The 72,089-nt window shown below is 32.3% G+C and overlaps 2 protein-coding genes across 2 annotated transcripts; both read left to right on the top strand.

Moving 5' to 3' along the window:
- Nucleotides 1-24,809: 24,809 nt before the first annotated feature.
- Nucleotides 24,810-29,678, top strand: LOTGIDRAFT_142073 (hypothetical protein; the record flags this gene model as incomplete). Its single annotated transcript, XM_009051913.1, has 3 exons — nt 24,810-24,938; nt 25,700-25,827; nt 29,534-29,678. 3 exons carry the CDS (start codon nt 24,810-24,812, stop codon nt 29,676-29,678), a joined length of 402 nt encoding a protein of 133 aa, XP_009050161.1.
- A 7,515-nt stretch (nt 29,679-37,193) lies between these two features.
- LOTGIDRAFT_173836 (hypothetical protein) lies at nt 37,194-47,704 on the top strand (the record flags this gene model as incomplete). Its single annotated transcript, XM_009051912.1, has 5 exons — nt 37,194-37,287; nt 38,624-38,754; nt 42,339-42,404; nt 44,161-44,292; nt 47,603-47,704. The coding sequence occupies 5 exons, from the start codon at nt 37,194-37,196 to the stop codon at nt 47,702-47,704; spliced, it is 525 nt and encodes a 174-aa protein (XP_009050160.1).
- Between the last annotated feature and the right edge of the window lie 24,385 nt (nt 47,705-72,089).

Here is a 72,089-nt window from a genome sequence, read left to right as displayed (position 1 = left end):
ATTTACTAACAAAGTCGTGCCATAGTATGATGTAACCAAGTTCTATATTCTCTTATAAACGTTTTGATTATATATAATAACATCGTACCACTATGACATTCAATCCGACCATCTTTTGTTTATTTTTCCTAATTTCTCCAAAATGTCAGGATCGACTTGTTTATATTGATGGCAGAAATGGCGAACCCTGTTTATAACCAGTACATGTGTTCTGCATGTTTTCCAAAAGGACGCGCCTCAATCACGTTCAAAACACAAACGAAATTTCTAGCCTACAAATTATGATACGATAGCAATGAACAACCATTGATTTCGAATGAAATAATAAGCCACTGGATTCGTAATTTCTACCAGTACACCTAGTAATTTTTTTAACTGTTTACTTGATAAAGACGAGAGAACCATCGTCGAAACGTTGCATAAATAAAGCTGTAATGTTATCCATTGTATTTTATTTCATAGTTCATAAATCAATTTTTCAGCTTGCTGTCTTTGGTTTGTCAGAAATTGCATACACTTCAATAAACAACTCTACAAGGTGAATTGCTTTAAACCTTCCCTAAAATTTCAATTTCAGACAAATAGTATGTTCTAGATCTGAGCCCCACGTGTTATTACCCAAAAATGGATATTCAAAGTTACAGAGAAATGTTCTTGGCACAAAGGCAGTTCCCTGTTATCAGAATGGTTTAGAACAGCCATATAGTTTATCCTGAATATAGTACAAAAAGCAAAATCTTCTCTCATGGGAAGTGCCTCGTGCATTATGTTTTGATTTACAGTCTAAAGATAATGATATTCAATAAATCCAAGATGGCGTAATATCAATTCAAGATGGCGTGCTTACTCTTTCACCTTGCCACGTATTAAAAGCAGCCATGATAAATGTTATCTTTATTTTGTATAAGATAGTTTTTGTGAAGATAATGTTTCTGATTCAACAAAACAAGATCTGGAACTGATTTGATCGTTTTAAGGACATGTGGTTTTGGTTTCTGTATGCCAAAAATGTCTGTTCCATTATTCTCAGTTGCTACGACAACTGATGCAAGCTGAATATGAGTTGCACTAAAGATTTGAATGTCTATATGAAATCTTGAAGTCGGAAAGTAGCATCACTTAAAATACACTGCCTAATGGTAGGTATGAAAACGATGACACCTCTTGAGGGCAATACAATAACACAAAGTATGGATCGAGGTTTTCTAAATTTTGTATGTTGTATATGACACTAATAGCATCAATTTTCATCATTATAATTTCAGTCAGACGTCTATGATTCCTGCAATTCCACAAAAGACAAATGTCACCAATAGCAAAATATGTTGGACCTTCTATCACATAAGCCCTTCGCGATTAGTGACGTCACCTTTGGATAGGCTACAGTTTTCTGAATTTCATGTCTTTCACTTATTAAATGAAATTTACCTGCTTAGCTCGGGTAAATAATTATGAAGTTATGTGCTAAACCAAGTCCATAGCGTAAAATAGGCTACTGTACACCTACGTTTGCATTCTGTAATCTACTAAATCCTATAAATATCTCAGACTGATTGACCTTATCACAATGCCATCTATAATATAAGAATGTCAGTTATGTCATGATTGCCATTATCCATTTAATTATTTATTATATTTAACAACATGAACGACATTGAGTCGCGCTAGGTGGTATCTGCTAGCATGACAGTCCTTCAACAGGTGAGTTGCCCGCGACATGGCGTAGTAATTTATGACGTCTGCTTCCTGTATGTCGTCAACCGACTTTAGGCAAAGACGGACGACTTCCGGAATTGAAGATTTGTCCATTGGAGACCCGAAAAAAACACATCCTTAATATTTTCCTACGCTGACTTACATTTACAAGAACTATTTTCTACAATGGAAGAATAAAACCGAACAATTCATTACTACAAAATTATTAACAATTGATGTCGAAAGCCAGTAACAAAGCTAAACTGGGTTGAAACTTGTTTATGTGTTGCATGCAATTATAGCAGTCAACAATAATTAAGATATATTAGTTTAATATGATAATTAGAGGTTCGAGTCAATTGTTGAGTCAATTAAAGTGTCATACATGTAATTATTACTCCTATTACATATCAATATCCATGTTTTTCATGTAATTTATAACAATTGACTTGGTATTTTATGTGTCTTGCTGTATAGGATTACATTATGTTTTGTGTCTATAGGCCTGGTATGTGTGTATATTTGTTTTTTCATATCATATGTTAAAAATCCATTGCCAAAGTTTTCGTCCAGGTAACAAGGTACTATCTTGCTATACGTATTGTAATTCGGGAGCCGGGTGGCTCAAACAGTAAGATGCTTGTCCATTGAATTCCAGTGACAATCGTTAAAAAATCGTACAGACGCTCTACACAGAACAATAAATAAGTAATGGCTTATGTATACGCACAAGGCCTATAGTGTGCTAAGATGAAAATTGTGCAAAGACAGAAATATTACCATCCAATTTCATCACATCAAAAAATCCTATACAGACTTTTGCACACAATTTGACCAAATGACTGAGAGTTTTGGATTACCCTAGGTTAACCTTTGATATAATCATTATTGAAATCCACTCAAAGTCCAAGCCATGGACCGGGATTGACTGACAGTTGTTTCTTTCAACCAACTTTTGTCAAAATTCGTCTTGTGCACAGAATCACTGCATTCTTAGACATTTAGCTTCATATTGGGATATTGGCGGAATATTTTTGCCTCATTTTTTGTGGTAGTTTTTCATATACCAATGCGATTCTATGAGCGAAAAATCCGCATTTAAATCGACAATTTTTTCTCCAAAATCGTTGATTTTTGTGCAATTAGATACAAGTAATTCTGTATAAAATGTAGAAGTAAAGATCTGATTGTGCCGACTAATTAGACCAATCATTGTTAATCTACTTGAAATTCAACTCAGGTTGGGAAATCCTCCCATATCATTGGTTGTGTTAGGTTTCAACCAATCAAATTGTAGTTAATGGAAACTGGAATGAGTTGTAAGGTAATATCCGCTTATTTAGGCTAGTCCATGTAGCATTCTTCTGAACGGCGTTGCTTAAATCTTGACTTTAATCGCGATAAAAGCACAGATCTGGATGTTTCACGTTTTTCTCTGCCGGGCTTCACTTTGCATTCATAGTCTGACAAAATCCAGATGCAAGTCATCTATTCATCAAATCAAATAACCATCTACTCGATAGAAGATTATCGACTACATTTCTGAAATTGATGGATATTCATTGCCAAACTTTGACTTGTACTGACAGAGCAAGCTAATCATTCAGGGACAGTTGATGCAGAACAGTTAATACATTTAGTGTATAACTCGAAAGTACTCATTTAAAACCTATTATGTATCAAAATTCTTCATAAAACCTGACTAATAATAAATGTACCAGGTTAGCGTACAGCTCAGAGTACAAATGCTTGGAAATAATATTTTAAACTGCATCTGCAATGTCTCTCTCGCTGGAAGCAAATTGAAAAGATCTCATCAAAATCAGGCTCGATAGTTCCAGTTCAGAAAACAACAATGGTATTCATTAGAAAAGTTCTAATCTGAAATTTCAACAGGTTAAATGGGAGTTGATTACTGCAAGTATTTGATTTTCTACTTTCATTTGCAGCTAAAATATTGATATTTTCTTAAATCTCTTCGTCAAGTAGAGCATGATTCCACTTGAAATTACATCACAGAAAATGAATTGAAAACATTTCATTAAATTCCATGTTTGAGAAGGCTCCTCAACAAAATATTACGTTAAAATTATCCGTCGATGTTGCAGATTCTAGGCATAATGAGGTACACAAGTGTTGATTCAACAAAGTTGACGGTAATCCTTAATGATATTTTATAAATATCCTCCAAATTAATGAACATCTTAATCTGTTGAAAGCTTAGTTTAAGGGTTAATGTAGACACCTTAGGTAGCGCGGATTCAGTTGGTCTGCTCTTTAAAATTAATTGTCTTAGTGCTTAGAAATGAGCACACTGTTCAACGTGCTTGCTATTGAGCTAATTTTTACTAACGATTGGATTTATCATGCTCATGAACCTAGTTCTTGGCAGTTGAGCACATTTTCAAGTAAAATATTACATGTAAGCTCACCAATCTGTAACTAGGATATTTCATTATATGGACAACTGTAATAATCACACAGGAGTTCTGGTTCATCAAAACCTTTTTTTCTTGCTTGAAAAAGGCATACAGAGGCCTTGCATCTCTTTTGCAATGTCTATGATACCTGACACAAAAAGTAACAGATAAGATTATGCCGTCACCATGGCTGATACCATTCAGGACAAATAGCTCCGGGATAGTGACGTCCTTATCTCATCAATTCTTCCTGGAAACATAGAACGTGTAAATGGTGCACAAGATATAACTGTACATGAAGCATACATACACGGTTAGAATACCCTTTGAATCCGTTTAGGTAATTTTCTGTGTATGCCAACAGCAATCGATCCAGATACAAAATTTGCAGAGTAAAGACCATCATTTTATTCTCAATAATTTGCCATTATACTGAATACAAATCAGTTGAATAATAACGGACTATTATCGGCAATTGATACACAATACCGCTGTTATTAAACTTTATGCAAATGGAAATTCTGAATCAAATTTTATGCAATTAAACGAGAATAGATTTTGATTAACAACAAAGTGACTCAATAGAATCAACAAATCCGCTCTATTTTCTCGACATTATTCATTCCAAAGACTGCCAGAAACTGTCGTTTTTTCCACCAATGACTCACAATAATATGGTTCTTCTTCTCATTCTAAGATTCTATTAATCACTGGATTTCAATCTCGGATCGCTGGTTTAGAAAATCTGAAAATGAATTATGTTCCGTCAATTTCTTGCCTTTTAGCGAGCCTAAAGCCGGGAATAGACGAGGTTCGGTGCGATGTGCGAATTTATTAATACTGTTGAAAATATAAGAAGTGAACACACGAGGTACAAATCTGAGCACATTGCGGACACGATTGGCTTCTACTATTTTCTATACTGTATCGATAATCCCACACCGTACACCTCACCGAAATCATACGTTGTCTATTCCTACCTTAACAAATGTCTTACTGAACAGTTAATTCCGGATTTTAGAAACGTTAAAGCTGAACCCGTTTAAACATTTTAGCCACATTTCGAAAATAAAAGTTTATACTGAAACCTTTCAAAGTAATTCTTCAAAAAAGCTCAAAGAAGCAGTGAATGGTGATGGTGGGCATGTTTGTGAGTCGCATTTTGAACTTCTGTGAAACTGATATCCTACTTTAGATGCATATTCAGTTGGAAGTGAAAACATTTAGGAATGATATTTAAAATGTTTGCGATGGTGAAAAAGTCTGCGACAAATTCCTAAAAGAACTACTCTTAACGTGAAACTGTTTACCCTCTTGTCTAGCTTATGACCCTATTTAGAGGCATTTATTTCGATGGAATTTCAGTCTTACCGAAGTTATCATCCAAGGTCAATGATGGTGAATATTTCTTCCTGAAAATAAAAAAATTGTTCCAATTTCGATGCATTTATTTCGTTAGAATTGCAGACAGGGTTAATGATGGTGAAATTGACTGCGATAAATAAATGAATTCCTGAAATATAAACTGCCGAACTTTTGTCCTCCTGCAAAATTGATAAACATCATTTCGAGGCATAAATTGGAAATGTAGACATTTCTTAATCAGTGGATGATGACAAAGACTGCGATAGAACATTTCAGTTTTTCCGAGGTAAACATCCAGGGTCAACGATGGTGAAATTGTCTGCAATAGGAAAATTACTTCCTGAAAGAAAAATTGATGAACTGTTAACCCTCTTGTCTAACTGATGGCCCAATTAAGTGGCAACTTTTTTACCTTTTTTTTTGGTTGTAATTGCACACATTCTGGAGTAAACAACCTGAATCAGCGCTGGTGAAAATAGTTGCGATAAATAAATGAATTCCTGCAATAAAAATCGTTAACGCTGAACTGTTAACCCTCTTGCCTAACTGATGACCCAATTTAGAATTGTATTGCTAATTGATATCAAGTTGAGCAATCAGAAATCTCCACCGTCCTATAAATAATAACTAAATTGTAATCAAGCAAAGTAAACTTAACGACAGTTCGCACGTTATCTGGTGATTTATACTGAAAATAGTAGAATTTGACCATAAATAGACGTGGATTGAAGGAATTGTGTCAGACAGTCAAGTCATAAACACCAATAACTAGCTCGGTATACCCTCATAAACTGGGCAAAAATTAGGAATTAAGTTTTAAGACCATCGATCTTATTCCGAATCTGAACTCACTGTAATATCAATACCATGTCTAGAATCGGGATATTAACCTTTTTCACAATTTGGAGAATTTAGAGCTTAGAAATGCCAGAATTTGCTATTTTTCTTTCCAATTTCTGATGGTTTTAGGTTAACGGTTTCCGATCTACCGGTAGTCAGGCTTTATGGCTCTTTGGTTTGTCACAATCTAGTCTCGGATAGCCAGAATGCTGGTCAACTTATTTAAGTCGATAGGGGATTTTTATTGCAAGAATTTTGGCCCATCCGATTGTCAAACATTAGAGACAACACATTGGCAGAGTAAGAATTCGTGTGAGTTTCAAACTTTTAAGACCATGGATTGTCAAAATTCGAAGTCATCCGAGATCGTAAGGACTTCGGAATTTGTCTTTGACCTATTGGTGTTTATGTAATACAAACTGTATAACAAATAGACAAAGTTCTGCTTTAATCTATCTGTAGCGCTCTATAATTGTTTTGAGCACTATTTTATTATTATTGTAAAAAAATAAACAATATAAGCTATGTGGACTATGTGAACGAGATATTTTTTGCTTCAGTGTAAATCTATAGGCTAATGGAATGGTACTGAAATGACACTATTAGACCTCTAGTGATAAATGAGATAGAATTTTAACATTGATTTCAAGTAAATCTACGTATTATCTTCATTAAGCCACATGTTCGGTATCTAACTGTCTAACTACTATTGTTCCAATTGTGTCGGTAAATTGAAATGTGCGGTAAAAACTTTCCACTTAATTAAGTTTCAGTAGAATATCGCCATTACACTTCCCTAGTGATGTGAAGCGGAAGTTCACATTTTTAAAACTCTCGCCATTTTGACGCAATCAAAAAATCGCTAACTGATGCACGAAGCGTGAAATTCTGAATAGACACGATTATACATGATTGATTAAAATCGATAATTTTTAATAGAAAAAAATAACTCAATAGGTACTGGGTAATCGAATAATATTTAATCCACGAAGAATCTGGGCGAATTGAGGAAATGAAATTTGTAATGGAGAAAAATCGAAGTTGGTATTTGAGTGGATGAAAAGCGTGAAAAAAGTTAATCTTGTTTAGGACCAATAGAAGAAAATCGATAGTGAGTGGGGCTGTTAGTATTAATTTTCCTCGTGGACTAACAAATTATACACTGTAAAAAACTTCCGTCATATTACACTACGATTCGCCACTAATAACACATTGATCTCGCTCAATATTCAAGCGAAGTCATATTAACTGACGTTTATACATTTTTCTACTGTTCCGAACAATTTGGTTAAGCTATTACGAACACCATCTACAAGTTATAAATGCAGCGATTTGATTGGATTGTACTGTAGCAATTACAGTCAATCAGAGACCACAAAATCATGTGCAGTCATATACCGGTTACAGTCTTTACCCCGAGGACACTGATCGGCCTTAATTGCCCAATAATGCCAAGGTATAAAACTGAGAATAGCTTTGACACTGCGAAGAACGGAATGTTTACTCGATAAATATAAAATGAAATGTCTATTTTTTTAAGCTATTTTTAACTCGGCATCCCTTTATGGAAAGTCGATTAGATACTCAGTAACTGGTTTATGGTCAATGAACAAAATGAAAACGAATTTATACCAAAAATCCATATATGTATATATCATATATTGCTTCGTATTGAAAACTATTACAAAGGAAACATATTTAATGGCACTCAAAGAATTTTCAAATATTAATGAAAGAATATTCAATGAAAAAGTAGATATATATACTTAAGATTTTTTAAAAATATCAATTAGATAAATATATTAGAAAATAAACACTATATATTATGGATATACTACTCTTTCCTTCAATTTTAGAAACATTTCTATTCACATACAAAGCATACATAAAATTAAAGGAAAGAGTAGTATATCCATAATAGTGTCTATTTTCTAATATTACGTCTACTTGTGAATGTCATTTAAAGAATAGATAAATATAGTATAAAAATTGATATATCAGAACAAGTTAGAATACAAATATATTATACAAATCATAGTTACAATATGAAATTTTATACAAATCATAGATACAATACAAAATATCATACAAATCATAGTAACAATATGAAATTTTATACAAATCATAAATACAATACAAAATATTATACCAATCATAGTTACAATACAAAATATTATACAAATCATAGTTGTAATACAAAATTTTATACAAATCATAGTTACAATACAAAATATTATACAAATCATAGATACAATACAAAATTTTAAACAAATCATAGTTACAATACAAAATATTATACAAATCCTAGATACAATACAAAATATTATACAAATCATATTTACAATATAAAAAATTATATAAATTTAATCATAGTTACAATACAAAATATTATACAAATCCTAGATACAATACAAAATATTATACAAATCCTAGATACAATACAAAATATTATACAAATCCTATTTACAATATAAAATATTATATTATATAAATTTAATCATAGTTGCAATACAAAATATTATACAAATCATAGTTGCAATACAAAATATTATACAAATCATATTTACAATACAAAATATTATACAAATCATATTTACAAAATACAAAATATTATACAAAGCATATTCACAATACAAAATATTATACAAATCATATTTACTATACAAAATTTTATATAAATATATGATACAAAGATATGCCAAGTGATGTTATCACTAGTATCCTTCCGATCCATTCTCTATAGAAACTATCAAATTTTCATAAATTTAATATCAATTTTAAAATATCTACGAAGCGTATACCGTGGATAATTCCGAAATGGTTTTTGCTAACTGAATCCATTATAAAGATTATGGAAGTATTGAAGCGGAAGGAAAAACCAGAACCCTGAACAGACACGAGATTCTAAGTCGTGTCCCAACAGATTTCTAAAAAGCAAATATTATTCTCTCTTTATGCCAGCGCTTTCAATATTTACTCCACGTATTTGACGGCTCATTACATCATGGCTACTGTTGACTTAAATCATGAAACGAAACATTGATAGAAGATTAATACATTGAGATTGGTGGTATCTGTGATTGGAAAATTGTCATCCAATAGATTATCTTCTTTGTTTCAATAGTTTGTGACACTGAAACAGCTGGCGTCCATAATTTCTTTGCCTGCATTACGTATTATGTAATATAATCATTTATACGATTAGGGAATTGAAGGTATAAAACTTATAACATTTTGAAATAGACTAAGTACTTTCTATTTTAAATCACGGAGATTCTAAGACGGTGCATGGTTTTATCTCAAACAAATTAAATGCCTTTAATGATATTGCATTAACAAGAACAAAAAACCAAAAATTATATTCTTTTCAAAAAATGGCGAATCATTGAACCTGGGTGTATTCTTACAAAGACAGATAAACCTCTTAGTTCAGATTGATAACTCCAAACTGTTATAAAGAGCAAAATCTCATATTATTCATCTGTAAAAGAAAATGGCGAATCCTTAAAACAGAATCCGTTATAGAAATCTACCGTTTCATTGTACAACAAGATGGTGTATCAGAGAGACAGAATGCGTTTTCAAACAACTTAAAAACCTTCAGTGACAGACTGATATTTCTACATCAAGGAATAGAGATTAATTGGTGGATTTAAAGTGATGATGAAGCGGGCTAAAAGTTGAATCCCTCAAACCACAGATTGTCTTTGATGTACGGAAAGGAGGTGGACACCCTTCCTTTTCTATCAAAGAACGTTGAAAATGAGAGTAGGAACCAAGTATTCCACGAGGATGAGTTAGCTAATTGCTCTAATTAATAGGGTTTTACTGTGTTTATCTATTCTTTGAACCGATGTTTTAGATGATGTTTTTTGACTAATTGTTGGATTAGGACGTGTGGATTTTTGTTTTCTGGAAATAGATATGATAGCTGTTGGTCATAGGTGAAGCCTTAGAGCATTGTTTCATTTATACCGATATAGAGAATTGGAAATGAAATAAAACGAATATAAGAATCACCAAGAAAAATCTGTCGTGTATATTTATCCAGAATCGCAATCCTTTCAATTTTACAAGCCGACAAATGCATTAAAGTAGAATAAGGGGGAGGCAATGATCACATTGGCTCAACTACCATAAGAACTTCCCCCCGGGGAAGTAGATGTTTACTAGTTCTGATTATCAGCAATTTGTATCACTTTTCAGAAAGTCTTCCACTTACACAATCCTTCAGATTTAACTGACGTTTTTATGCTGCTTTCGAAAGTCTACCATATGTGCATTCATGAGCTTTTTCGAAATTCATTTCGAAGGACGACCGAGGTCACAAATTGGTCGAAAAGATATACTTAATAGCAGAAAGGGATTTTCTAATGTCAAATATATCATTAAGTTAATCCATACTGTTAAGGCGGCTAAATTTATACTGACCTTCTTGACCATTTACCTGCACGTAGCGGCCCTTGAGGTGTCTTTCTAATAGAAATATAAAGATGTCAGAAAGTGACCGCGGCCAGTTTTTATTAATCCCCAGTGTTTTAATGGTCTTATTTATTATTATTTATCATATATATTATAATCTGTAAAGTAACAGGGGGTATGGGGAATACAGCAACACATAACATCCATCACTATCACCCCTAGAGACCTAGCTTTATTACATACATTTCATTATTTATATACAATATTTATATGCGAATGCAGCAACAAATACTGCCATGAAGTCATTTGTTTCAACGATCCCATCAGCTCCAAGGGTGAAATCAACACAAAAATCCTGTCTGGAACCAAAAGAGATCCAGAGGAGACCCCTTTTCCTATCGACGCTTGATTCGACTAGGTGGAAACAGAGGGGCAAAATTTGAACAAACTCAGCGAAGATTGAGAAAATGTATGTAAAATTATATAAGTAATCGGTACATTAGTAACATGTCTCTTTTTTGCCATATGTCAGTTTGATTTCTTTTAGTAAGTATCTTCTATTTGGTCCTCCGCGACATTAAATCCAAACTTCTTTTGTGATAGTCGAGGTGCACCAAGGAACACATCTTCAAGTTTTGACTGTGGTAATGAGGATGGATAATGGATTTCCACACGTCTCAGGTGGAGAAAAGTAGGACGTAAAACATTCATTGCATTTGAACGCGTAGTGAACATGAACAGTAATTCTGCTTCTTACATCATTAAACTAGGATTAAGAATCACGTTCAAAGTGTGTCAGCCGATGACGGTTTGTCTTTCATGAGCATAATAGCTCCGATTGTTTGTTGATTACGCATATCTGTTTCTTAAATTATATACATTTCAATAATTGCATAATATTATCTAAATAGGGCATTACATGGGATTAGTCAAAATGTGACAAGCCTTTACAATTATATAGCTGATGTTTTGGCAAAGGTGGGAAAGGTCGTCAACAGTTAGCTAAACGTCTTGTTCGACTTGGCGAAGCGCGAAGGGGTCAATCACGGGGTCGACTACGCCTCGGTGAAATGACGCTTCAAATTACCTCAAATGTATCCTTTTGACGTAAGGAATATAAAGAAATTGTTATTGTAAACTAAAGGACTGGTTACATGGGATTAAGGATGTCTACAGTCAAATGATATCACGTCTCGTAAAGTGTGAATCTTACATTTATCATTGGTTTATTTTGTCAAAATAAAGTTATATTCCTAATTTTTACATCTTTGGAAATTGCAATTTCAATTCCATAAGGTTAAGCTTAAATTTTTTTTTAAGAGATGTTCCTCGTTTTCAATGGGTGTAAAAACGTAATGTTAAACTGGATGGCGACCTTTTCAAAATTGGAAGATATGTCATTTATAAGAAAACAAAAATCTGGAATAGAAAATCCACGAAACGAACATTTCAAAATGCGTTATCATTTAGGACACATCTATCTTGAACATTTGCGTTATATATGTATCTTGTGTCTATCAGGCATTTTATTGTACAAAAGTTTAATCGTAGATGTGTTTATTGTTGAACTTTCCGTACAGAATCAAATACAGCTTATAATTACGCTGATCAGGTCCTGGAATTTTTAAGACCAACTCAACTGATTTCCTCGGTTGTTTGTTGTATTTCCCGTTAGAAATAGATCCGGACAAACAGGAGATGAGACAACTGTGACTATAACACGAAGGTTAAATCATTTACCGTTTACCGTACTGATCGCGAGGACTGTTTTTTGTGTTGATCATCTACAGATCCAACAAAAGCGTCATTTAGATATAATGCTATCTATGTATACACGTTTCTCTCCACTGCATGCCTTTATACTGTATTGTGCACAAGGTTGGAGCACAACGAGCCTTGGATCATCGGAAGCCCTTTACCCTTATCTAGAAATGGGAAGAACTCATGGGAAAATTCAAAGGTAGCTTCTCGATCTATATTGGAATCCGGATCCAGTCAAAAAAAAGTGCCGCTATTGTACCATGCTAACGCGACGACCACTGTTTAGCTTTTATTTGTCTGAGTATACAGCATTTTATCCCTGAGACAATGCACTTCCTGTACCGTTTGAACTACCGAATAACATCGCAGACCAACCAGGCGCCATCGCTGGTGATTGTGTTATCCGCGTCAATGACTTCAACAGTATCTGTTTGATATCAAATACAAGAATCTGATCTTTATTTTGACAGAAGGGTATTGAACTGTACGTTGATAAGGTAACATTTCAAGACAACCCCTCATAGAAACATGGTCTAGAATATCATTTCTAAATACAAATAAACGACAAAACCGTCGTTCAACCTCGATGGTTTACGTATACTGTTTCCCATTTGACATACTAAATTTAATGTACCACCAGTTAAGTTGGGTTTTGATATCAAATCAAATGATTCAGAACCTTCAAACAAGAGATAAGTTTACCCAAACTATTTCAGTACGAAACAGACGGTAGTGAAAAGATTTTCTGCTCGACTTCTTTCTCAGAAGAAAATTTAAAATTCTAAACTTGAACCTGTAAACAAGGCAGTGTTCGTTGGTGGTTTTAGAAATTCCGTTCTGATCGCTATTTGTCCGCTTTCGTATGATCTCATGACAATGGATTCCACCTTTCCGTTCCCGATAGGACTAATGAAGATGACATTAAGTTGAATCAAAATATTAAAGAACTGTGTATTTTGCATAGTCTGAAGAGTCTCTATTTGAAGAAAAGAAAATTTTAAGTATCTTTGGTACTTTAAGAACTTTTCATTGGCTTCCGAGATAAAAGTATAAGCACTAGAAGACGATTTGAACCAAATCTAGCGCATTCTGATTTGAATACTCTGGAAGTCTCCATATACATTTTTTGAACTTGAGTATTGGCTTCTGAAAAACATATTATTTCCCGTTACGTATTCAGATAATTTGCACTTAATAGTTAATGTAAAAAAGTTTGTTATTTAAATGTTCAGTTGTATTCCAACATGAAAATCAACTTTGCAATTAAAATATTTGTACTCTTACAAGTGGCTATCGGCAATATTTCTTTAATTGGCTTAACCAGTTTATTCGACGTGTCGGTGGTAGAATATTTGCAAAAGAAATATTGACAGAATCAGAAATTACGTTATGCTATTGTTTCTGTAACATGACTGTACTCGGGTTATGTTAGTAGTAGAAGAGATAAGTGTTATGTTAAGTAGTAAGTGTAAACCCCTCAATAGTATAACCAAATACTTCAACTACATGTTACGTCCCACATAAACATTACTCTCACAAACATGATATAACATAAATAAATAAAATTCATACCATAATTCATATACATAAACTTATAAGATACGGTTTATAAAAATACTTTAAATGTCACCGAGCATGTTATAGACAAATATTAAATTAAACTTGAACACGCTGTTCAAATAAAAAATACCTCAAAACGAATTGCACTAAAAGCGGGTCAAAATCAAGTGGTACAGACTGTCCCATTTATTTTCCTTCGATTCTGATGCGAGAACTATAGGTGTCAGAAAGGCAGGGTTGACAACTACTTTCATAATAGCGTGGTAGCACGGACCCTTATGATGGACCCGATATTGAACGTTGATATCGGTACGATTATCGTATGCATCCAAAAACTAGCAAAAAAGGGCCATTATGTTCTGGCAAGTAGGATAATCTTGTTCCAAATGATGGGCTCAATTGATGGTGAATACCTTTGAACCGAACGAAAATTTCAACCTTCGCCTATCAAATAATACCCAAACCCTTCGACTGTCCACGGGGTTATAAATCACCAATCTATGAAATTCTGTTGGACTCCAGGGAAGAACTTGTCCCGATCTGTAGTAGGTGAACTAACTCACAAATTTCTAGAATAAAAAAACTCCAAAACAACATAATTAGCGATGTACAATCTTTGAAAAGGACGCCGATTCGACAAAACTCGGTAGCAGAATGGAATCGGGTGAACTGTGCATGAACTACCTACATGTTTTCCAGCATCCTCTTGCTACAAAAGCATTATAAAGTAAACAGAAAATAAGTTGTTAATCAACAGAAATAAGTGATAAATAAATAACACATTGTCAACAGATGTATATTCAGCTAGCTTTACAATATGACAAATTGTCAACTAGAATCAATATTGACTTTGATGTATTCTTAATATAAGTGTAAATACAAGATTTAATGTAAATATTACATGGTTTTTAACTAGATATTGTCACTTAGAATATAAAGGTATAAATGTCTCAATTTTACTTCTAATCACTGTTCACTGGATTTTTGGATTCCATCAATCTAATAAAAATAACACCAAACTTTCGTTCCGTTTTTTTTTTATTAGCCCTTATTTATAACAATGCCTCTTCATTTGGCGACTAACGACAGCCCTATTGAACGTTCGTCAAATTAACCTGATAAACATCAAGTCCCAAAATGCTAACGCTGGAAAAGGTAGAAATTCGATTGGTTATAGCAGACGTAATCGAGCTAGGTCAAAGGTTAATTTCACGAACAAGGGGGCTGTAGTAAGACCCTAACTGAAGTGGGTATATAAAAAATAAAAGCTTACAAAAACACGAAACGAAAGTTTGGTCTAAATCTAATTAGACCGGGATTCCTCGTAGCTATCTCCTGGTACCCTTTCGACTACTCCGAAGATATTCAATATGTATATACAGTGGAGCCGCGTTTATCCGGCTGCCGATAATCCGCACACTTTTTACTGGGAACGGAATATTTACTATGTAAAATTACCCGTTAATCCGGTGCTCCTATTAATATGATGTCTAGTAACTTAGCTTTGGAGTGGAAACTGCGGTTCAAACAATAACACATTTACAACAATATTCATTTTTTTCTTTTGTTTGGTTGAATAGATCTCGCAGCCAGAATCGGAATATGTACACTGAGCTTTCATTGGTTCAAAATTTCACTATCCAACCGACTATTAGTTTTTATCTACTGAGCTTAAATTCAATCTGATTTTCACTGATTGGTGATAATGGGTCTAATCATGCGGCACAATCTGGACCTTGGAGTCACGGCTTGTTCGGAATTACTCGTATCCAACTCGACAAAAATCATCAATTTTGTGTAAGAATCGGGATATTTCGTAATCGAGATTTTCATGGTGTTTTTGTAATGTGATTGTATGCCTACATGTAAACATTTGAAAGTCAAAGGCTTTTGGTTTGCAATTTATGAGCTAAAATGTTGTCCAATGCCCCCAAACTGCGTGAAAGTTTATATTTGTACCATTATTTCCGAAAAGTCACTATTGCCAAGCGTGGGTAAGCGTGGGTTCTAATTAGTTGAAGTCTTAATTATCCAGACCGAAAATCTTCGGAAAATTGACCATCTTCAAACTCATGGAACTTCGATTTCGCAATATCATAGGATATTGAGGCGAAATGCTACATGTCCTATGGGGTCCTGGCGGTCCGGATTTCTTCAGAACCATGGATTATTGTGCTGTCAATGGGTATAATAAATCTTGAAGTAAGAGGTTACTCAGTTAGTCTTTACTGAGAATTCGTGTCCAAACTTGTAATCAAATTTTGTGAAACAAAAAATAATCTCCTCTTGCGTGGTGCATTGAATTTATAAATTAATAATTAACTTTATATAATAAGATCCCTGTTAAACGTTGAAAAAACTTTTCTACCTAACAATAATTCGGTCATTGACATTGATAAAAAAAAGAAAATCCCCAGGCTGACAGCTGCTATATAGAATCAGGAACCGTAAAGTTTGGTGTTAATTGCTTTTTGATAGAAAAATACCAAAAGGTATAAAGAATATAATAAGTGTATTCATAGTGAATTGGTTTATAAACATCTTACTAGTGGATTTTAATATACCGTCTTATTCTTATACGTTCATCGTCACAGTGTCAAGGTTTTGTGGTTCGTTAGTACGTGTTTTTTTTTTTATTTCGTTATTGGCTTTTAGGTGGACAATGACAATGCATAAAGCTGTATTGGCACAGTTTCCCTTAGTGCACACTGCTTAATTAACGTGATTAAGGTGAGTCTTAAAGCTGCCTATCTTTTGATAAAGGTGAGGTTCGGAGTTCGATTCTGGTATAGGTCCAAATAAGAGCTTCAGATTTTTAACTTGGTTTCCAAGCGTCATTACTGAGGCTGAAGTGGAAAACGCATGAAAACAAACCGAGACCCCATTGTACTTCCGGTTGTACACTTAAAGATCTTCGAAAGAGTTAAATCGAATTGTTCTTCCGCCGAACACAGTTCATAGCGTGACCCGTCTTCGTTATCCCACTAAAGGACAAAAAAGGCATACAAATCAATCCCATTCCTTTTGAATATTTCCCATGGTTTTGTGAAAATGTTTTAGACCTAGTTATATAGAGAAGAGATTACTATTGGTCCATTGAATAAGACAGAAATAACATCGCCACAGTTTCACAATTGTTTCATATAGAATACCTGAGTCGTGAAATTACTATTTTCTCCATACTATAGATTTTCATATATTTAATATGATTGGGGCTTAAAGATTATATTTTCAATATTAGGCTCTGACACTATCTGGTGACACAGATGGTGTTGAACAATCTCTTTGTGGAGAATCATTGAGTGAAAGATTACTTTTTTGTGATTCAAAACCCGATGTCACCTTTCATTAACCTCAGGTGATTCGTAGAATGAAAGAGACTGAAAAGCGTTTTTTTCTGGTCTTTTTACTCGTATATTAGGGACACATGCAGTTTCCATTTGCATCAGCCCTATATCCAGGTTCCTGTTATTCGAGAAAAGCTTTGCAAGTTTAAGCCTTCACCGTTGCAAAACGGAATTTGCTGTAATGAAATTTTGTGATAGTGTAGTAGTAATCGGATAAGGTTTCTTGAACCACCAGGGCCGTCAAAAACATTACTCCTTTTCAGAACGATATGACTATCAAAGTCGCATTGAACGCTTGTCTTTCTATTCGAAAGGAACTTATACCGGAAGTAGTACGTAGTATGTCAGAAACGACCCTTGATTGGTGTCACAAAAGATTGACTGAAAAAAAAACTGTCAGGAGAAAAAAACTAAAATGAAATCGGAATACCAAAGGGGCCTTTCCTTTTGATCGACTTCGTTCAATTTCATTCAATATGATAAGCAATGGTCGTAAAAACGAGAAACATTTGAAAGAATACCATTGTCAATGAACCGGAAGTGATAATGGGTACATTAGGACAGAACATAAACCAATGAAATGAAATATGCAACAGGCAGGTACCTTTTACTTTCGATGTGCATCACTGAAGTCCATATCGCGTGATGGCAAATGGCCGTAAAACGAGAAACATTTGAGAAAATACCTTTGTCAATGAACCGGAAGTGATTAAGGGTAAATCAAGACAGAACATAAACTAATGAAATTGAATTAGAAACAGACAGGTAACTTTTACTTTCGATGTACATCACTCAAGTCCATTCGTTGATGACCAATGGAAACATTTGAAAGAATACCATGGTCAATGAACCGGAAGTGATTATTTGTGAAAATGGACAGAATGGAATTAAATAGTGTAATTTGATTGGTTAATTAGTGTAAACGATAGTGTTGTTGATGGTAATTCTATCTGTACATCAATCAATATATAAATGACTTATTTCCACTGACCGGACATGGACATTAACCAATGTTATATTTGATCTTTAACTTACTATTATAATTCCCACGGAAATTGAAGTTTAACGGCTTGTTATAGTAACTAATAGATCAATTACGCCTGTTGACCAAAAGATTGATCTGATTTGATACTGTTACGGGGTCGATTTTCGTTTCAGTTTTCTACGTTTTATACTCGTGAGAAAGATTTGATTACCGATCGGATTTCCGTATTCAAAGAAATAGTCAAAGTAGACACTTACTTGAACGTCGACTTTTCCAAAAAAAAAACAGAATTGTTTTTCTTAGCTTTTCTCGATGTCATGGTACAAAGATCGTTTAATTCTCTTGAATTCAAGATTATTTTTTCTTCTTCAAGATCTGAATGTTCATAAGGAATAATATTCTTAAATGGAGCCCCGGACTTCCATTTGAATGAATAGTAGACACTAACTAGAACGTCGATTTTTCCACAAAAAAAACTAGACTTGTTTTTCTTAGCTTCTCTAGAAGTCGTGGTACTTAGATCGCTTGACTTCACGATAAGTTTTCCTTTTCAAAACCTAAATTATATTTGGAATAAAATCCTTAAAGGGAGCTCCAGGTAACATGAGGAAATCTGATCAACTACTGTTATTTTAGTCGACATGAATAAATCGATGATTGAAAAATTGCAGTTGCCACAGTTACAATAAGTTGCATATGATCTTCGGTCCTGATCCGGTCGTCGATCTGAACAGTCGGAATTTGCGATCATCCAGTTGGTCAGTATTTCGATATATCGCCAGTTGATCTGAGCTCCCATTCCCCCTTTTTTTTAAAGAAATATCTTTCTGGGCTTTTGGGATTACCACAAAAAACAACTTCTCTGATGAAAATAATGATTTTGTTTTGTCATACCTACTTTTGGTGATTTTTCTTCTGGTGATAAAAACTAAGGGAAGCGATATTTGAGTGGATAGTTTATGTCTTATTTTGGTATTTTTTACTTCAAATAAGTATAATCTGAGCTGTTATTATGATATTATATTAAAGGTTTTAATTATCATTATATGATAATGGAAGATATTAAACTGTCTAGAGTATGAAAAGTGAGACAACAGACTGGCGTTTCATCACCTCGTTGTCCACTGGAAATAAGTATGAATTAAAAATAATGCTTTCATTAGAAGCCCAATTATCAATGATGATCATAGAAACGACAACGTAGGTAAAGTGATCGTTTTTCTTTTTAAATGGAATGCTCAGTGAAATTAATGTAATGTTAGTAAGGAAAGATGTTTGAAATTGAAACGAGTTGTGTTTTTTATTTGCCAAGTCTTTAGATGAGGACTTTTTTTAAAATGAAATTTATTGTTATTTTCCTGTTTGCAAAAATATCATGTAAATTGTTAAGTTTATTCACAAATCCATCGCTGAGTGACATCAGGTATTTCGTTCATAACTCCAACCACAGTAATAAAGGACTAGGAAATTGCAATGCTTTGTGCATTACAGAATCGATTTTCTATTCATAAATCATACTGCACACGTCAATTAACCAATTAAATAAGTAACAAATCATAACATGTTATTAATAAACATAACACCTAACATAGCATTTAATTAACAATAAAATCACACATTAATATATTATTATCATTAATTGTCACTTTGTGTTTTTATGCTATAATGATTTAAAAGGTCTCTGGTCGCAATATCTGATTAATGCATATAGTCGTGCATTGGCTTCCTTAATGATGAAATAAATAAGCGCAAATGAGTTGCAGTGGTAATAAAATTGATTTGCCTATTTTATGCAGGCTGGTTTTATGTTATTTTTATGTTGGTTCACGCCGCTCTACACTACATAAAGATAATACGATAGAGAAACTGAGATTACAGGTATTACATTTGATTGATGTTGCAGGTAGAATGTAATGAAATTAAATGGCTTGTTCAGCTTTATTTATTATATTAACCATGTTCATCCAATTTTTTGGTCTTGGTATTATTGAGAATTGTCGATTTTTTTTACACATCATTCATCATTTATTACAATTTTTTTTAAAACACCTTTATTGCACTTATAAATACACACACACACACATGTATTTGGTGTAATTCAGTTTTTAACCGGTTCAATTTGTCGAAATAAGTACGATCTTAATATGGTAACATCTAATAATATGATGCTTTATGTCTCAGAAATAACATACGATTTTACTTGTCTTAGAAAGTATGATTTTACTTGCACTCGAAAGTATGAAGGTATGAGAAAAGTACGACTTTTCTTGTTCACGAAGTATATATCCTTTTACTTGTGCATGAAAATATGATGCTATATATAATCTAAGAAATTATGACTTTATTTTTCTCAAACAATGGGATGGTCCAAGAAAGTATGATTATATTTGGCACAGAAAGTATGATTTTACTTACACACGAAAAGTATAAAGGTATGAGAAAAGTACGATTTTACTTGTACACGAAGTATATAAGCTTTTATGATTTTACCTGTGTCCGAAAGTATGATGCTATTTATAATCTAAGAAATTATGACTTTATTTTTCTGAAACAATGGGATAGTCCCAGATAGTATGATTATATTTGGCTCAGAAAGTATGATTTTACTTACACACGAAAAGTATTTAAAGGTATGAGAAAAGTACGATTTTACTTGTACACGAAGTATATAAGCTTTTATGATTTTACCTGTGTCCGAAAATATGATGCTATTCATAATCTAAGAAATTATGACTTTATTTTTCTCAAACAATGGGATGGTCTACGTCTCAGAAAGTATGATTTTACTTGGCTCAGAAAGTATGGTTATGTGTCTTTAAGTATATACTTGTCTTGTTTAGTACAATGTATATCATAAAATATCAAAGAATTTGTCCCGTCTCAGATATTTTTTTCTCTGGAGATTGAAAATCATGTGTAGGACCTAGTAGGAATAGTATTATATTGCTAGCTGTCTTTATAAATAATCAGATCAACTCATATCGTATTGTCATCCCTTATTCACACTGTCAACTTGACAACAGTTATGGCCTTAACCCCACACCTTAACATCGTGTTCTGTCCACGGTATCAATTACTATGACTAGAGTATATTCTTTTTCAATAATAACAAAATTATCATTTATCATAATATATCAACTCATTCGAAAATAACCCTTAAATTTGAGACTTTAAGACCATAAAGCGCCAATTTAATCCATTCAGCTTAGTATAGACATATTCGGGGTTGACCCTCTTTGTGTGTCCATCAAGTTTACCACAATGAATAAGGTTTGTCAACTGACCACGCCATAATTTATGATTTATGATAATTAATGGGTTTTTAGGTGAAGAAATCTGTCACGCGCGATTTTTTGTGTATTTTGTGAATATGTTGGAGCAACACGTTTGGACAGTTATTAACATAATATTATAGAAGACAGCTGTTTCCAAACAATTTTTAAATTGCTGTTTAAATGACCTCCACTGATGTTGCTCGTGTCGCAACGACAAAGAATATTTCAAAATAACTGGCCACGACAGAATATACTTTGCCACAAACATATTTCAAGGTAAATCTCCACCACAAAGATGATATAAAATAATTCGTAAAATGTAAAAATATGTTGTCATCATTTAAATTTATTAAAAAAGAAATAATTACAATTTATATTGAAGTATATAAAACAAATAGTGACAACAAAAATATCAAATAAGTCGTTACAACAAAAATATCAAAATTATTCATCACAACAAAAGTAACAAACATATCAACTAAGTCGTAACATAAAAAATATATAGGAAGTCGTCACAACAAAAGTATCAAATAAGTCGTCACAACAAAATAATATCAAATAAATAAAATAATTCGGCTCACCAAGTAAGTTGTCAAATAATTCGTCACAACAAAAGTATCAAATAAGTCGTCACATCAAAAATATATAATAAGTCGTCACAACAAAAGTATCAAATAAGTCGTCACAACAAAGGTATCAAATAGGTCGTCACAACAAAAGTATCAAATAAGTCGTACAACAAAAGTATCAAATAAGTCGTCACAACAAAGGTATCAAATAAGTCGTCACAACAAAGATATCAAATAAGTCGTCACAACAAATATTAAATAAGTCGTCACAACAAAAATATCAAAAATATTAAATAAATAAAACATTCCGTCACATCAAATAAGTTGTCAAATAATTCGTCACATAAAAGATATTAAACTAATCGTCACGATAAAAATATATAATAAGTCGTCACAATAAAAGTATCAAAAAAGTCGTCACTACAATAATATCAAATAATTCGTCACAACATAAGTATCAAATACTTTGTCACAACAAAAATCATACAAATATCAAATAAGTCGTCACAGCAAAATATATCAAACCAGTCGTCACAACAAAAAATATCAAACAAGTCGTCACAACAAAAATAACAAATAATGGGTCACAACAAAAATAACAAATAATGGGTCACAACAAAAGAAAAAAAAAATCACGACTAAAGATATTCAGAAAATAAATGTACACATAATAAAAAGTATCAAGAAATCAGTAGTCACAACTAAAATGAGACCCCAATCACCGTCGCGGTTGTTATAAACGAAAGGTGGCATATTAGCCCATTCTGGTAATTGTTACTGAAGAGTGTTACATACAATGCAAATCATTGCAAAAAAGGCTATAACATTAATGTTCATAATATGTTAAAAAAAAATATGAGAATGTGCCCCTTTAATCCAAGGGTCAATATGAATAATTCATATTTTAATATAAAAACGATCGCGTGTAGAAACAAAATAGCAAACAAATGAAAATGACAGACAAAAATGAAGGCCCGAGGCAAGGCGGTGTGCTGTAATGATTAGTTTTCTCTGAGTAAACGTATGACTGTTTTAAAAAACTTATTGTTAAATCTGGAGAGAGCGCCCTTATCGGTTTAGATTTCTGAGTAAACGTATGACTGTTTCAAATATAGTTATTGTTAAATTCTGAAGAAAGCGTTCTTTATCTGTTTAAATATTTTGATAGATAATCAAATAAGCCTTAGATTATTGTTAGGAAAGGTCAAAGCAGACACAAGGCGTACTACCACTATAGAAAAACTGTTTCTTTATTCCGCAAAAACCATCAATATTAAAGTTTAATTAAAATGACTCCGGGCAATGACAAAATTCCTGATAATAGTGTAGTTTTTATTGAGGTTAATTGTTTCCTAAATCCCAGACGAGTTGGTCATTGAAAAACAATCAACTCCGACAAGATACCTAAATTAACTTTAAAGGGGCTCATTGCAGTAATTCAAATTAACCTTAAAGGGCTCATTGTTGTAATTCAAATCATATACATAAATATACTTTACTTTGTCATAAAAGAAGGGTGTTATACCATACTATATTCCCTTGTGTTTTTTGTTACATAAATACATAATCGGAAAATTTACAAAAACCTGGAGGGGGGGTGGGGAGGGGGGGGGGGGGGGTCCTTATTTATATAATATATATTGACATTGTAATATATATACCAACATCTTCATATCATTATAGTCTTAAAGAAATACCCCATTTCATTTACAACATGTTGAATTACTAAAAATAAATACCCATTTTTTAAATGTCATGCAGTTGTTGGTAGTTCTACTTTCAATTTGTGGCATTAATGTGGGTAAACGTTATCATCCTGGCCGCGGCAGTAGAGAGTGGGCCTATCCAAAGCACATATATATTTTCGTCGCAAAAATGACACCTCGGATGCATTTCTTTTTTCACGTGTTATGAGGCATCTCAAAATAAAAAGAAAAGTTCACAAGATGACCACACACAAAGACACTTCTAAGAAATTCTTTTAACCTGGTATTTTCTCAACAATGTTGTGAGTTGGTTTTGACCAAATGTAAGTTGTATAGATCAGGTGGTCAAGCTGGTCACTATTTAGCAGAATTCTCGTGGAATAGTTTAACTTGACCACACCTGGTCAGTGTATTGAATAGACCAATATCCTGTTCCAAATTCCATGCTCGCTTGGTTAGTCTACTAGATCGAAAATTTGATTTTAAAAGTAATTTTTAGAAAGTTCAGGCAAAAAGTCCGATTAACATGAGCTATATATTTCCTAGGAAATACCTAAACTAAAAATGCATACAGGGCATCAATAATAACATGTAGACTATACTATACACTGTATAGCCTTTTAACATTTGACTCTAAAAGGCTACATTAAAATCGTTGAGTTTCAAATACTGGAATTAAAAGATATTCTTAAGTCAGATGCCTTGCTCGTTAAGAGAAAGTATGACATGTGACTGAGACACGTGGTTTTGTTATTGTTTACAATATTTCTGGTTCGGGCTTATTATCAACTTGCCTATTGATTGGTCAAAAATAGCTTTCTACTTCCACTTCCGATTTTTTCCAAAATGGCTGTCTTCAGTAAAATGAAAACTTTGGATTATACTTGTTATGAATTAGGGCATACATGGGACCCTTATTGCACAACTGCAGCTCTCAATGTCGGCAAGACTGTTTTTCGCGAAGCTTTGAAAATGTATGGCTCTCTATATTTGGTAAGTGTCGCTGCCATCTTCAAAGAAAGTTCAATTTTTTGCAATTTCATGGTGTAAAACTGTAAACAAACTTTTGTTATTGTCCATTACGATGTCAATGAATAGGACACCGTCACCAGCCAGGTTATTTCAGTAGGTTAAATTATTATTTTGGACAGTGCATATTTGCAAGTAGTAAGAATTGGTCACTGTCAATTGCTCGCTAAGTTTAAAGGGACAGTTACGCCATTCTCATTGACCAATCATACTTGAGTCTCAGAAACGTGAATTTTTTTTACCTAAACCAATCAGTAATAGTGTTCACAGCTCACCGTTGATATTTGAGCCTTCAAATCCATGTGTGTCCAGAATTATCTACAAAGTCTTCGACTTAAAATAAATAAATGGCAATAAATATAGTTATCATATATAAAGCTCTGAAACATCCAGTCAGTATGTATGCTCTGTCGCTCTTTCAATAGTTCTTATTGAGACCAGACGACTCTCAGAAGCATTGCTCTAAAGATAGAATTTTGAGGCTAAAAAGTATAAAAATTGTATTTTTAAAACGATTAGAAAGGAAGTGGTGGTACAATTTGAGGAACAAACCAGTTTTCTAGGGGAGACCCCCACATGCATATTTGATTTGTCACATACATTGGCTCTCCTCATGTTAACACCAAAATTTGAGAACACCTACTCTGGTCTTTTCTGTTCCTTGATAATGTAAAGCCAGTAATTTATGATTCTTTACTTTTTGAAGAAAATCTTTCATTTTGCAGGTTGCTGCCCTGGTTAAAAAGAGAGGGAAAGATTATTATTTAAAGAAATTTCTACCAGAGACACTGAGATCTAGTTTATTTCTGGCTGCCAATGGTGGTTTATTTGTAGCTTCCTTTTGTTTCTGGAGGTGGGTACATTTTTGAAGAATTTCAAATTTTCAAAATTATTACTTTTGGTTTATCTATGTAGATTTCGCCTTGTTACCATATCGATGAATTCGAATGAGCAATGGATTAGATTTAAGGACCCAAATTTTTTTTTTTTTTGAAGAGGATGGGGGTGGGGCGATAAAAGTAATATAACCCTCAAATACCAATGATTTGCTTCAAAATGTTTTAAACTTTGGAATGTAAAGATTTCTTGAAATAAGTCTTATAATATCAAATTACCCGTAGTTATCAGCATTTTGATTTTAATAACATAAAAATATATTAAAAATTTCAGAAACCTGACGTATGTTTGAATGGTATTTTTTCTGTGATTAAAATTAATTATAAAACTTCCTAAGGGCAAAAAGAAACTTTTTAAAGGACAATCATATCCATTTAAAGGCAATTGAACTATCATATTAAAATTTAACCTGGTTCTACTGTGTTCCTCGGATGTGATATAAGCACGATTAGGGCCAGACACCTGCTCCTGCACAATTCTGGATCGCTAGTTTTTGAGAATTTTTACCAAAGCCAAATTTTGCATAAACTGTTGTCTCTATGTTTATACGAAACTGAACCTTTAATAAGTCCATCAAGACATTTCCAGATATTCCGAGAAACTTCCCTAAAAAAATGTCATTTTATGTCTGGCCCTAAATGTGCCGTTATCCCATCTGTATATCATGTCTGTTAGGATCAGATTTGTCAAGCTCGTTTAAAATACATTAATCAGATTTTCAGTCATTTTAGTACAATCAGTTTTATATTGATGCAATAAATTACCTAAACAAATTTTCTTCTTTTTACTTTCCAAGTATAAGCCATAAACTAAATTCCTATATTTCAATGTGCTATTCAAAATAACATATCTTGCCAATGATTTATAAAGCTTATAGGCTGATAAATGAACATGTTGCAATGATAAAATAATATAACAAAACATTACCTGACTGAAAAACAAGATATATTGATTAGCTTTTAAAGAAGTATTCTTTCTAAACTAGGCATTTCTAAAGAAAATATTGAAATATAAGATGAAATCAATAGAATTGTACCTAATGCTTGAAGTATTGATCAAGGTATCAATAAAATAAATAACATATATCTGAATTTATGAATTAGACACATTGTAATGTTCTATAGATTTTGGTGGCATGTTGTTAGTCATATCATAGACATAATGTTTTCTACTTCCTTTTCTGGATAGTGTGATATTGATGCTGTTAAGGGATAAATCTGTCTAAATATTGACTGATATAGCTCAATTCTAGCTATAGTCGAGATACTGTTCAAAACAGAAACACGATCAGTCTATTATTGTTTTGGATAGATTAAACAGTAAATCCATAGTTAACATATCTAATGATTTTAACTTGCAGCTTGTTTTATCATAAATCTTTACTTGACGTGACCTTGGCCAATGCTTTTATGAGACTATGTTCTCATCACCATCTAACACTGAACTGAAAGGAATTGTAAAGAGGTTATGTGTAGCAAGACACTTATAGCATCAATTTGCACAATTCCAATTTCACTAAACTTTAGTGTTTGATGACATCAAAAATTTAGTTTTAGTGGAATTGCAGGATCCACTGATATCTGATTGAAAATTAAAATCAGATCCCCGCTACACGTAAATTTTTTTATTTAATCCTTATTTAATAAAAACTGATTATATTAATAATATGTACTACCCTAACTGGACTGATTGTGTTTTAGTCTTGAACTGTCCCGGATTAGCAGAAATATTGAATATCTGTAACACTTTTCAAAATAAAAATCTGCCAGTTACATTGTCACTTCAAGGGCTTAAAAATGTTTTCGCAAGCATTTTCTTGAACACTTGCTTTAAGATTAAAGACAATACTATTCATTTCAGAAAATTAGCAGGGTTTTATTTTTATCATAATGCCCTGCTTTGTGGAATACCTGTATGTCTTTTATCTATAATAATAGAAAATAAGAACAGGTATCAGTATATATCACAGTATAAAAACTGTATGTTATGGATTGAATCTTGAAAAATATGGTCCTTTTTTGGCTATTTTCAACACATTTTTAGGTGATAGTTTTGGGATGGTTTTAATATTTGTCATAATTCTTTTGAAAATATGTTAAAAAATTACTTAATAGGAAATTTATGATATTTTGTTTTAATGGAATACCACACATTTTTATACGCCCACATTTAAGTTTTGAAAGCAGTATATGACTAAAGGTTGAATATTGGAAATGGATGCTGTTCTGCCACTTGTTATTTGAGAATAAAAAACCTTCCAGTGGGTGTATATATTGACTTGCCTTTGTATCTAGGAAATCAAAATCTTTTAAATAAAGTCTACAAAAACCATAATTTTACTTTTGTTTCATGTTAGTTATTTTAGTTAAATTTGCATATTTTCAATTAAGATTCAATTCAGAACATGCTGTTTTCAAAATGTACATGTATGTATTTTTGAATGTTGTATTTTATCTAATGTGTGTGGTAGCAGCTCTATGACTAACATGCATCAATAAGCACATATCCAATTAAAATTTCATCAGAGAAAATATTAGTACATATTCTAGGAGGATTTGAAACATAAATGCATATAGAGAGTCTACTTTTATAAGTAAATATTTTACTAAAAGTATAATTTATTAATGAGCACAAATACTTGTGCATATTTGAGCAAATCAAAACATAATCAAGAACAGTCTATTGTGCTTTAAGGTAGAATAAATAGTAATTACTGTGTATATTTAAAACTATACGAGCCAGGATTATTCCTTGTATTAATACTTACACTACCTATGAATAAAGTGAACTTTTCCAATTTATGATTTGAATCTGGATATGCACAAATACATGTGCTTCACAATGCTTTTGCCTCAAAGTCAAGACTCCAGTTTCATATTTTAAAACTTTTCAATGTGTACTAATATCTTTGTTGGACTAGAATCATCAATGTATCCTGCACTATACTTTGTTGTATGTTTGGACATAGAGGTTCTCCACACACATCATCAAGAAGTGGTGGAGGTTCTGATCAGAATATTGGCTGACCACATCCAGATCCTTTGGATATAACTCATCATGGTCTTTTAACTCCTTTTTGGCCAGGTGCAGAAGAATTTGCTTTTTTGAAAAGAAAATTAAAAAGATATGCTTGGCTGAATACTTTTTTTACCATCTGAGAGAGCACAATTTCAGCTGTGCAGATCACTTTTCAGAATTAAAATCTGGTACAGGGTTCTCCTGTAATTTAGCAAAATATACTGTGAAATTTTAGACAGTAGTCACTTTTAGTTAACATTGTCGCAGATATCTGCACATGGACCTGAAAGTGATGACAGTTCCATCCAAACTTCCACAATACACTGAATTTCAGTTGAACCAGATGCCAGATTTGAATTTTAAAAGTAATACAGAAAAAGCATATATTAAGACAAGTATATCCCTTCTAATTCTGGATATACATGTATAATGCAATTTCCTTACAAATTCAGTCTAAAATTTCCAAATTTATTTTCATATACTGGACCACATGAAAAAAAAAAAAATGTTGATCATCATTAACAGGAAGGATTCTGTAATGCCAAAATTCTGAAAAAAGCTCTCAGCAAATCTTTGATTATATTATATGTTCCTTTTCCTGTTTCCTATTCTGACTATTCTATTTATTTTGATTTCTTGCACAGGAAGGTTTTTGGTAGAACTTGTTATTTCACTGTTGGCTATCTTCCCACCTTGACAGCAGCCTTGATAGCAATATTAATTGAACGAAAATCCAGGTATGATCACTTTTATTTCATAAACATAAGCAGACACGATACAGAGACCTAAAGACAGTGGCGTAGCAATAATTTCATTGAGGGGGAGGCCATCCGAGCGCCCTGGCGGCTCCTTGTAGAGGGAACCAGTTATTGTGGGGGAGGGGGGAACCCAAGTCAAACAATACACTTAACATGATTTCGGGGGTGAAAGTAGAATAATTTTTCCATTTTTTATGGTCCAAGGGGTGCGGGTCAAGGCCAAAAATTACCGCCTAAATACGCAACTGGCTATAGACACTATTTCTATCGTTTGTCAACATGTCTACAAGCCTTACAGTCATATTCCTCCAGCCAATTAAAACACTTCTATATACAGCTTGTTTTGTAAAAATATGAATAAAGACAAAACTCTTGAATTTTATATGAGTTAAACACATGCGCTTGAAAAGTGTTAATTTGATTGGTTGAAATTCACTGCGTCATACGAACCTACTTGGATAAATGGACAATGGATTATAGTTTTCATTACTGGTGCCGTGGAAAAACATATTAAAATAAGCTTACTAACACTTTTAGAATGAAATTTTAGTTTTTTTGCTCTAATAAACCATACAACAAGTAACTTATACTTGGTAGGAAGTTGGGTTTGTCATCTGCTAGGTGATTATTAGGTGTCATGGCATCAAATCCTATAGACCTTATTCACGCCTCGTTTTTTGAGATACTGAAAGCGAGGTTCATAACGCAAATTACACATCATATGAATGAAGTTTTGAATTATTGGAATTGTAGAAGGGTCGAAAAAGAAGTCAAGGTGGAGAGTTTATGCAGTGACCCAACGTACCTTTTTATTGTATGAGCCTCATTCTGGATTCAATATGGCCGACCCTTGAATAAGGTCTATTTTAAGACCAATTCTAATTCCACAGCCAGTTTCCTAGAGTGGCCCAGCATCATCTTTCAACTCCTAGTCATATCACTGTATTTGAGATTAATAATTCCATACAAAATATTACAAATACAACAGAATAACAACAGCTCTGATAAGACAACCATCTTGCAAACATTCAATGCTATTTTCAACAAGCATCACAGTATATGATATATGTAATGTATTTGTAGATCAGAAATAGAATGATTTCTATTGATGATGCTATTTCTAGTTCTATTATTCCTGGGTGGTACAATAACATATATTGATTTTCACAATATACATGCCAAGACTCCTATCCTGGCATAGATTGAGTTTTCCCTTGTCAGTGATGCAGGTAGGAGGGGCTGACATGGGAAAAAAGCATCTAGTTATTTGGAAAGGACAATAAACAGAAGCAGTGCATTCTAAAGATCCCTCTAATGAATTAAAAAAATAAGGCTATTCAATTTAAAAGGGAAACCGCATGCTGTTGGATTAGGAAACAGAGAAGAAGGGGAAAGTCCCTCACAGTAACAACATCAAAGGGGATTGATCTATAGCCGTCTGCAAACATGAAAAATGGCTAACTTAGCCATCCATTTCTCTTACAAAGGTGTTGAGTTCCAGTTTCCGGACAGACTTTTGGATTTGTTATGGATTTTGATTGTATTCGATATGGTCTGTTAGTGTATGCACACTCATGTAATCACAGCTGAATGGTCGATATCTATTAGTTCTCCATACACAATACATTTGAAACTAGGCCATTACAGTATTCATAATATACAAATGACACATATATTTTTTCATGACAATTAAAAATCACAATAACATTTAATAATGTAATTATGTTTTAGTTGATTATAATAGTGATACTTAAACCCTGCATTTAGGACCAGCAAATGGTTAAATTTAGACTGAAATTCGTTCGATTTTGACATGTGTCAACACTTGTTAAGGAAATATCTACTCAGTATATATCTATTGTAAAGTTACGGCTTCCTTTTGTATTGACACCTCTCAGATACTTCTACATATTTAATTATAACAATATAGATTAAAGTTGAAGTTTCCCACAAAAAATATATATGTTGACCTATCTTAGAAACTTATACTTACCATGTTATTATTGTTGGGCACCTCTTTTACTTACCAAATTAAAGTTGAAATCTCCCAAAATTATATTCTTATATTGACATCTCTCAGACACTTTTGATTATTTAATTACATCAGTATAGATTACAGTTAAAGTGTCCTTCATATACAATATATATTTAACCTCTGTCAGATACTTTTACTTACCAGATTAAAGTTGAAATCTCCCAGAATTATTCTTATATTGACATCTCTCAGACACTCTTAGTTATTTTATTATATCAATATAGATTAAATTTCGGAGAAGTTAGAGTCTCCCACAAAATATATTTATATTGACACCTCTCAGACATCTATTTAACAATATTAATTGAAGGGACAGTTGCGCCATTAGTCTCAGAAACAGGAATTTTTAACGAAAGGACAGTTGCGCCATTAGTCTCAGAAACAGGAATTTTTAGCTAAGCCAACCAGTATTAGTGCGAACAGCTCATGTCTAAATTAGGGCCTTCAAATCCATGTGTGTCCAGAATTACCTGTGCTTTAAAATAAAAAGACGAGTCATCTTTTCTTGAGACACATCCATATAAAAAGACATCTACAGAAAAAGGAAAAGAAATTCCTAGTTTGAGGTATTTTTGAAGGGATTATGCTACTTTCATACATTTCTATTTCTAAATCATCCGCCCAAAATTGTGCATTTGTCCCTCAGACACCTTTACTTCTGCATCACTAACTGTTCATCTAATTTGTCCTTTGTCTCAGCATTCTATTTCCCTCAGATCTGTATCTTTGCATAACTAATATAATGTTTCTAATGCTTCTTAGTTGCTTCATAAATAGTAATGTTTTGATTACTAACTGGTTTCAATTGGATAAATAACTTCTTATAGCATCTAATTTGTCCTTTATCTCAGCATATCTATTTCTCTCAGATCTGTATCTTTGCATAACTAACGCTTACCAAATAAGCTTATATTCTTTCTAATACTTCTTAGTTGCTTCATAAATAGTAATGTTTTGATTACTAACTGGTTTCAATTGGATAAATAACTTCTTATAGCATCTAATTTGTCCTTTGTCTCAGCATATCTATTTCTGTCAGATCCATATTTTTGCATAAGTAATGTTTTGTTGCTTCATAAATAGTAATTATTTTAATCAATAACTTTTTCAAATCAGATTTTTAAAAATTTTTGTTTAACATTATCAATAATTTAAAAAATATTTAATGCAAAAAGAAATCTATTTATCTCAGAAGCAAGTATGTATGTAATTTTCTCTTCAGTCCTCCGTACTCCTGTACTCTGTACCCAAATTCAATCTTATACTTCCGGTGTGATTTCAAACAGTAAATATTTTAACATGTTCAATCAGAATTACGTGCTATTTTTCAACTCCTGTCAATAAATCTGTCAACATGACAGAAAAGAATTTAACCTCTAATCTGTTATTACATATAGATTTTTATAACATTATTTCATTTGTCAACATGTTTGGGTTCAGTGTAAACAAGCATTATGTGACAATGTAGTTGACAAAAACTTGATATTTTATCCATTTTCAATCTACCTGATTTCCATTTTATGTTATATACTGTTAATCTAACAGGTAGTTGACAAACACGCTGCCCGAATCGTTGGCAAATAATCCCGCCATTTTGTTTGCTACTTTAACGTGATTTTTCATGTTTCTTTTTCAGGCGTGGATTGTTGGCTGTTTACACGTCAAATTTGGTGAGTTGTAGGTTTACTCTATATGGGAAGGAAATATGTGCTGTGATCACATTTTAAAATCTAGTGTTAAACGCAGCACACGTCTGCTATATTTGACAAGGTCGATACATGCCATGTATCCCATCATGCAGTGTTTTGGTTGTGACCTTGTAGACACCTGACATTTTTTAAGTGTCATGTTGGCTCAGACGGATTAATGTTGGTTTCTCCCACATATTGTATCTGAGATTAACAAATTATCCCTTTCTCTTGGGAACAAAATGCCTTTTCACTGTTAATAAAAACTACCAGTATACAGAAGTAAATATATTTGATGATGTAATTGATATTTAACATGTACTGCTTGCAAATATTTAACTTACCTGTTACCTTTCAATTTAAAGGAGGACTTTCTTCACTTCCAGTTTATAATCTGACACAATTTTTACAATGACATCTCAGATTGTAAAATTATACATTCTTGGTACTATTCTCAAAACGAAACAAACAAATTTTGTGTAATATTAACAGGCAAATGTTTTGAGAACAGTTCCAATTCTGACCCACCATGAAAAGTTGGTCTTGAATGGTTCTCGGCATGGACTTGATAAATTTGTGTTATTTTGACTTGTTAGAACGGTTTTCATTCACACTACCATCAACTGTAATGTAAATGGGTACAAATGGAATGGAACGCTTTATAGCCCTAGGGTTGATAAACCGAAGCAACCTAAGAGGAGCTCAGTGCCAAGTAACATCAAATTCTTTAAACTTTAAGCAATTGTAAATCAGGGAATACAACATTTTTTTTTCATATACACTCAATATTCAAATGTTTAAAGAATATCCAAATTGTACTGGTATATAAAATATGTTATCCCTTTAACTTAAAATGGAATTTAAAACTGACCAGGAAGGAAGGAAAAATAAACGAGGTCTTTATCTTTCTTCTGTGGAATTGAATATTTTTTTTTTTTACTAATTTTCATTTATCAATGACCGTGGTTAATGTCTTCTGCAATCTTCAAACTAAGAACTACTGCGAAGAGTAAATAAGAAAAAAGAACATAAAAGACATTGCAATCAATAATTGTCAAGCTAGAGAGTGATCTGTTTGCCAAGCATGGATTCCATCAGAATTGAAAGGAGAAAAACAGCAAATTGAATTTGTATTGAATTCCCTTTAAAGGTTTTACATGTTAATTACCTTAAACTTATAGCTAACAATATTTGTAGGATTAGAGAGTCGAGAGGGAGGGGAATGGAGTGTTTATGGGCTCACATTGGCCATGCAGTTTCACTTTCAAACTCAGTTTTGTAATTTTAGGCTTTTGGTTTTCCCTAAAAACTATGAATGTCTGCTTTCTTAAATGTTTCACCTCTATTCCAATTGTGAAGAAAAGACATTTTCCTAATCAAATCATTAGAGCACGTACAGGATTTTATACTGCTCTCTCACATTCAACTTTTTTCCTATTGTTAATTCCTCCATTTTGAAATAAAAGGCAAAATTCATCAAATCACTATTGAAAACTAAAAATTTTCAACCAGATAAAAGTATTAGAGACACCATTTGTGATTATCTCTGTCACTAGTTATGAATTTGAAGTGGTCGAATAAGAAAATTTCTTGAAAATAAAGTGTGAGGGGGTGTTGAAAATAAGGTGTAAGGGTGGGGGCGGGGTGATGGGATATTGAGAGGGAATGCATGTTTGGGAATGTATTTTGATACTGAGTGTCTGCTCCCAACTAACTTCATAAGTAAAATGTATATATTATGATCATATATTGTTCAAGGTTAAGACAGTTAAATAAAAAAAATGCCTTCATGTAGGTGGAGGATTGAGGTAAATTTATTTTTAGATATTTCATCTGGATCATGACCGTCTGCTCTGATCTTGTCTAATAATATGATCATCAATCATTCCAAGACCAGACATTGAGTATTAGTTGGATTTAAAACTTCTCATATGTGAATGGACATTTTCACAGAATTCATCATAACAATTGCATGTGGCCCACTCTTGGCTAATTCGAAACTTGATGATAAAAAAGACTGTTCAAAGGAGCAAAATTTCACTAAGAGAAAATCCTGTTTCAGATAGCTTAGGCTTTCTTTGGAACTTATAGATTTGTCCCTGGTGACTCAGAATACAAATTTAGCATTTTTTTAAAGGGATGGTAAAGAGGTTTTCGAAACTATTTATGTGTATCAGGGACTCAGATTTGCAATTTGCACGTATTCCATTTTTTTTTGCAATTTTACCAAAACTAAGCAATTTATGACATCATAGCTATCGCTTATAAGATATTATAAAAGCAGCTTCAGCAATATTAACGTCATATATGATTAAGTATTCCTATTATTACAGAAAACATGGACATTTCAATGATGCAAATAAAGCCAAATATTATATCCAAGAAACACTTTACAACTGTCTCTTAGTGGATGTTATTGAATATATTGTGTAAAGCAGGGTCTTGAACACGTCATTATTTGATCCAGAGTGTTGACCTTTTCTTCAACAAATTCTATCTATGGTGTAATTTAGATAACAATTTGAACGATTTGACTGGATAACTGACAGAGTATTTAACATTGATGTTATTTATATTGTATTTATCATCAGTTTAATGACATCTGGGGACCTATTTCCGCCCTCCTTCGCTGGGAATGTGCCTCTAATTAGTTTTGGTATTTTAAATGGCCGATTAAATTACTACTCTGACTTTTAAAATCTGTGTTTTTCACCATTGTATTATTGTTTATTTATTACATTGTCAATTTGGATTATTTTTAACCACTTTTGACCTTTTCGTTTGCGGAAAGTTTTGTCGTATTTAGGATATTTGTAATGACTCTATACCCACTGTGACAATATCAAATAATTACACCATTCTCTATAGTAACCAGTTTTTTTTTTTAAAATGACTTTAAAATGTTGGTAAAAATGTTGACATTTTCATTCTGTTACTTGTAGTTAAACTTCTGAAATTTTCATACAGGGTTACAGTTGTGCAGTTATCGCAATTTACATTATATGAAAGAAGCACAACATATAACATGCATTAACGTAAAGGACCACCTTCACTATCTGTTCAACCAATCATACCTTAGTTTCAGAAACAGGAATTTTATCCGCTTATATAATCAGTAATAGTGTTCACAAGTCAACGTCGAAATTTGAGCCTTCAAATCCATGTGTATCCATATTTTACCAAGACTATGTCTGCCATATATAGAAAAGACACATATAGAAATAGACAGTGAAATTTGAGGTATATTTGAAGGGATTATGCGATTTTCATGCGTTTTAGTACTTCTTAAGACTATTAAACTACAATAAAGACCCAAATCAATCCCCGAAAATGCAGACTGTTCCCCTTTAATACAGGGGTTTTCAACCTGGGGGTACTTTTGATATTTTTGGGGAGTAATGACGCGCTTGTACTCTAGTTTTGGACAGTTATAATTGTGGAGCTATTCAGTCAGGCTATATTCTCCAACATGAGCAAGATTGAAGGGAAAACCTAAGAGAAAATCAAAAAATAGTAAGGATTTATAGGGGGAAGGGGGTAATGCAATGGATGATAAGATCCTAAAAGGGATACTAGAAAGTAGACTAAACATTTCAAATGCTCATTCATTATCAAAGAGAAGAGCATTTTCTGCTGAAAGGAAATAAGTCAGGTAATGTGGATAAAAATAAACATATGTAGTAGTATGGTGAATGAGAAAGAATTTATGCCCCACACTGCATGGATGTTCATTGAATTGTTTGAAAATTTTGAATTTTAACGCCTGCAAGTTCTCAGATAGGAATCTAATTAGAAGTTCCATTTCTTTTCAAAATACATAGGAATGGCCTTAACCTTACTTTTACAATTAAACTTTTACAATTACACTTTTTGTAAACCACCTGTTTTGCTGATAAAAGTGTCAGCTCAAGAACAAGGTAGTTCTTTGTACTATACAGGAACACAAAAACAAAGAAAAACATTTAGTTCAGTTAGATACCTCAACCCTTAAATAAATACTTTTGTAATGTATGAATCCAACAGTGATATTATTTTTTCTTGGAGGACTTGAGTTTCTGATATACAGAGACATGAGTTTCTGATATACAGAGATATGAGTTTCTGATATACAGAGACATGAGTTTCTGATATACAGAGGAATGATTTTATCATATACAGAAGCCTGAGTTTCTAGAGTAAATTTACCTTGAGTTGCTGATATACAGAGGCTTCAGTTTCTGATATACAGAGGCATGAGTTTCTGATATACAGAGGCTTGAGTTTCTGATATACAGAGACATGAGTTTCTGATATACAGAGGCCCGCATTTCTGATATACAGAGGCTTGACTTTCTGATATACAGAGGCATGAGTTTCTGATATACAGAGGCATGAGTTTCTGATATACAGAGGCTTGAGTTTCTAGAGTAACTTTACCTTGAGTTTCTGATGAACAGAGGCTTGAGTTTCTGATATACAGAAGCCTGAGTTTCTAGAGTAACTTTACCTTGAGTTTCTGATGAACAGAGGCTTGAGTTTCTGCCTGAGTTTCTAGAGTAACTTTACCTTGAGTTTCTGATATACAAAGGCTTGAGTTTCTGATATACAGATACCATACAGTTTCTACAGAAAGCTCATAAATAAGCTAAATAATTTAAGCAGGGACAAGATTTTGAAAAAGTTTTTTAAGGTTGGAAAAGAAAAAGGTTATTGACTGACATTGTTGTTAGTGTGTTCACAAGTTGTTTGTTTTTCTTGTCTTTCTTGCAGACCTGTTCTCATTCTTTTAACATTTTTTGTTTATTTGTCAACTAAAGTAAACAACCACAAACATTTTTCATCCTGTTTCCATTGATGGATGAATTTCAAATTTACTCAAGGCCACTCTGACTACAATCATCTAGTGTAACAGGCATCTTCTTTGTATTCCAATCTTCACAATGTCAAGATATTACAAACTTCGTTCTTATACCTTGACTACAATAGCCACCTTTCTTGTATCACTGAAGTTTGTAAATGCGGTGATTTGATTGTATCGTCAATAGCAGATACAGCCAATCAGAAAGCCTGTAAACATTAAGCTGTATTATTTACAGTCTCTTTTTTAAGGGCTCTGATTGCTTGTATTCGCTAATGTACAATCCAATAAAATATCTTTTACTCACAATTCTGTGCCTATAACAGTCAAGGTATAAGACAGAGTTCATAATAGCTTGACATTGTGAAGATGCTTCTTTATATTCCCTTCTCTAGTTTTTGTGGTATGTTTTTTAGGGTTAACCTGTAGTGTTGACAAACGTGACCTCAGTCTGTATGTAGAGGAGAACACTAAAGAACGACAGATCAAACAACTCGTTGCTGCTATCTTAAGTTGTGACAAGCGTGAGGGGGTCAAAGAAAAAGGCGTAAGACTGGATATTGTCAACTAAGTGTTGTGTCATTACAAGTTATGTCAATTTACTTGTAGATTTCAAAACAGTCTAAATTTGACCTGAGAGATATACTTAATACTTGTTTAAATATGATCAAGATTTGGTTTAGAATTTTACCTATTTGCTTATTCAATTCAGTTATTATTTCAATTCTGACGATATAAATTACCATCCATGTCTGACTTATTAACATATAACAGTGCAATCAAATCAATATTATATTTAGAATGATACTTATTAATTCAGTTATTATTTCAATTCTTTAATACATTACCATCCATGTCTGACTTAAATAGAACTGTGTCTGACTTATTCTAGAGATGCTTAATTCACTTGTAATTTCAATTTTTACAGACATTTTACCAGCTATGTCTGACTTGAACTCAAAATGTTCAGCTGTCCATTTTTTTTAATAAAATATGCTGAAGTGAGTTGATCCATATAACCTAGAACATTATTAATAACCAAATTCAAGTGACAAACTTTTCCCCTGTGGAAAAGCCATGATTTAAAGGTCTTTGATTATATAGCCATGAATGCATATTTTTGATTTTGCCAGTTTTTTGGGGTTAAAATTTTCTCATCCAGAATCAATTTTTAACATAATTATTTTTGAAATGATTAGATTAAAAAATTGAAATATAAACTTCATCATAAAGATTATCCTAATCCAAATTTTACTTAAAAACTATAAATTGAGTTTTTGTTTATCTACTTTTACTAAGAATATATTATCAAGAAATATATTGGCGACCTACTGTAGTTTTAAACCATGTTTTCTTGGCTTCACTGCAGATTATATATAAAGTACTAGAACAGATAGACTGTTGAATGACAGATGATAAAAGATAGGGCTACTGATGGAGAAAACAACTGTTTTCAAAATACTTCACATTCAATTACTTACACAGAAAATTGATAAGGCACTCAGAGACGCCCAGTTCTTCATCGCTTTTCACCTTTTTCTGCATAGCTAGTTAGAATGATTGACAGCGAGTCTTGGCAGATGGTGTAATCAACATTTTCTATTTGAGGTTCTAACAGTGGGAGGTAGGATCTTCGAACATGCACTAACCTTTGCTACGAATGTCAATAAAAAAAATCACTACTACTCCATAAATCTCTTTAAGACATGAACAAGCAATTTACTTCTCATCGTAAAAAAAAACAAGCACAATTTAGGTGGCAAATTCTTGCAGCTAATTAAATTGAAATTTTTGATTCCTGTGTAAATATTCCTGGTAATCGGATGCCTGGAGATCATTTACTCTTGGACAACTGTTCCAATAAACATGTTCTTTTTATACCTCAATTAACGTATTTTTGTTAATGTTGGTTAATTGAAATGTTTAGATAAATGAAATCGAATCCTGGTTTTTAATTGGTTAAATGACATACACGCTGTCCTTGTCAGTTACATAATTACATAATTTTTTTAGTTTTTCGTATTATTGAGTCATATGAAAACCATTATAATTTCTGTTGATTTTCTGTGTCATATTTCATAAACCTGTTGCGAACAACATTTCATAACTTTGTGTTAAATATACCAAATAAACAGCAATAGCTATGACAAACCCAGGCATTGAGAAATTTCAGGTATTCTGAAAGAACAATTGTTTAAAACAAAATATCTCGAAAATTCAGGCCCCTTATCAATTCAAATTTCAGGATAATTTATAAGGTGAACTCCATTAACCTTCAGTTTCATTCCAAGAAAAAAATCTGTCATTAATTTTGAACAATTTTATTTCATTTGAATGAATTAATTGTCTATTTTGGATGGCTAACCTTTTTGGGAATTGAAAGAAATTTTGTCATCCAGACAGATTCACAACCATAACCTTTCCAGAATCACAGACAAATATCATCTTGTCTCTTAAGGATAATGGCAGAGCATGCAGGCTAACGCCACTTGTTTTCCTGACATTTCCATTCCATCTGCTAATTCTGTTCTTGGAAGTAATATCAGATGGGGGCAAACTTATTGTCCTTTTAAACATCAGTAAGAAAGTCTTCTGGCACCACATTAATTATTTTAGGGTTCAGTAACATAACTGGAGGGATAGAATATAAGTCTTAGGATCACTTTGTTTCTATACCAAATTGTGTCACTGAATGATTTTTTTTTGGTGGGAGGGGGAGAATTTTTCTCCATTGCAAAGAACAATAGGCTTCCACCAGTGGCTGTACCAGCCTCCCAAAACTGGGGGTACAGATAGGGGCAGACTGACTTAGTAACCCGCGTTTCTACTGAGAAATGTAAGGTAAAGCTAGCTCTATGCTTGCTCAGAGTCAGCTTTATTGCCGAACATGTTGCTTTACAACTGCTTTTGACTGTTTCCCAAAAGACTTTAGCCTCGATCAGTTTCATATTATTGACAACTCATGATGTACAAGACTACTGTTTGGACCAGTAAGAAATGCAAGACTTGAAAGACCAGTACGCCCCCTATTGCCGAACGAGATAAAGCTGACTTTTTGCGTTTCCTCTGGTTTAGTGAAAGCCAGGTTTAAGCTAGCTTTCAGTTGGCCCCCCAAAAAGAGAGGTTTTCGGTTCGGCAATTTGCCCAGTTGAAACACACAAAAGCTAGCTTTGATCTGTATAAGCTTTAAATACAAATTAATGTACATGTAGGCCTAGACTATAGACTTGAACGTTTGTTGTTGTTTATGCTATGATAATATAATAAGTATATGACGTGAATAATTACTGCTATTAAAATAGATGAAGCATTTTATAATACAGATAAACTAGGTGTTAATTATAGCAACCTTCTAACCTTCCAACACATTACATATACTTTACAGTTCTACATCACGGCATTTTATTTGTAAAGGGAGATAAATCTAGATAAGTAATTTCTTAAGTACTTCAAGTGTTGATAAAATTTTAATTTCACATTTCTTTAGAGCAGATATTTAATTCAAAGTTTTGTCATATCAAATTTTCAAAACAGAAAATGAAGAATTATTTTCAACAACAGTCTAATGGAGATATTACTAATATTTACTATATTCATCCTAATTGAAGCCCCTCTAATAAACACCCCCTCTCCTCTATTTTTAAACCCATGCCTCCATAAAACTGATCAAAGAAACAGATGCAGATCCAGAAACTTACATTGTTTTCTTGATAGAGACCAAATACTTTGTAGCCAATTATAGAAATCAATTATAAAATGCAAATCATATATGCCTATCACTATCTTGGTGCATGTGTTATAATATAGTCTGTATCAGATAGCCTGGATTTGTGGCAATTGAAAAGTTCTGTAACAAAATTAACACCCCCCATCTGAAAAAGTGCAGTGCCCCATGGGCTTCATTTAAAATGAATACAGTATATCAAATCTCACGTCCTGCGCCAATGGTTCCTGTGATTCCAGAATATCTTGATCAGAATGATGATATCTTGATTGTAATCAAACATTCCAGTCCAATAGGATTAGTCCAGTTGCCATATTCCGTTTGAATGTCAACTTTCCATTTTGAAAGAATAATAATTGTAGTTTTGACTTGAGTCAACATTTAGAAGACTATATTTTCTATTTCAGGCAATAGAGACATTATACAATATATTTTTATCTAGAGGTTATATACATCCAATACCTAATGGAGAGGTAAGTGATATTTTATTTATTTTCATACCGTACATAACTTAAAGAAATTTACATACATAATCTGAAAAAGGGAAACGTACATAACGTAAAGAAAAGTACATACACAAAAAAAAACACTATTTCAATTCAAGACTACAGAGGTGAGGTGCTCTTCGTCTCAGACAAATTTGCCCTCATCCGGGTTATTAGGAAGTCTATAATTAACTCTTTCGTGAAGAGTTCCATTAAAATATGTCTGAGAACATTAGATCGTTTACACTCTTGTTATAGAATTGTTTTCAGAACGCTGGAAGTTGTAAAAGTGTAAAAATTTGGTGATTTTGGTTTCATAGCGTCCTTAAGTGTAAACAGGGCATTTGTACTCAATATACATAAAACATCTTTACAATTCCTTAAAGGTTGGATTGGGCCTATTTTGTATCCAGTTCTTGATGTAGAAAGGATAAAAGTTGATATACTTTCTCAAATTGCAAGCTCATTAGCTGCTGTCAATGTTTTACCAATATGTTTTTTTGGGGGGATTTCGGGTTTCGTTTTGTGGTTTGGATCATTAGTGCTTGGTTTTTTTATTTTGCGTGTAAGCATATTTAAAATATGCTTATTTAAAATATACTTAATGCTCAAATTGTCCATATCATCTCATATACCACATTTCATTCAATTCCTGGCATTTTTTGAAAATCGTTTACTCAATGACCTTGAACCATGAAACCCTCTCTAAATTATTTTAAAACTTATTTTTACATTATCTTATATGAATTAATATAAAACTAAATTTCAGCACTTTGTCAGATTAATTTCTGACTTGTTCTATAGACTGAAACAATGATTTTACTGGATGAACTTGGCTTGATAACCATCATAGAATCCCCCCTCTGGAATTGTGGTATTTTCTAATTTTAAAATGTTTTTTGTATGAAAATCTGTCCAATTTAAAGAGAATGTAAAATTTTTATGTGTATAGGGGACACTTATAGCATCATGGACACCTTTCAAATTTCATTCAGTATTCTTTGATTTCATTAATACTTCTAAATCTAAGTGTTTGATGACGTCACTAATCGAGAAGTCCTTATACAGCATATATTGCGATCAGTGACATCTTCAAACAGTTCCAATCTATTTGGATTTGATTATCTAATTAATGATTATGTCCTAATCAAATCATATTTGAGAGTTGAAACGGATTAGAAAATCGATTAGCCTAATCGACCAACTCTACTTTGGAGGTGGTTTGATGCGATCAGAAAAAGAGTTTGTGCGTCCGTTTTAGCCATTGAACTCAAGCGTTAACATCAAAACCAAATCCATCAAACCACCTCCCAAGTAGGGTTGGTCGTTTAGGCTAATCGATTTGAATTAGAATTAAAACAAACACGTCGATTAGCATAATCTGATTTGATTAGGCTGTGAAACAAATTCGTATCGGGCCTAATCAATTCTGATTGGGATGAATAAAATACGCTTCTAGTTTTAGTTGAATTGCTAAATGTTGCAAAGTGTCGGTAGCTTGAGGTGAGCTTTAGTCAATTAATCAGCAGTAAAAATTTAGTCTTTAATAATTCAGTTTTTAATGGAATCACATTTAGTCATCAACTCCAAACTAAGGCTCTTGAAATAGTAAAGCAATTGGTCACAGATAAAATGGTGGAATATAGCAGAAGATACTATCCATATCCCAAGATCTCTTTGATCTTTCGTAGCGTGAATAATAAATTCATAATATGATATACATAGATGATATTTATATTCTCAGTGCTTTTTAAAAATTAATAATGCATTATTTATGGAAGCATTATTAATGACAAAATTACTCAAAGTGTTTACGACAAGAATCTCTCGCTTTAGCCTTCTGCTGTTCGTTAAAGTAGAGATTGTCATTTGGTTGGTAGGTTATAAAGTGTTGAAAGCATACGATGCCTCTTGAAAGCACTGGCCGTGGCATGACTTTATCTTTGCTTGAAGAGGATATGAACCAACTGAATTCAACTGGCTACTGTTCCAAATTAGCATCAGAGGGAAATATTAACAAAGACACTGGTCTTTGTCATTTTTTTCAATCTTGAATGATCTAGAAAAACTATTTGACTCATTTCATGTCTACCTCATTGATTTTGTCAGCTTTCAGACTTTGACTTTTGGTTCTTGGACAGAAACAATATAGGCTAGGTACCCCTGCTGGTTTGTCAAAATTTCACTCATTATACACTGCATGGTGTGTTCCTTCTACATTTCTCCATTAAAAAATTTTCATGTCATTTCCTGAAGGATTGTTCTTTTAAACAAATATTTCTCCTTATTGGAGGTCAGTTTTAAAAGGTTTTTGACAGATTATTAATTAACATTAATGATAAATGATACTCGTTAAGATAAATATTGATCCAGCACTTCGGTGCTAGTTTTACTGCAGAATTTCTCCAGGAATTGGCTAGCAGCTCTTAAACTAATATTCATGACAAGAGTTTTTAAACAGCTCTGATGATTTATTGCCAGTGAAAAATGAGTGTCTGAAGACGGAAATCTTCTTATCCCAACATCTTCGCCGTTTCAGGATAATTTTCATACACAGTTCCAACCATAGTTCCATTATGGTACCATTCATAATGGATTTAAAATTCAAATTGATATAGGTTAAAGTTTAAACAAGGACAAGCTAAACCTTTTTATTATATCTTATTAATGATTTTTACTAAAAGTTGTTTTCAAGTGATTAATTCATACCGTCTGTAAATCCCCAATTCTTATTTTTCTACTTGCAAAAATGAAATGCAAAATAATTTTGGCAACAAAACCCCCTCGGCCTTTTTCAGACTTGGATAATCTGGTACATAGTAGGCTCATAAGACAACCAAAAACTGAAGGCATAGTAAAATTACCAAACAATTTAATGTAATGAAGTTACAGATTGTATAAGATTTGGACATCCAGTCCCATATATATGATAATCTAGCGATAGTAGATCGATCTTATGATGGACTTCTATGCTTTCACTGACAAAAGTGTGAGCACAGTGAGTGCATGTTCTCCAACCTGATATCAATTCATGCTAAATTAAAGGGATTTGAAAGAGGTTTTCTAATTTTTTATGTGTATCGTGGACACTGAAAGCATCAATTTGCGTGATTCCAATTTTCAATCAAACATCTGGTGCAAAATGATGCTATCAGTGTCCCCGATAGACATAACAAAATTAGAAAACTTCTTTAAAATCCTTTTAATTTATCACAAAATTTTCTGATTAAAGTCAATCTAGAAACTTTGATACAGGGAAGATGGCTAATGGTACTGGCTCTCATTTTTTATCTGTAATTTACAGCTGAATCCTTTCCCCTTACCATTTATTCACTAGGCTAGTATCAGACACTCTGATTCTACGGTGCCACGTAAAACCTATTAATACTGATTGAGTCAGTCAATTTATTGTCTTATGATAACTTTTTTGACATGTGTATGGGAGAAACAAGTCAGCCATTGCACAAGATATAACATTGCAGTTAATGTTGATAACTTCATAGTTTTATAGATCTTGGCACCAGAACTCGGCTAGCTATCATGATTTATGATAAACTGTACTAGACAAGGCCGAGATAAATACTTGAAATGTTCTGAGATATTATTTTAATTTTTGACAGAGCTAAAATATGTATTAGGAATTCAAAAAACAGGGTTTGAATCAAATACGAGACATTGCAAGAAATAAAAGTCTGTACCAAACAAAAAAAAATTCTAGTAACTGAAAATTTCTAGTCCAAAGCATGCCAAAATTGGGAGCAATAAAATTAGTAGTAGTGGACTCCTCAAACGAGAAGTACCATCAGGTGTTTCGAACAGAAATAAACTTGAATGATGTAGATGCAAAATGTACATGTAGTTGAAGATGTTTTCTTTCGTGTGTTATATTTCTGCTGGTTTTTGAACTTGCCATTTGTGATCTGATGATTTTCCTATGTAAATCATGTTCAGTTATATAGTGACGTTATATTCATGTTCTTAAAAACTGTTCCAAAATCCGTAAAAAAAATTAATTTTTGAAAAAAACATATCCAAGTGATCAAAATGTTAACATTATGTCAACATTATGTCCAATTAGAAAGTCATGTTTGATTATTGCTTTTAGTCATTGCAAATTTATTCCACACAGAAGCAAGGGATCATTTCTCAGAAAGGCCCAAAGATAAATTTTGAGTGTATTTTAGGGACATTTTGATCACTAGGTTATGTTTTTTTCAAAAAATGAGCTTTTTCCAGACTTTCTAACATGTTTAAATCAATATTTTTTGATTGAAGCATCTGCTGAAATTTCATGAAAAGATTAAAGAAGCACCCCTTTTTAAATCAAAGACAAAAATACTAGCAATTGCAGGAATTCCCACTTATACATGAAAAACTAAGATAAGAACTAAGATGAAAGTGTGAATGGAAACAGGTGGTAGGTTCATGTAAGAATTTCTTGATTGTTCTAAATACAATCTTTATCTTTAAAAAGTTTATTATTTTATCATTTCTCTATGTTTTTATCTATTGTGTTATCTTTAACAATAGTTACTCATACATTTTCCAAAATTTTTACTGATATCATTTGTGTTTTGAGTGAAGACATTATATAACATTCTCCCATATTTTCAATTGGATGTAGGCCCCTACTGGTCTTTTGGTCTTGAGGAACACATTTTTCAGCTATCCTGATGAGGTTTTTGTATCTTTAACACATGTAAGCAGAAAAAGGAGATCTGTTGACAATTAGATTTGAGTCAAGTTTTGAAATGGCTTATGAAGTGAAACTACTTTTTCTGTCGTAGTTGGGTTAAATAAAGATGCAATGGACATGCATTGTGCAATGAGGGAAAATTTGCCTCAAAAGGGATATAAGCCTACGCTTTTTGAATTACCAACTGTCACTGGGACTGTCACACATTGGCTCAGACAGTTTTTTCATTTAAGCCTCTTCATTATGTATCACTGACAGAGGTCATCTTGGTTTCAAAATTTGAAGGTATATCTCGACCTATGCTGGGATTGAATCCTAATTTAAGTTAATAAGCATGCATTCTAATTGTTAACCCACCTTGGCTAATATTGTTTAAGGGACAGATTTGCCATTTTTGGAGTTTGATTTGGTTATTAGATATATGTAAATAGTCTTCAGAAGTACTAGAAATGTTCAAACATATTTGGAATTTCACTTTCTATTTTTATAGATGTCTTTTCTATATAATATGGCAGAGTCTCTAGAAATGACAAGTCGTTATTTTAACTTTCAAACGAGGATAATTCTAGATACACATGGATTTGAAGTCTGAAATTGCGATGGTGAGCTGTGATCACTATTACTGAATAGCTTAGCAAAAAAGTTCCTGTTTCTGAGACTAAGGTACGATTGATAAAAAAAAAAAGAAAAAAGGCAAACCTGTCCCTTTAAATTAAGTCACATTTCCACAGCATTGCATTTTAATTTTGTATGCATTTCACATTATAGTTATATTTCAGACAATAAAAATGTGCTCACCATATTTTACCGTTACTTCATTATATAAAGATATCAGCTTAAAGTAGTGTGCACAATCGCGATGTTTTTTTTTTAAAATTTGAATTATGCATGTAATATGCAGGTGCAGTGAGAACAGCTTTTAATTTTATTTAAATTTCTGAATAACAATTTCTTAATTTCTGATAATTTTTACCCAAAAAAACTAATTTGTATTCCATGTGGTATAAGAAATTGGTGGAATAAATGCATATTATATTGATTGACATTTTTACGTCTTATTCAAGGTTTTATTTATGATACATGAATGTTGGCATCTGACTTCTTTATATGTACCAGGGAGAAAAATATAATTTGGCATTTTAATATTTATAGATTTGAATGTCAGTTTTTTTGTATTTTATATAAATTGATTGCGTGCAACTAGGATAGATGACTTTTTAAAAATTTCCATAGTAATATTAAATTAAAATGTACTTTAAGAGATTCATATCCACAAGTTTCAAAACGTTATTAGTGACCACATATGAATAGGCAAAAATGGAGATTCCTTTCGAAACAATATGTTCAGCCAGTTTCTGTAATACATGTCTTTGCAAAAAGAAGTCATCTTCAACTTGGTCATCAAAGCTTATGAATGTTGTTGAAGACAGATGAACCTTTTTGAATTTGGGTCTGGATATTTGCCTTTATAGATTCAGAGATACCAATGTTATTAGTTAAAGCGTTTCCACTGAGAGAAAAAACCGGCTTTAAGGTAGTTTTAAGCTAGTTTTTGTGTGTTTCCACTGGGCATATTGCCGAACAGTTACGGTTTGGGAAACGATTAAAACCCGTCTTTTTGCGTTCGGCAATTTATCGGGGGCTGGAAAACTTGAGGCAATTGGAAAAAAAACTAGCTCGCAAATTTTGAATAATTTTCTAAACCCCTTAATCACAATGTAATTCCAGTTCAAAATGGCATGCACAATTTTTTTTAGCTGCCTATCATCCCAATAGATTGCAGAATGAAACAGTTCCACAATCATGGAAGTGCAATTTTATCTTTGTAGAAAATTCTTCAAAATGAAGACAATGTGTGCTAGAAGTGAAATTAGAGGATTTGGTTCTTTGAGGTTATCATAATATGATTCAACTCAGATGCAACTGTAATAATAATATGTTTTCCAGAACTGAATTAACTTATCATAATATGACATTTAGAACATTTTCATGTTTTTTTCTTATAACTTGCTGATATTAGGCATGGAAATGTCAAGAAATAGAGAAAAAGGGGTGTACAGGTGTAATAATAATTGGGTTAACAATATTTAGAAAGGTGTATTTGAAATATTTGTAGAGACTACAATAGTATGTTTCACTTGTTTTTAAGTTTTTTATCTAAAATGAAAATATACTCAATCAATAACAGATGTGTTTTGGTTCAGTTTTATAATGTAGAGCAATGTAGTTTTAGAGAAAATGACAGAAGTAGAAATTCAAGGTTCAAATTGGAGTCGACTAATTTCATGCAGTTTTCACTGACATTTTTCAAAAAACAAGATTAAGTATGTCCATCTTTCACTGAAGGATATCATATTTCCATATTATTTGTGCAAATGCAGCTTGCTGGGTTACTGGAATAACGACCCTAACCTAGATTAAAACCCTCAACCACTATTTTTTGACAGTCAAATGTTCTGTTGTGTAAGCTATACAGCTACATCATTAACTATGTAGACTCTCCAGATGTCCATTTGACAAACCCATTTTTAGAGTGTAGAGTGTTCTGTAAGGAAAAACTACCATGCCTTGACAGCAAATTTTAGGGAATCCCAGCTTCAATAAAGTCTTTGGACTTACAGATTTAAGATTTTGTAAAATAAAGGAAGTAACGGGAATAACTATATGACAAGTGCTATGACCTGTAGAATAATGGTATATCCTGGTGATAATGTCCACCTATTAGAAATCATATTGTTCTGAGGACTGTCTTCCAGATGTTAGGTCTTAGTATGTTTGGCTCTTGTGAACTTCAGTGCCTTTTTAATGGTTGCCGGCCTGTTAAAAACTCTTCCATTCTTATGGTTGGAAAAATCATACAGAACAGAACAATTTTGATATTGATCTAAACACTTTTTTCATTGTTGGCCTTCTCCAAAACTGCATTGAAAAATCTAAAAAGTATATAAAAATTTGTGAGAATGGCACACTGGAATTCCAGGACAGTCAGCAAGCATCTTCATCCATAAGCAACTGAAGTACCTCTGGCATATTTTTTTCCAACCAAAAACGAGAAAATATACAATTTGAAATGATCCACGATTCAGAATATCTGATTATTTAAAATAGAAATTGATAATGATTACTTTCTGATGATAGAAAATATAAACACTCTGAAATATCATTAACATTAGTTTATCATCAGTCTTTAATTTAAAAGAACTACAACTCTTTGATTTTAACCCTAGTAATGGCGGGGTGGTGACCCCTTTCATATTAATGTGACACCTTCTTGTAAAGAATTTTCTTTTTCATTCATGATTTCTTTCATGGTGGTCTACAGTTTAATAGTAAAAGAAATGCGTGTTAAAGTATTGTATTCCATTGAGCTGACCTGAAAGTTGATGCTTTGGGAGAATTAAATAGATTTTTTATTCCGTTTGAGTTGACTACTTTGGGTTTTGAGTGCATAAGGAGTGCTCATTGACATAAAACAGTTTAATGTCCCATTTCTCTGCACCTGATTGTGCTATTAAAGATGGACAATGCCATGTAGTGTGCAATGAAGCAAATTTTGCCAGAACAGTTGACTATTTGCATCTAGTGTTCTGAAGTGTTGGCATATTTCCTCTTGTTAGCAATTACACATGCTCACTAGACTCATTGTAAAAAAAAAGGAATGAATGGAGTTTTACATCTTACTTTTCTGCACAATGTAGGCTAATGAAGACGGGCAACGCCATGCAGGGTACAATGAGGGAAATTTTGCCAAGACAGCGGCATCAGCCTGTTCTTTTTCGATTTCCATCTGTCGAGTGATCTTTAATGTGCACAGCCTGTAGCACATGGGACCTCGGTTTATTGTCCGATCCAAACGACTTTTTCCATGTCAACCACTCTTCAGACTCATTGTGGAGCATCCCAATTTCAAGTCTGTAAACATGGACTCAAAAGTTTAAGCTACCTTACTTTAATATCAGTAAACATAATTTTGGTAGTTTTGTTCAAGACACACAAAAGGAAATGGTAGTCAAGGCCATTTTGTTTTATGAAGATAACAGAATTATTTTTATCCAACCATCTTGAATTAATCAAACCATCAGACTCAAAACAAATTCCATATTTTACTTTCTTATCACCATCTTATTTCATTTCTGTTGAAATATCGAATAAACATAACTCCACTTTTTATGCCTTTTCAAATTTTTGATAAATAACTTTTGGTGTGATCTCTAGCTTAGGAGATAAAAACAGTCTGAAAGTTTGAAATTTTTTTCTAATAAATACATGGAATTATGGGATGTGGTGTCAAGAGTTGGAGATTATCAATAGTATTTGCAGACGTCGTTTTTCTTTCCTCTCTACAGAAATTGATAAGGGAAAGTAGATTTATAGAGGTTTAGAGAAGGAAATCCAGGGTGGTCTGGACTCTAACACAGGTTGTTTCTTCGTCCAACTTAATTGAGTAAACCAACAGGCCAAAACCATCGGCACCACTGTAAAGATTTACGAGCTGATTTTTTCTGCCCACAGAAATTGACATTTTAATATCATACACATGTTAGAACTCAAGATAATGAGTGACAATCTCCCCGCTGAATTCTGTGCAGCAAGTCAACTACCCATTGCTTTTAGCTCGAGAATTTCTTAATGGATTTTAACTGAACACATGCCACTTAATGACCGTTTATCATTTCTATGTATGTCAAAAATGAATAATAATAATAAAGTATGGTTTATATTTATTCCTGCCTGATAATGTGGTTTTTTTTTCACTGACACCTACTCAGAGTTCATTTTTCAGAGTTTCCCATTTCCTGATTCATTTCATTTTTTCTGAGTGCATTTAGGGTTTAGTGTAATTGAAAGGTCAAAGTGCAATGCAGGATTGTTGATTCAGCTGTAATTTCCTGGTCTTGTCTGGTTGTAATTTGTGACCTTATTTTTTCAGCATTGTCAATAATTGATTTCTACGAATTTTAGTCCTTGAAATTTTAATTTGTTGGGTTACCTTAAAAAGGTTAAAGGTGAAAGTTTATGGAAATTTGCACAAATTTTTTAAGGAAAAAAACTCTTGTGTGTATTTCTAGAAACCTATTCAAATGAAATTCAAAACAGGACTAATAAAATGAAATTGATAATTTTAAAAGTTGTAACTTTTTGAAATGGATCATCTTTATATTAGCTTACTTTTATATAAACTCTAGAATCCATCCATCAGCAGGGAATAAACCTGTCACATGAGGATTTTACTTATTGATGTATGCTTTTTGTAAGGCAAAGGTCACAGGGTTGAATTTTAATTCATCTAATTTGATCATTAAATTATCCTTCAATTAAAAGATTTCTAAGAAAATAAAGAATTTTGTCACCTGTGCATGAGGTAAAATTTCTTTAACAAATTTATTTATTTTAGTGCAATTGGAAAAATTACATGTTTAAAATCCTAATATGACAAAGTTTTGTACCAGCCTCTAGATCTTATTCAGATTAATAAATAGAGGATATTTCACAATGAAAATTGAATTAACATAATCATCAGTAGCACATAAGTGTTAAAGTAGCCATTACAGATAGATTTGATGTTGATAATATTAAAGTATTATGGTCATCAATATTCGAAATAATGTATTAAGGTGAACTCTGGTCAATTCAATGCATTCTAATCTAAATTTTTCATAACGTTTTGGTTTGGTAGCGCAATGGGTTTGAGCATTAGAATTTTGCAGTACTTTATATTTGATTAGTTATATCACACAAAACGTGGTTGTGGGTTTTAATCTTGGTCGGTTTATGACAATAGGGTGACTGGAGATAATTCATCTTTCCTCAGTATTCCAGTCGATCCAGCTGTTAAGGGTACATATATAATTCCGGAAAGATCCGGATTCCGCCAAGAGGTTTGACGAAGGACCATCAGACATAAAGGTTCCATGTGTACCTAAGTAGTTATCCTTGTAAAAAATGGCAAATTTTTTTTTCTCTTTTTCCATTTGATAAACATGTACATGTATAGCATATTTATTAATGATTTTAAGCCAGGTTTAAGGTTTTCTCCTTGGGACTTTACCTTTAAACTACATGTGTGTGAATTTTTATTTACCAACTTATAATGTGACAAATTATAAAGTTGGACTATTTTCTACCACTCTCTGTCATTATCAAGTTTGTATAATTACTGAATCTTGTTCAGAATTTTGTTGAAAAATATCCGGGGGCTAAAGAAATGTAGAAGAGACCACTCAAGTTTCTTTGATTCGTTTATGAGTACTCGTACTGCATTCAATTTTATCTTGGCAAATTGATGACCAAAATACATCTATTTCTAATTTGTGTGTGTTGTCGTCCTTCAAAAACATCAAAGAACTGTGTACAGTCTCTTACCATTGAAATATAATAAGATGTGTCTGGGGGCATTCGACGACCGAGTGCAAACCAAACATCATTAGTGCGCTGGCCTACGATTAATAACGCCCGATATTTCTGGGGCCACTAATCGACCCATCCAAGTCTGTTGACATAATGGTACAAATACATTTTTCATTGGGTATTTACATAAGGAACTTTAACGGGTTTGACAAATATGGCTTTTGTTGGAGAATATTTTGTTAACCTGTGAATCCTGCACCTACAAAAACATGGCGTAATAGCGATGGCTAATCAATGAATTCACAGAATTAAAAATAATATTGCTATTGTTGTGTGATATCAATATATTATTGAATTTTCTCTTATAAAAATAATGTCATGATATTTGTTAAATAGTGCAACTTGGTTTATCCATCAATGCTATTCGGTCAATGCCTGAGCACAATATAAGTTAAAAAAGGTAAAGGGGATTTGAAATACATCATTTGTTTGATTTGGGTCTTAAATATATGCTTAGAAGTACTAGAAATGTATGAAAATTGCATAATTCCTCCAAAAATATCTCAAACTATAGAAATTTCTTTTGCAATTTCTATAAGATGTCTTTTCTATATATGGCAGTGTCTAAAATAAAGACCACTCGTCTTTTTGAACTTTCAAACACAGATAATTCTGGAAACACATGGATTTAAAGACTCAAATATCAACGGTATGATTGGTTATAAAAATGGGACAGCTGTTCCTATAAGAAATTTTTTTATTGTCCATAGAAAAATGCAGCAATTACCTTGAGCATTTTCCTATATTATGCTAAGAATGTGTCAGTGGAATGTGGTACATTCCTGCATGTACTTGTTCATAGGACTTAACTTTGTATAAATCTGCACAAATATTATTTTGACACTGCTATAAATTTGATGTTAACTTAGAATGAACTTTAAATTCAAATTGTCAAACTGGGCCGAAATCAAATATTATATTTAATTAGCTAAGTGTGAAAATTTAAACTGTTCGTTCTAAGAGGTAGTATTTCTTGTTGAGTATACTGAATATGAATAGTTTATTTACATATGTTATACCGATATATGTAATAATTATTTAGAGAATTAACGTAAACAAATATATGATATGCATAAATAAAATAATAAATAAGATAATAAATAATCAAGTGTAAATAAATTGCATAATTGAAGCAGAGATTGACATGTTTATTTATAATTTGAAGAAGATTTTATATCAACTTCAGCTATACCTAAAGTGATGAAGAATTCAACTTGTCTACATGGTCTATCATAGATATTAAAAGAGATACTGCCAATAATGTGTAATATACACCCTAAATTGTATATTTGTGAATATCATTTGTATCTTAATAAGATGAGTTCCACCTAATATCATGTTTCTAGGCCAGATGCAATATCACTAAGTCACATTTTAAGAAAAATGCAATTTGTTTACATTCATAATTTAAATTTATTAATCTGCCAACTGAAATCTTTGTTTTATGAAGTGCATTAAAGGGATTGTAAAGAGGTTTTCTAAGTTTTATATGTGTATCGGGGACACTGATAGCATCAATTTGCACCATTCCAATTTTCAGTCAGACATCTCTGGTTCCTGCAGTTCCACTAAAACTAAGTGTTTTAGGATGAAGCATATTTTGCGATTAATGACGTCATCAAACGCTTGTTTTTAGTGGAATTAGGGGAACCTAAGATGTCTGATTGAAAATTGGAATGGTGCAAAATGATGCTATCAGTGACCCCTATACACATAAAATTTTTAGAAAACCTCTTTACAATCCCTTTATCAATCTTGTCAAAGTGATTGCACATGTTTTGAAAAGAAATTTTTGAGGGATATTATCCTCTAATTTTTTGTTTTATTATCTTGATAAATTTGGAGTTTTGTATTTGTAACATTCTGATTTCCTGTCAGATATCTGTCATTTTTGTAATACCAAAAAACTTGACCAGAATATCGCATTAGCTAAGTGAATGGTGATAGCAATGGTTTTGAGTCCTTTAAATTGCACCAATTACACTTGTGAAATAAAAACTCTCTTCCGAAACATTATCAATCCACAACAATTAAAATACAATATTGCCCATAATAAAAAAAATAACATTTGAACAACATTCATGTGATAAAGCAGCATATCATGTTTGTTTTAAACACTGCCCATCCTATCCAGCTTATAAATAATGTTGTTTTTTTTCAAAGAAAAAAATTCTTGTCTGTACCTAGCTTTAAGCTGAACTGACAGTGATATTCATAATGAAAGGTCTTTCAAAATATTACTGACAGAAAGTGAAAGAGGGGTTTCCTTATTTTTAGTGTCAAATTAAGCAAACTATTTGATTAATTGGGGTTTCTAATAAATTAAAAATCGTATGTTCTTATTGCATATAATTTAGAGTTTTAACCAATCATGAATGTCTATATATGTACAGTCTGGATAAACAAAAAAAGACTTTTTAACCTTTCTTGATCGGTCACTCATTGGAATTCTGCTGGTAATTCTCTTCTAATTTAACTAATTATGATTAAATAAGGACATGTGAGACAAACTGGTATTTTTCAAATTAGATAACACTACTTCCTATTCATATTAATATTAGCATTTTCATTTTCATAAATGAAAATAAGGGAACCCATCTTTAATGCCAAAATCCGCCAAAACATTATGGAAAAAGAAAGGATATTTGGCAAAATTCTTGACATGAACTCATGCATAGAACAATATAGATAAATTGTAATGCATTATGACATATATTGTAAATAAAATATGAAAAACATTGCCTTGTAATGATGCAATGAGTTTTTTATGACTTCACTTAGCGTCATATGTCATATTCTATACATCATTACACTGGTGTTATAAGTAAATAATGACGCTATGTCATATACAATTAATATCATATTTTTTTGGACATTTTGAAGGTTTTGACTCATTGACAACCTTCTGTATGTGATTTATTTATGAGCATCTGGTAAAGAAAAATAGTTGTCAATTTATAAACTGTTTATTTTGGCTAAGATAGATTCTTTTAACAACACATAAATTGTTTTAAAAAAGTGTTTCTAAAAATATTTTTTTAGATGCAAGGGTTATTTTTTTTTAAATTTGCAGTTCTTTGACTGCAAGTATCCACCTTTGTATACCAAAATTCAATAATGACCCAAAAATGACCTTTTATTTCTAAAATTACTTGACAGCTTGTTATTAATTTGATAATTATTGACACATTTATTATCCATTGTTCTTACAAACCTTGCCTACAGGCTCAGATCACAACTCTATACAACTTATTCAAGAAGTAATAATATAAGTGAAATCTAGTATAAGATTGCAGATGCAAATAATATTTCATCTTCAGTTAAATGTCTTAAATTCATTACATCAAATTCAAATCTTCAGAAAAAAAGATCGAAAAAATCTCAGAAGGGATGTGCGCCTTGTATCATTTAAGTAAGATTTATTTGGTCGATTGATCAATTTTATAATTTTTGGCTAAGCCAGGATTAATAATGGAGACATGTAGTATTTAGAGTTAATCCCCTTAGAAACATGGATGATATGATAGTTACAAGTTGATGTTACTTAGGTTACTTTCATCTTCGGACAGTAATCCTGTTGTTCCGCTAACTTCAAGCAGATCAAATGCTTATCTGGGAAAAAACAGCGAAGTCATCCATTATTCCAGAACGTAATTTAATTTCTGAGGATTTCCGATTTTAATTTGATAATGGATATTTTTGATTTTTAGACGCTCATGTTGTGATGCTGATAAATGGTTCTAAACGTTGTTTTTGTGTTTTTTGTCTGGTTGAGGGGATTAGTCAAACCCAGGGAATTAAAAGAGATTACATTGATTCGCTAGAAGAAAAAAAGAAAATTAATTTTTCACGTTAAATTAGTGATAGTTGTTGATGTTAAAACTGTAACTTGAGCGATTTTCATCTTCAATGATTACTTCAGGAAATTAGAGAAGAGAAGAAAAAAAAATGGAGTCAGATATCTGGATAGTAACATTCACATTTTGTTTACATTCCAAACTTAATGATTTTTATCTTCAAGGGGAATAAACTTCCTAACAACTGAATAACATATATAACTGGGAGTACAGTTCTCTGAATTTCTTGCCTTGTACATATGCACAATGGTGGCATAGTAGCTCAGCAAATTGGAGATCCTAAGTCTATCAGTTGAGATATGATACCTTCAGATTTTTCAGCCTGGTTTCCCCGCCAGTCTGTGTTGTAGGTCGCAGGGGCTTACATTGAATAGAAAAAGTAGAATGTGAAACCCCATTTCCATTTCCATTTCCATTTGTTTCCATTTAATTCCATTTCCATTTTATTTTCATTTTTCATTTTCATTTTCATTTCATTTTCATTTTCATTTCATTTTCATTTTCATTTTCATTTTATTTCATTTCATTTCATTTTCATTCATTTCATTCATTTCATTCATTTCATTCATTTCATTCATTTCATTTAACCCACCCTGTATTTAGATATTTGAACCAAAAGATTAGAAGAGCTGTCACTGTGAAATTTTGTACTTGTGCCCTTGGGACAAATAATTGAGTTCCTTATGTACACATTAGAAATTCTTCAGCTGGTTGAAATTAAAAAAGAGCTGACAAATACAGCTGTTCTGGCATCTTTAATCCTTGCTGTTCTGGCATCCTTAAATCTTAATGGGAAATGGATTTGCATGTCTTCAATCAAGTGCAAAAAAGGTAAATGTAAAATCCCAATTTATTTTGTTACATCAATACATGCCTGTCGATACCAATGTGGATGAATAGATCTCGTGCATGCGTTATCGATAAAAAAAATTGTCTTGGTTGGAAGAAATATAATTTCAGTCTGAGATTAAATTGAATTCTAGTTTGAAATTCTTGATCAAACAAAATGTTAGCTGTCCCTATTAAATATTCACAAATGAAATTTCACAGATAATGAGAAAATTTGTAATTTGAAATGAAGTGAAAATAGCTAGAGGACTATCTGGTTTAAATATGGCGGAGTCAAGGGATTAAATATGTTAATTGCTGTAAAGATTTGAGAATAGAGAAGCCTTTTGGCCTGGATGACAACCTGCGGACATCAGACCACGTGTAATTATTGTAACATATTAAAATTGATAATAATGGGCCTAATTGATATCCGTCTAAAGATGCTCTTTGCTTCTGAAATTTTGATGAATGTTTTCCAAGCGTGTAATCTCTAGCCCGAGGGTCTGATATTAAAATAGAAGATGAGTAGGTTGATGCCAGACTAGGAGGTGTTAATCAGAACTTGACATCTAATGTAGTGCCAGTCCCCAGCTTGGTGGACCCAGGTGGTGGCAAGTCTTGAAACAAAGAAATCTTTTCCTCTAATTATACCCTTGACTGACTTTACTAATGATTTCATCTTGTCTCCATTCATCATTGTACCCACTCCACCCTGTCCCTGTACAGTCCTTCAGTCAACTTCCTCTATCGGTTACTATTCACTGGAGAATTGGTAGAGTAAATATTAATATTTAAAATGTATTTGTGTGGTTTTAATAAGATTACTATCTAATTGAACCATTTATTGCTAATTATCTCCCTTAGTTGTTATCACCAACCAAAAGTCATTAGATTAATAAACTGAATTTTTTTTTTTTTTTTATTGCTTCCTTTTGATATTAAAGTTATCTATTTTTGCTAAATGACTCTGAATTACAGGAAACATCTTATTATTTTATTCAAGAAAGAAAAATCCAGTTTCTATTTTAGTTGCTGTATTCTGGCATGAGAAATGTATTCATACTGTTTCCAAGACAAATTGAGCTTTTTACATAATTGCAAAGTTCATCATATATTAAAGGGTATTAAGCTTACAGTTGTATAAATATAGCCTCTGCATGCTGAAAAAGCTCAATTTAATCAGTATTACTTTTTGATTCAAAAGCTGACTTTCAGATATCAGATACTTAATTATGCAACAAAAATTTTATCTTGAAAGTTCAGCTACTATTTTCACCTTAAAATAATCATGATATTTCAATTGCAGGGAAGTTAATCCCAGCATAGGTCGAGATAATACCTTCAGATTTTTCAACCCGGTTTCAGTTAAAAGGGCCTGGAAAAAGTGTCTAGTTGTTTGGATGGGACAATAAACCAAGGCCCTGTGTGCTACAAGCTGTGCATGTTAAAGATCACTCGACATTTGGAAATAAAAAGGGCAGGCTAATGCCACTGTCCTGGAAAAATTTCCCTCATTGCACCCTGCATGGCATTGCCCGTCTTCATTAGCCCACATGGTGCAGAAAAGTAGGACATAAAACTCCTTTCATTTCATTCATTTTCGATTGTAGGGAAACTGTGTGTCAGATTTGAAATCTGAAAGTAGCTAGATGTAAGTGAAATTAAGCTCTATCAGCTGGTAAAAACGTATATTTAGACAACAATATCCCTTTAAGTCATCTTTTGTGACATTATTACAAATGTTAACACCATTGACTGACATTTCCCAACTAATAATTTTCAGAAGCAAGTGATGATTTGCAACTTATGAAACAAGATGAAACAGTCAAGAGTCTATGAAATATTAAATACCATATTATAATTGTCATCATCAACCCATGAGGGCTTCTATTAAAAATTCAATCTCTATTGTGACAATGACAAAGTTGAGCCGCCCTTACCCAATGACTCATGTTCCTATTGAAATCATAGAGATAGTTCTTTTTTTTTAATTTAAATGCCTGTCCCTAGTGAATATCAATTGTCACTGCACACAAATGTCACATCATTTAGGTCCATTACTGTGTTTGTAATTGTTACCAATATTAGGAGAAATTCTATTGAGCTTTGTTTCAAGATGAGTTCATCTTTGACCTGTAGACATTTTCTTTTCTGAGGCATTTTCTATATGATAAAGCTGTGTATAAAGTGATCCAGAGTTCTTAATTTCCTATTGAAAACATGAATTGTATTAGATCCAGAAAAATTGTACATGTTTTTCAAGCAGAACCAAAGGAATCATCGCTTTTCAATTTTTCTACTTACTTACTGCATCTTAATGAGACTGTATATTTTCTACCTTTTTTTATGACTTATGTGATAACCGCATCATAAAACCCTTAATTTTAGTGGAATTACAAGAACTACAGATGTCAGACTAAAAATTGGAATGGTGCAAATCGATGCTATCAGTTTCTATGATACAAATGTATGAAAAATAGCTTTTTAATCCCTTGGCAAGTATACATACACTTATGTGCTTTTTCAACTGTGCAAAAAATGATCGCTCACAAGCAAGGAAAAGGTAAAATAGTCCTTTAAAACTGTAGGCATTGAGACAGTTTGTAACACAATTATACTTTATGGCATTGCCAATCTTCATTTGCAAGAAAAGGAAGAGAGAGTTGTATTCCTGATTTATTTATGTAAAATTAGAAATATTAAAACAGAGCCTAAAAAAACGTTGTTGTTACTCAGTTTCACACTATGCAATCTTCAGACAACTGAACCACTCTCAGTCTGCGTCCCTTCTGAAGTCGGACAAGTAGAACTTATTTTCCGAGACAAGCTCCACCTGCCCGTATTTAAAATTATTTAGAAAATGGACAGCAAATATAAAAAAATTGAATCTTATCGAACATCTACTTTCACTTGCACTCTTCCACAGTCAGGATCAATGATAGTTAAGATAACTGATCTCTTAAATCACAGCATTATTGATTGACAGCTAATACATTCAAATCAACCAATCAGAACTATTGTATTAGAGAGGAATAAATCTGTACCAAATAATCCTCTCCTATCGTTAATTTGATTGAGTGGTTTAAACAACACTGTGAGTAACAATGATACCTTAATTCCAGCTATTTTTTCCATCACTCCATCCATCTTGGTATTTTTGATGTATTCTGTATAACTGATACTGATTATGGTGTTGATGCTAATTTTAGCCTTTCTGCTTTGCTAGACTTTGCTTGGTTCCAATTTTCAGTGTCATTTCATTAAAAAAGTTTTGTACCAAAAGCTACTCAAAATAGCATTGTTCTTAAGTTCATCTACAACACCTTATGCCTCTATTTAGGGTAGTCTTGAACATTCCAAATAAAAGATTCTAAATTAAAAAAAAAAATCAACATTCGAAACGCTAAATTGCAAATGCAGAATGCTGATACCTCAAACTATTTGATATTAAATAGTTTTTGGACATGATTAAATAGTTCTTATTCTATAATACCATATACAAACACAAGCTTACATAATATACAATATTTGCTAAGCTATATCTTCCATCATTGTACACTGTATGGCATCTACCATATTCATTAGCCCTATCAGGTGAAATATAAGATAAAACTCTGGAATTGAAATTTTCCTTCATAATGTTGCTGACTTGATTAGACAATACCAGCATCTTTATGTGTTTTCATCAACACTTTTTAGGCTATTATCACCAGATCTGACTTACTTGAAGATAATAGAATCAGGCTTTAAATTTACAATTATCTCATTGAATGCATTATTTTAATGAAATTTTTTACATGAACATTTGTTCGCACCCATTTAACGCTGTTAATGTGCAGTATTTTTCACTTCTGCTGTGGTTGTGTTAGAAGAAAATTGATTATTTTAATGAAAATTGTTTCTTTAAATTTGTTTTCAGCTAATATTGAATTGTTTATGTAAAAAAGGTTGACAATTTGGTTATAATTTGAAATCTGTTCGGAAATGAATGAGTCAGCAGACGCACTATAGAATGGCGTCTGATTCATTTTCTTAGTTTTATCAGTAGAAGGAGAGCCAGAAAAATTCAAACTCATTGTTATTCCAAAAATAATCCAATCCATTTTCTCGCCATTGCCTCTCCAAAATAAAGGTGCTATAATCTAACGATAAATAGCTCGTAAAGATCTCTTGTATTGTTTAAATGTCGACCTAAGGTTAACTCCTTTTCATTGCAGCTCAAATGACGCAATTATTTCTCGACAATCTCTGAAATTAAATTCAGCTTGTTGGTTCCTGTTCTGCCATCTTCCAAACATTTATGACTTTAATCTTTACACTTAAATGGCGTCAAATTCACTAAATGTTTTTTAGGCCATGTCTGTGATTGCTAGTTAGGATTTTTTCGTTGAATTATTATTATTTTAAGCAAGATCCATTTTTTTCTCAGGAAATGCTATGTTGATTTTTTGAGGATAGATTTTTTAGCAATTTTTTTTTTAATTTTCCACACAAGCAATTTAAAAATATTGAATTGGATATTTGTTTGTTCAGTTTTTTTGATGAATGATGAGATATTTCTTCTTCAGAGATGTGGCTGTTTTATGATAAGGTTTTGTGAATTCTCTAAGATAGCTGCAAATTGATATTTTCCTGGTTTTGATATTTGTGGAGGTTCTCTTTCTGCTGGTTAAATAAATACTTTTAATACCAATGATCTGTATAACTGCATAATGATTTAGTCTTTATTTATTTTCTGCATTTACAGAACTCACAAAAGCCTGAGTGGCCATTGGCCACACGTCAAAACGCTGCATAAAATATTAACCAGTGATTGTTGTTCCATAAAGCTGTGTCTATATATCGTATTCACAATTACTAAATGTCACTTAAATGCCACTTTAATAGTTATACAGAGGCTAACCTCTTTGAAATCCTTTTAAGTTTAACAGAAGTATATTTGGTATGCATAAAGTGTGCCACTCTACTCACCATTCCTTTTGCTATAAAGTTACCTTAAATATCATTTTTCTTTTGATCCTGAAGAAAAAGCATTAGTGGAGGAATTTTTTATTTTAACTAATTGGTTGTTGAACATAATCTGACCTCAACAATTTAGTAATTAGTAAAAAACCCAACTAAAATTGACATGAAGTGTTTCATGACAAATTGGTAGCACTCTTGTAATTGGTACCATACTTTGTTTCTATTTAAAGGCAAACAATCAAATAATTTTCAGAAAATTTAGTAAACCATTGTATAATGTCAAAAAGGGAAATTTGAAACAATTGTCGATAAAGTTTTTTGAAAAAAATGTAAAGTTTAATAAACATGTGAAATTTTGACCCAGGACATTGTAAAAGCAACTTGTTTTCATGTGATTTCTATAATTGCTAATGTTCTGTAGAGTCAACAACCAAACAGATGCTAGTAATTTTAAGTTGTACTTATAGTGAAATTAACTTTATCTTAATCTTTTATAATTATGGTAACAAAAAAGCCGCGGTGGCTCAGTGAGTTAGACACTTGCTCGCTAACCTGAAGGTCCAGGGTTCAATCCCGGCATAGGTCGAGATGATACCTTCGGATTTTTCTGTTTTAAGTCTGTGCACGTTAAAGATCCCTCGACAGTTGAAAATCGAAAAAGAGCAGGCTAATGCCGCTGTCCTGGCAAAATTTCCCTCATGGCACCCTGCATGGCGTTGCCTGTCTTCATTAGCCCACAAGGTGCAGAAGAGTAGAACGTAAAACTCCATTCATTTCATTTCATTTCACAATAAAGCCAAGCTTTTTTCTTTGTGAGTTTCTTGGTGCCCTTGACCACTAGACCTATTGGTAAACCAATGATGGACTAACTCCACCAACTATATTTGGGTCATGTGATTGTAGACAGATTTACTTTAACAGTCACATTTGTACTATTAAATAACATTAAAGGTCTTAAGATCAAACATATCAGCTAGAAAAGAAATGAAAAAGTACAGCAAGATCAAGCAATTAAGGAGACATTTTGTGTCTTTGAATCACATAAAAGGTTTCTATTAGATTTCTTCAGAACATTAGAATCAACATCTTTTCATTTTTTCCTACTCACATTTATACTTTAGTCAGAAGAGATGAAGGTTATGTTTATGTACTTCTAACAACATAGGTAGAATGACCTCTTCTTCTAAAGTAATTGCCGCTGGTATGGTAGCAGAGGTATGGTTGGTTTCCTTTTGGAACACTTCAAATCATTCTGCATATGGGTTTGTCAATTCAACTTTCAAAGATTCCGGAAAGCATCATTTTTGCAAAAGAATTGTATTGGTACACCATTGTATTGTATTGGTACATCATAGTATTGTATTGATAGTATTGTATTGGTACATCATAGTATTGTATTGATGCATCATAGTATTGTATTGATACATCATAGTATTGTATTGATACATCATAGTATTGTATTGATGCATCATAGTATTGTATTGGTACATCATAGTATTGTATTGATGCATCATAGTATTGTATTGGTACATCATAGTATTGTATTGGTACATCATAGTATTGTATTGGTACATCGTAGTATTGTATTGGTACATCATAGTATTGTATTGGTACATCATAGTATTGTATTGATACATCATAGTATTGTATTGATAGTTTTATATTGGTATATCATATCATAGTATTGTATTAGTACATCATAGTATTGTATTGGCACACCATAGTATTGTATTGGTACATCATAGTATTGTATTGGTACATCATAGTATTGTATTGGCACACCATAGTATTGTATTGGTACATCATAGTATTGTATTGATACATCATAGTATTGTATTGATACATCAAAGTATTGTATTGGTACATTGTAGTATTGTATTGGTACACCATAGTATTGTATTGATACATCAAAGTATTGTATTGGTACATCATAGTATTGTATTGGTACATCTAGATTCTAAGCAACCACATCTGTAAGAATTTGTTAATAATTTATAATAGACTTTCTGAAAACATCCTTTTCTTACTGTTGGTTATAATTTACAAGAGAATGATGGTTTCCATTTTCTGAAAATGGACTGAAGTTATTAGCTGTGGATTCCAAAGCTTCCCCTTACCATTTTTTTACTAAAGACATAAAGTCTTCATAAGAATTTGGGCACTTTTACTATGAGTTTAATGATTTTCCAAATTTTTCTAGGACTGCATTTCTACTTTGGCACCAAAAGTTATATTTTTTTTACATCAGCATAAGTCAAATTGATTGGCAAGGAAAGATTAAAATTATGGCTATCTTTTGATCAGTCCAGCATTTCATGACAGATTGTGATTGGTTCTTCATAATTTTTAATTCAAAATTGACCAATCAGATGTTGTCTTGAAGTAAAGTTAACAGGGCAAGACATCATTGAAAAAGCATTTCTATCCTTTACATAAAATGAGGCAACAACATTTAATATATGAGCTGTCCCAGGTGGATAAGTATGAGTACCAAATGAACTTTGATTCATGTAGGCTAACATGCAATGATAAACATTACCAAACCTTAAATTTTTAACAGCCTGGAGGTGGAGATGATCTGTTGACAGTGGGAAATTGGAGAAGTTAGATATCAAACTGTTAATCATCAATCTATTGGTATAAAGGGTGGAGTAGGAACTCTTTACTATTAGTTTAACACTTGTCATTATTACATCATTACATTCAATCCTTGTTAACAAATTCTATACCTCCATATCAACTATTCAGTTTGTTAACTTCATATACTGAGGCAGGATTATTGGTTTATCTATAAAAACCTTTAAACAGCTTCATGATCTACATTGTCATCATCATCATCATGATTTAATCCCTGTTAACAAATTCTATACCTCCATATCAACTATTCAGTTTGTTAGCTTCATATACTGAGGCAGGATTATTGGTATATCTATAAAAACCTTTAAACAGATTCATGATCTTCATTGTCATCATCATCATTATTCATTCCTTGTTAACAAATTCCATACCTCCATATCAACTATTCAGATTCATAGCTTCATATACTATAAAACAGATTCTTGATCTTCATTGTCATCATCATCATTCATCATCATCTTTGTTATCATTACTTCATTTAAATCAAACCTTGTTTCATCTAAAGATCAAGTTATCATGAACATAGCAGAAATATTCACCAGCAATGTTGGCATTTGTTATTATTGCTGCACCTTGAAAAAGTGTAAAAGCAACATTGATTTAGTGTCTTGGTGTTAATTAGATACTGAATAGTTGCTATTTCTATGGCAGATATTTTATCAACTTGTTTCAATTTGAAGGCAGGGTGGACTTCTGGCATTTGAATTTCATGACATTTTGATTAAAATTTAAACAAGAAATTCTTGTCTTAATTCCATTGACTTGTTACATGTATCATCCTGCTCTTGTCCAAATTCTTATAGGAGTAGTTGCAGATGCAAGGGGCATGGTATTTGCAGATTTCCATCTACTCATTTTAATAGGAGTGAAAACATGAATTTTATTACAGTTATAAGTCTTTTGGGCAAATAGAGAATCTCTATGTGAATATACTTTTTTTTTTTACATCAAGAACACCAGTTGTTGTGAATACATTGATCAATGCAAGATGGAGTAATCATTACCAGAACAACGACAGTGAAATACTTTCGAATTGTCCTACATTACACAAAGGAGTTGGAAAGCTCAATGTCCTGGTTGCTTATGTCCTTAGAGCCACACTCTAATGCAATATATACCTGAGCAGCCAGTATACCGGCCGTTACTAAGTGACATCATACAACGTTAACATCATACACTTTTACTTTTATTACTTGATGTTCAGAGTATATGATGTTATATTTCATTTAAACTCAGGGTTCAAAGGGTTAACATATACCACTGTAATAGTGCAAGTTTTCATGGTTCTTCTGGAGTTGTCAATGCTATTTTTTTTTTAACATTGTTGCTTTTGATGGATTCCAACTCTAAATGACATCTAGTCTGAAACTAGAGGAAATATTATCCCTGGCTTTAAAACACATTTGATCTGCCTAATGTCAGCAAACAATTGATTCCAAAGAGTACTAAAAGTTTTGGAAAGAACATTTCAACATGTCAAAGGTGAAAAAATTACATTTGCTTCAGCAAATCCTTTCAAATTTGAAACGAAACTGGCACAATGAAACAAGTACAACACAATGAAACAAGTACAACACAATAAATCAAGTGCACCATTATAAATCAAGTGCACCATTATAAATCCTATGCAATCTAATCTTGCAATAAAAGTATAATGTAGGATATGTACAAGTAGACTATTAACCACTAGCAATATTTTATTATTATGACATGCCGTACTTGATTATCATAAATCAAATACTTCCACCAGAAATTTGACATGAGTAAATAGACTGTAGGGACTACTTTACCCAATTACTGTTGAGCTGCCTAATAAATCACCTCATCACAACTATTTGGAGGAGCTCATAAATTACGCCAAATTTTGATAGAAATGGTGCTTCAGCTGGTAATAGTCCTAGTTGACAATGGATTGTTTACACAAATAAAATTATTACATTTTACAATTTCTGTGTCCTCTTGTATCAAATAATTGAATGAAATTTCCCCACACAGATTTTGTGTTTAAACAAAATAATTTTACTATTTACTCATTAGATCGTTAAAAGCATATCATCGGATGACAAAAAGTTTTTCCCATTTTAGTTGCAAGTAGGGTGGATTTATAATGTTTTACATAATATCCTATCAAATTTGATTGAGGATTGTTTTGTTTGAGAGACTGGAGGATAGAGAAAAAAGTATAAATGTATTTACTACATTTGGACATTTGATTTAAGTCATAATTATGCACTATTTGCAAAATTTAGGCAATTGGTAGAAAATCTATATTTAGCCGTAAGCATTGAAATCTAAGTTCAAATTGTATTTAGGTGTGTGTTGCAAGATGGAACCTATTTCAGAACACCTGATGCCACTTCTTTTCACTCTTATTAGTATAAACAATATTTGTCTCATTTAATGACATTTATAGTTGAAATAAAAAAAAAACAATTCCGTTAATCAAAATCTCGTCCAAAGTATGGCAAAATCGAGAGTCATAATGGACTCTTTCTAAGAGAAGTACCATCAGGTGTTTTGTAAAGAGTAATCAGGGTAGTCTTTAAACGCGACACCCGCCACTACTATATAGGTCAACATCATGAAATACGAAATATTCCTGATCAAAAAAATCATCCAAGATGCAGGAAATAGATTTGTAATATTTATAAATTTATTTCAATTTGTAGCTTGTTGTGAATATCAAGCAGCTATGATGGATGTCGCACTTGGTAGGGTATGCTTTCACTTATAGGCACCTGATACCAGTTTTAATTTAGACGTATTTACTCACTTATGGTTGATATACTTCCTCATGAAAAGTGAATTGAAGCTGCCAATGTTTTGCCAAAATGTTATTTTTGATTTCAGGTTTTGTTTTGCGGTTCGGGTCATTAGTACTTGATTTATTTATCCAGAAGTTTGCTATAATGAGCATAAAATTCCACTTCTCAAATATACATTTTGTATGAAACCTATGTATCTTTTATATAATGGAAACATTATGCATATAACATTAATATTATGTACTTTTACAGTTTGTACAACATAATGAATTGTGACAGTTTAAGGTTTCATTACTGATGTACATGTAGACATTACCAAGGAACCTAATTTATATCATTGTACTTAAAGAATGTAGTGTTTAGGGTGCAACCATTTGTCAATTTATGTAATGTTTTAGAAGCATTCTTGGCCTAACAACTGAACATAATGGAACCATTTGGCATCCTATTGTTTCATTTAAGTCTGAATGCACTGTAATTCATCATCAAAACGCCATATTAATGGTTAATATCTCAAAAATCATGTTTATGGGGAAAATGTTCTTGATGGCATTGAGAACTGTACTGAGAATGAGAGGAAAAAACTTTCAAAACAACAGAACAGTTGGCATTTTGTGAGTTTTTTATGATAAAAATGACATGACCTCAGTGAAGTATTTCTGACATTGTCTGTTTGATTCTAGGTCAACCATTACAAGTTTATGAGACTAAGTGCAGAGAACTCTTAAAATCTGAATGAATTCATCTCCCACTCAGATCATAAAAGAACCGTCAAAATTCTTACAACTAGTTCGAACAGCTTCATCCATGTTTTAATGGTTCCTCTTTCTATTTTATTGTTGCATGCATTTGTTTTAATGTTTAAACTGAGCATTGGGAGTGCATGATAGTTAAGATGAAGTTTTATGGTACATCTCAGTTGAAATATCATATCTCCTTCACTTTATTTGATTGTTTTTCACTTTTGGTAATGATGCAAATCTGGAATAATCTTCATGAACATGGTTTTTTTTGTCCTGTCTTTTAGCTGATTTAAATTCCAGATTGTTTTTATGGAATCAAAACATAAAAATCCTTTAGTGTTATTGAAAGAGCCACTTTATAAGTTGAAAAAAAAAAACCAGAATTGTAATGTCTTGAATTGGAAAATGACCCAAGGGAAGGGTATATGTGAGATTTGGTGTGCCATGCATTCTAAAAGCAATAAACTTTAATCTGCAGATATTACTGATATGATGATGTCATCTGTCCTGAAGACTCTTGAGAACGTAGAAAACAGCGGGAAAATGACAGTCTAAACTTTGATTAAACATTTTTTCTTAATTGTTATAGAATCAGACATTTGATTTTAATTTTGAAAAGTGATACAGAGCGCTGAAATATCATTTGATAATATAACTATGAGGACAAGTGAAATCTTGTCCATCAGCCCCAATTATTCCTCACTAAATCTTGAAATCTGATAAAAGTTGAGAAATAAATGAGGTGTAATGTTTGTTGGTACCAGAATTCTTCCTGATAGTATCAAATTGGTCTAGAAAGTTATATATTAGACCAGTTGTTACTGTCACTGATAATGATTTGGTATCCTGGTGATTATACTACTATCAGGGTTCACAGACCTTGAAGGAGCCAAATATACTAGATTAATATATCATTATATATTACCAGTATTATTTGACTTTAAGTACAAAATTTAAACTGTTTAGTGTTCACTAGCTCTTACCAATTTTACAACAAATTTCTTAATTGTAGCTACTAAAAACTTCATTTTGGATAACAATGTCACAAAATTTTATACATGAAATTCATATTTAAGAGACAGATGCACAGATTTTCTTAACCAATTGTACATTAGTCTCAGAAACAGGAATATTTTAGCTTAGCCATTCAGTAATATTGATAACAGCTCACTGTCAAAATTTGAGCCTTCAAATCCATGTGTGTCTAGAATGATCTCCAGAAAGACGAAAATCTTTTATTGAGACACTGCCATATAGAGAAAAGACATCTAAAGAAATATGAAAAGAAATTCCTAGCTGAGATATCATAAATTCAAAACTCAAAGTGGCTCATCTGTCCCTCTCACAGAAAGAATAATCAACCCTATCATTACATGTACAAAAAATTACAAAACAAAAAAAAATACAAATATACTTAGTATATCATGGATTTAAAAAAAGCGAGTACAAGAATATTTTGGAAAAATAATCACAAAATTATGACCCAAAGTTTTATAATTGATCATGTACACAAATAGCAAGATATTTTTACAATTTTGAAATAGGTGTAGTTCTCAAAGATAGAAAATGTGTTCGGATTAAAAACCATCAAAAACCACCTGTTTTTGTAAAGTTCAAACTTGAATTGTTCAATGAATATTTGTCTTGTTCGCGCTTAAAATGATGGAAATCTATGTCTAATTACACCTTGTTTTAACAGTTGTTTAGAGGTTATTTTCGTCTGTCTTTTTTTAACACTCCAACTTTTTCATCATCCAGTTTGAAAATCTAGAAAGCTCATCAGATCTTAAGTTACTTCTAGAATTTTCAACAAACCGAAACCAGATCCTCAACAATTCCTCATTTCTCTTCAACCTGAAAATGAAATTTAACATAAGAAGATATTTTTGAAAGATTTTTATCTTGGTGTGTTTTAACTAGATGACATTGAGAATGTTAATGGTAGAACCTAAACTGTAAAATAGAATTTCAGTAAAAATACCATTGTATCATGGACTACATTAATTGTGTTTCTTTTTTTCATACAGAATGTTAATTCAGAAATTCTATTGTTTAAGGCCATGATTTGCTTTTTTTGGGGGTTGATTTAGGTCTTGAATATATGTAGATAGTCTTCAGAAGTTCTAGAACTGCACAGAATTCGCATGATTCCTTACTTCAAATTAGAAGTTTCACTTTCTTTTTCTATATAGGGCATAGTATGAGAAAAGATGACTTGTCGTTTTAACTTTCAAATGCAGATAATTCTAGACACACATGGATTTGAAGGCTCAAATTTTAACAGTGAGCTGTGAACACTATTACTGATTAGCTTAGCTAAGGAATACTGTTTCTGAGCCTAAGGTACAGTTAAATAGAAGGCGAAACTGTCCCGTTAAAAAGCAAGACATAAATGATCTGTTCTCAGAGAGGCACAGTTGAATTTTTGAAAAAGGCAAGCTTTCTGAGAATGGTTTCAATTCTGGCCCAACATTTGGGGACTTCTTTATGAAGAGTTCCACAGATAAGCTTGCTGAGATCATTTGATTAGACTGTAATGTAAATGGTTTTATTACAGCCTAGTGTGGAACTGAACACAAAAAGAAATTTATGTCTATCTTAAGATGCATGGATACAAAATATTTTTTGAAAATAATCAGAAGACAACAGTAATTTGACAGTTGGAAGCTTCAGGATTTATTTTCAAATGTCAAGATGTTGTTTTGCTCTTCAAGCGTTATTCAATAGGATATATTTAGTACAATTTAGGAAACATATCATTTTCAAGTGTA

Source organism: Lottia gigantea (genome assembly GCF_000327385.1).
Source record: "Lottia gigantea unplaced genomic scaffold LOTGIsca_174, whole genome shotgun sequence".
Classification (NCBI taxonomy): domain Eukaryota; kingdom Metazoa; phylum Mollusca; class Gastropoda; family Lottiidae; genus Lottia; species Lottia gigantea.
The sequence above is the reverse complement of the archived record's forward strand: the minus strand, read 5'-3'. Positions and strand labels throughout refer to the sequence as shown.